The sequence below is a fragment of the Ostrea edulis genome, chromosome 9 (genome assembly GCF_947568905.1).
Source record: "Ostrea edulis chromosome 9, xbOstEdul1.1, whole genome shotgun sequence".
Lineage (NCBI taxonomy): Eukaryota > Metazoa > Mollusca > Bivalvia > Ostreida > Ostreidae > Ostrea > Ostrea edulis.
The window spans coordinates 15,925,235-15,997,323 of NC_079172.1; the positions used below are offsets into that span (position 1 = coordinate 15,925,235).

Here is a 72,089-nt window from a genome sequence, read left to right on the forward strand (position 1 = left end):
CCTATGTTGTGTGATGGGGTGGGGGTTAAGGTTTCATCCTTTATCAGTAAAATATACGGGTTCAGTTCATCAGTTCAAGCTTACATTTCAACTACCAGTCGCTCGTGCTATGATATGAAAAAGCGGGGAAGGGGGTGTCAGACTTTAGAAGTAAAATTGACAGTAAACGTTGTGTTGTCAGAAATAAGGGGGTGGATGCTACATGCCTTGAAATAGGAAATAAAACATGGTTTTCTATATTGTTTAATTCATAATTGGACAAAATTTAAGGGAGGGGTTTAACGACGATGCTAGCCTATAAAAATATCTAAATTTCTAAGAATATCTAACTTTCTTTTTTTATACTCTTAGTCTTATTTTCCCCAGAACAGTTAAAAATATTCATGAAGAAAATGATGAATTAATTTACCTTATGATAGTCTGTTCACATACATATCTATATCATGTTATATCTATGTTCTTTTTATGCATTTATTTATTTTAATATTCTTTTTGATTGAAACATAATCCACCACTCTATTTCTACAAAGGGAGATTAATCTGAAATATCAACAATGAAAAACTCTTCTTCCTAAGTTTGTCTTAACAACTATTCTGTATTAGCCTGAATTGAATACTGTTCATATTAAATAACCTTCAAAAAAAGAAAATGCATGTATGTACGTTTCATGCATGCAAATCTTCATTTGAATAAGTTTTAAATGATACAAGGGATTTTCAAAAGGTCAAGGCCAGTGCAGACGATAGTGTTTTTAAAGTTCGTGTTTCAATGGAGATTATCATCATCATGATCTAAGGGCCGGCACTTTGACATTTGAAAACCAAAAATATAGGTAAAATTACATCTTAAGCATGGGGTCTGTTGCAGGATTTCATATAAGTGAATAATATGGATACGGTGTGACCGTTGAGACGAGCGAAGACCCATGACATCTTACAACACGACTTTATGCAATTCATTTAACGCGGGACATTTAACGCGGTTGATGTAAACAGTGCATTGTGACGTCATCATTAGCTGCGATATTTTTTCTTCCAAACCAATCAATTATCCACAACAAAACGTACGAAGGTATGGGAAAGCTTGTTTGGAATTTAAAATCATTTGTGGTACTTTCCAAACTGTTCATTTGTTTTATCTACGGGGTTGTCAATGAAGTATACCGCAGTGACGGCGACATTTTTCCGGAGGCATTATGGGTAGTCCCCATCATTTTTCAGCTGATGAAGAGCAAACAACGTGACTCAGTTGCGTAATCATTGGAGCGAGCTTGTCGAGTCGCTTCGCTCGCTATAATACGAGTTTTATTGACAACTCCCGGCCCCGATCCCCCCCCCCCCTTATTGAAAGTTTATGCCGAACGTAACTATAGATACGTGCAAGATATTGCCACTGACAGAAAAGTGTAACACCATCATCCAACTGTACTAGTTTTTTCATTAGCTGTTCCCCTTGGGTAAATTTCATGAGATTTGACGAATATATCAATTTATGACAACATAAACAACACACCGTCTTAGTTCAGCATCAGTAAACACCTCAAAATGTCTGAGCCTCTGAAATTTTCAGGATTTGTGGTCTGCGGTGTACAGAAAATGAAGTCGGCGGCCATTTTTAACCACTGTGTTAAGACTTAACACAGGTACTGGAGGTGGATTAAGTTAACACTAGATTAACACAGTGTTAGCAAACGCATTTTGAAAAACAGTTAATCACATGGTTAACTTTAACACAAAAGTTAACACCGAGTTAACACTCTGTTAAAGTTAACCAGCTTTCGAAAAACCGGGCCCTGTTCGTTATCTTCACCTTTCATTTTTCAACAATAAATATTTTCACTCATTTGTCGATTCCATATATCCTTGTGAACTCGAAATAAAATCAGTCCTCCACATCTACTTACATATTTCATTGAAAATGAAAGGCGAAGATAACGAACAGTGATCAATCTGATAACTCCTATAAGCCTTACAAAACAGAGTGTTGGGCAAACATATATACCAGAGGTGGGATCAGGTGCCTAGGAGGAGTAAGCATCCCCTGTCGACCGGTCACACCCGCAGTGAGCCCTATATCCTGATCAGGTACACGGAGTTATCCGTAGTTAAAATCAGTGTGCCAAGAACGGCCTACCAATCGGCATGAAACACGTCAGACAGTATATATGACCCAATGATAGGTTACATTGGCAAACTAGATCGTTATAACGACCATAGAATTCGCGAAATGCTGATTTTAAACGAGACTGTTGGAACCCCTGCACCATCAATTTGTTTGTCAGTAGCCTGCTTTGATTTAAAAACTGACCATACGCAGAACAAGGTCTTGCGTATCAAATCAGTTGAGAGATGTAAAACCATATGCAAGTGATAATGGAATATTGCTACATAAATATGGGAATTTAGTTGGCATGGAGAAGCTGAAATCATCCCGTTTGTCATAAAATTGAGTTGTAAGTTTGCCGTTAATATCTACTTTCAATAAAATATCTAAGTATGAAGCAGAAGTGGACGACTCTGTGGTGTCTTTTATTTTGAGTTCAATGGGATAGATTGATTCTACATTTGAATGAAAATTGTTATTGTTAATAGATAAAACGTCGTCGATATATCTAAATGTCGAATTGAAGGCCACAGCAAGAGATTTTTTCTTCTCATGTAGAAGTGTTTGAATAAATTCTGCTTCATAGGAATATAAAAACAGGTCACCTAACAAAGGAGCACAATTCGTGCCCATGGGGATTCCAACATACTGTCAATATGGAAGATATTGTCAATGAAGAACTCCAGCATATTTTTTATTTTAACTTCACAGTACTTGTGTGTGGAATCAGTGGCGTTTAACAAAGTAATTTTTGGATGACTGATGAATTAATATCAACGGCAAACTGTCCAATTGAATTGAGGTGTCCCACAGAAACATTAAGTAAACTAAATTACGTAAAACAGTCTTAAATGTTTACATGGATAATATTCAATTAAAACATGCGAGAACGAATCGACACCCATACCGATACCTAGTATGCTTCCATATATTCTAATCGAGGCAGGTGTATATTATCACGTGACATTATAAATTCAGAACCAACAAAAAGGATTGCAATAATCACAAAAGTGCAACGATATTTGGCTACATGTATATGCAGTCCCACCCTTTTAATATTGAAAACAAAGGTTACTTTCTAGAAACTGAAAAGTCTTGGAAACAAGTTTTCCGAGAAAAAGAAGAAAATTCAGAATACATCTAATGCAGCATACTTTAAATTTTTGAGAGTATGCTAGAAATTAGTATCTGTAGAAAGGGGTTTCTTTTTGTGTCATAACTTGCTTCCAAGACTTTTCTGATACATCAATGTAATATATAGGATTGTAAAACTTATACGGTACCAATTTTGATGCACCAGACACGCATTTCGACAAAAAATGTCTCTTCAAGCCGAAATTTTAAAAATACAAAATAACAATAAATTTGTAATAGCTAAACGGAAAAACAGAGTGCCAAAGACTGGGACCAAATTCGTCTAAGGATCAGAGCTATGTATGAGGCAGATAATCCTGAATTTTGAAATAATTATATAACTTCAAATTCCAGCATGCACTGTATATCGTTGTACGTAAACATTTCCTGCAGCTGTAATAATTATGTAAATCAAACCCATTGATAATCGAGATCAGAAGAAGAAATAGGGAAAATTTCAAGGTAACAATATACAATTGTAATATGAATATCATTGTGCAAACTATATATGAAAAATGGAGAGTGGTTTGTTAAGAAAAAGAAATAAATGATTATTTGACATGAAACTTGTTCACTTATACAGCGTTATCATTTTAGAACGGTTGTAAATAACGATAACATATTTTCCCGTGATACATTTGTAAGTTCCTGTACGTCATGACTGCCTTTCTCTATTGTGGCGTCATATGGTGCGAAGTGCACTGATATACATTTTGATACAGCACTGTGATTGTTCTCCAGAAGCTATCAAGGGATTGGTACACGTTTTTTGAAAAGAAAATCATTCTTAGCGTCAAATGCTGTCTGACGTGTTCCATACCGATTGTTAGGTCGTTCTTGGCACACTGATGGTTGACAGGGGAGGTTTACCCCTCTTCGACACCTGATCCCACCCCTGGTATATCCAGGGGTTTTTCCACTCTATTTTGTTTTCCTCATAGGAGTTATGAGGTTGATCAATATTCGTAATCTTCACCTTTAATCACACTACTAGGGTTATCACCATCCCAATGTTTCTGGTCTTTGACGTTGAATATACGCCAATGAATATCATATTTCATCGTGAGGATAATAGTTCCGATATTATAACCATTATTATGCTATAAAAGTAAATATTTATTGTTATGTATAGACATTTTTCAATCCTCATTCGTATGAAATATTATATATTGAAAAATCCTAAATGTATACATTATGCTTTGAAGATGATAATATATATATATATATCCATCCAAAGTCTCTCTTTTGTAAGAATAATAAAAAAAGCATTAAAACACTTTTCGAAATATTTCAGCAGTTTTACCAGCCTTCATCAGTCAGTCGTGCTTATTAAAATGCATAGCCTATATAATTTATATATATTATATATATATATATATATATATATATTATCATCTTCAAAGCATAATGTATACATTTAGGATTTTTCAATATATAATATTTCATACGAATGAGGATATATATAAATATATAAAGCACTAAATAATCACAACTAGGTACTGAAAATTTTCGCCCCAGCCCGGGGTCGAACCAGCGACCTGCGGCACCCACCGCCTAGCAAGACTGTCAAACCAGTGCGTAAGTCCACTCGGCCACAACGACTCCATATAATATATATATATATATATATATATATATATATATATATATATATATATAAACACATTTATACAGTTTAACTAAACTAAAGCCGGTACACAGGGGAATATTTAAATAGAAAGATGGAGTTAATCAAATTCTGTTTTCATTTGTCCAGCAGTTTCTACTCCACGATGTACTCTCCACTAGATATGAATAAAATTCTGTTTTCATTTATCCAGCAGCTTCTACTCGCTACACTTTCCACTAGAAATCTGCACTTCATCTAAGGCCACAATTCCGTCTGAATAAAGAGACCCGTATATTTGCTGAAAATAAAACAGTAAGAAACGAAATGAATATTCGTTTGCAAAATTTTAACAACGAAATAGAATGACCTTTATACAGTATAAGGCATATCAAAATTCACATATCTTGATAAAGAATTTATTTTCATTTTCTTCGTAACTTTTAAAGGAGGAGATTATATATTCTTTATCCATGTGTACTTAAATTGCACTCACCAACCGGGAAGAGGGGGTAGCTCTGTAATTGCCTTTTAAAGATAACCAATGACCATCTGTGGGGCTGGATGTGGACCATATTGATGATGCACCATATTCACGAATACCAATCCTGCTAGGTGATCCTCTTATATAAAAGCTAAATCTTATACAATGGTATCCGTCTGTGAAAGTATAAAATAATCCACACATTATGCTATATCCAGATAAAACAATAACATGAACTTGCGCTACGTTGTACTGCTGTCATTAGTCGATTCCTATATGCTAATGATTTCGTTTTCCAGTGTCATCCAATTCAATATGATATAACAAACCATCGGTCAAACAGATTCATTTCTAGTCGAGTGGTTAAAGAGAAGAAAGTTTTCAAATGACTCCATCGTATATTCACTGTTTATATCATTATTCCTTTGAGAGCGGGTTTACTCCTTTGGGACTCGGTTTACTTCTTTTGGAGTGGGTTGACTTCTTTGGGAGCGGGAGTCCTTGATATTTGTTTAACAAACATAATACTACTTGACTCAGATTTACCGGATGATACATTGTGAAGAGCTTTTTAGGTCACTTGAGTAAACTCAGGTGACCTATTGCAATTGGTTGTCGTCCGTTGTACTTTAACAATTGAACATTTTTAACTTGATAACTACCATTCTAATTCATTTCAAATTTAATATAAAGTATAATAGAGACAAGGGGAACATGAATTGTGAATTTCACACCTGGGGCCTTAGGAGCGGGACCAAAACTGCCAAATATTGACCAATTTTCCAAACTGTTCTTCTTTAGAACAGCACATGTGTACGAAAAATTAAATGCATTGTCATTTAGATCACAAAGACCTCTACCAAGACTGTAAAGTTCATGATCCCCGGGGTAGAGGTTCTGACCCCAGGGCGGGGCAAAACTTGGAACATATCATTTGAGTGTATAATATTTTGATAACATCTTCTTTAGTGCTATTGATACTGAATTAAAACTCAATGAATATTCAGAAAGAGCAGATAATCCTTTACCAACATTGTAAATTTGATTATACCAGGGGAAGGGGTTTTGGTATTAAGGAGTGGCCAAGATGTTCAGTTATTAAATGTTTGAACAATAGAACATTTTAAACTGTTTCCTGATAACTACCATTCCCAGTCATTTCAAATTTGGTACGAAACATCGTTAGGACAAGGGGGCCTAAATCGTAGATTTCTAGATTCCTGCAATCCTGGGATCTTAATTAGGGACGAGGCAAAAATTCAGCAATTTTCAAAAATATTCTTTTCTACAACCGCACATGTGTAAGACAAGAGACCCATGGGCCACATCACTCACCCGAGTCACCTTGGCCCATATTTGACGTGTAACCGGAAGTAGAATTCTTTAGTGATTAAGTATCAAAGTTACCAGCCAACTTGGCTTATAGCGGTACTCTACCTCCAGCTATCATAGATCAATCCAGGTAAGGGGATTTCTGAACTATGATCAACGCTAAATGAAAACACTGTTTAAAGTTTTATAAGTTTAATAAAGTGAGAATTAACCTTTGTAAATGATAACAAATAATAGGTAATGATAAAAAAAATAACAAGTAGTAAAGTCTATGGAAATTTCACAGGAACAAATAAAGTTATATCAGAAATATGATTTAATTTAGCAAATGAACAAGAATATTCTCAACAAATAGATAAGAAGTTTATGAAAAACTAACTAATTTAAAAAAAATGGCAGGAATGTAGAAGACTAAAAACAATTGTATGTCCCTACTGGGCCTCTTTACTTAGAAAAATGCTCAAAAATCCTACTCTATAAATAAACCAGTGAGGTGGAAAATATAAGAGAGATGAGCTACATCACCCAATATGAAATCTACCATAACACTCTAGAGCTGAACTATAAAACATAATGTAAACCTTGGGCTCTAAAAATAACTGACCCAGAAAATAAACAACGGGCAAAATAATAATAAATAGTGGTTCTAGAATTTACACCTGTTATCTACATATCCTTAGACCAGGCTGGACTTGGTAAGGGGAAACTTAAACTTTATAAAACCTACATCCTAAGCTTATTCCTACAATATCAAAAACCTAGAACTTATGAAAAACGTGCAACTAAAGCTAAGACCTAGAGTGCTGTTAAATCATAAGATTTTCCTAGCACAAAAGTATTAATGAAATAGTGCTGATAAACCATGAGGTTTTCCTAGCACAGTAAAGAGGAACCTACCATGAGGTCGTGTTCCCAAACCCAAGTGAAAAAAAACTACACGAACACGGCTTTAAATGCCCTAGCTAGGCCCAAAAATAGAAGCCAATAAATATCAAAGATCCTGAGACTAACTTAGCCAATCAGAACACAGTTATCAAAAGTACTACGGAAAGACTGCCAACATGGATGGCACTTCCTGTATTAGAAGTAAAACATGTGGAATGTCAACACATGACCTAACTTAAAAACAACCAACAATAAAGGGGTTTTACGTAAGTAACAACTTAAAATTCAAAGTAAATAGAATTATCATACTGAAATACCAGCAAAACTAGCTAAATAGAGATTACGAAACCAAGGCTGTAGAAATAAAAATCAAAACCACTACAAAAGATTTCCCTACACATTTGTATGTAAATATTTGATTCCTATTGTGGCCCAACTTATCCCCCGGGGACATGATTTTTACAAACTTGAATATGCACTATGTCAGGAAGCTTTCATATGAATGCAAATATTTATATCCCAGTGGTTCTTGAGAAGAAGATTTTTAAAGATCTTCCCTATGTATTTGTATGGAAAACTTTGATTCCCTTTTGGGCCCCATCCTACCCCTGGGGCCATGCTTTTAACAAACTTGAACCTGCACAATGTCAGAAAGCTTTCATGTAAATTTCTACTTTCCTGGCCAAGTGGTTCTTGAGAAAAATATTTACCTATATATTTGCATGTAACATTTTGATCCCCATTTGTGGCCCCATTCTACTCCCGGGGGTGATGGTTTTAAGAAACTTGAATCTGCACTATGTCAGGAAGCTTTCATGCAAATGTAAACTTCTTTGGCCCAATGCTTCTTGAGAAGATTTTTTCCTATATATATTATCATATATAACTTGATCCCCTATTGCGGCCCTATCATATCCCCGAGGGGCGTGAAGTTAACAAACTTGAATCTGCACTATGTCGGGAAGATTTCATGTCAATTTGAACTTCCCTGGCCCAATGGATCTTGAGAAGAAGAGTTTTAAAGATTTTCCTTTTATATCTGCATGTAACACATTGACCCCCTATTGTGGCCCTATTCTTCCTCACGGGTCATGATTTTATAAAATCTGCATTATGTCAGGAAGCTTTCATGCAAATGTACACTTCTTTGGACTAATGGTTCTTGAGAAGAAGATATTTAAAGATTTAACCTATACAGTTGTATGCAGAACTTGGATCTCCCATTGTGGCCCCATCCTACCCTTACGGGCTATGATGTCAACATACTTGAGTCTGCACAATGTCAGAAAGCTTTCATGTAAATTTGTATTTTCCTAGCCCAGTGGTTCTAGAGAAGAAGAGTTTTAAAGATTTTCCCTATATATTTGTATGTAAAATTTTGATCCCCTATTGTAGCCCCATTTTACCCCCGGGAGCCATGATTTTAAGAAGCCTGAATCTACATTATGTCAGGAAGATTTCATGTAAATCTCAGCTTTTGTGCCGCAATGGTTCTTAAGAAGAAGATTGTTAAAGATTTCCCCTATATATTTGTATGTAAAAGTTTGATCCCCTATTGTGGCCCCATCCTATCTCTGGGGGCAATGATTTTAACAAACTTGAATCTACATTATGTCAGAAAGTTTTCAAGTAAATCTAAGTTTTTCTGGCTCAGTGGTTCTTAAGAAGAAATTGTTAAAGATTTTCCATATTTATATCCATCTAAAACTTTGATCCCCTATTTTGGCCCCATCCTACTCCTAAGTGGTCATGGTTTTAATAAACTTGAATATGCATTATGTCAGGAAGCTTGCATGAAAATTTCAGTGGTTTGGGCCTAGTGGCTCTTCATCAGAAGATTTTTAAATGACCCCACCCTATTTTTGCATTTTTGTGATTATCTCCCCTTTGAAAGTAGCATGGCCCTTCATTTATACAAACTCAAAACCCTTAACCCAAGGTTGCATTTTGCCAAGTTTGGTTGAATTTGGCCCAGTGGTTCTGGAGAAGACGTCAAAAATAAAAAATAAAAAAGTTTACAGACAGACGGACAACAGGCGATCAGAAAAGCTCACTTGAACTTTCAGCTCAAGTAGATCAGGAAGGCTTCTAAAAAAAAAAACCCTTGCAAATTTCATTTTTTCTATGGTAGAGGTTTTAACTCCAGGGAGGTGTCAAACTTGATATATACATTTAGATAATAACCTTTTTAATGCTATTGATACCTAATTGAAACTAAATATTTAGAATGAATATGCAGTCATTTACCAAAATTGTTTTCATGATCCTAAGGAGCAAGGGTTTGGTTCCAAGGCTGAGCCAAAATTATTTTAGTGATGCTATTATTTATCGTTTGAAATGCTTCTTGAAGTTTATTGATATGGTATAAAAACTAAATGCATACATTTAAGAAAAGCAGAGAAGAATGTAATAAACTTGTGAATTTGGAAACCAAAGGATATGAGATGGGTCAAAATTAGCCATATTGTGTTAATGGTACGCATATTTTATTATGTAAAGCCTTCCGTCACTATACAGACACTTTCGAGGGCATTTAAAAGAAAGATGTGATCTTAAAACTGTCCATGTACTTTTGTTGAATATGAGTATTCAAAACAGGATTTTCTCTCTCTAGATTTCATAGACCTTGGGACTAGTGATACATATAACTAATATACTCAGGTGATCGATAAGACCTGTGGGTTTCTTGTTTAATATAAGTTTTGTATATATGTTTTTGAGACACAAGAAGTCGCATATAGTCAGTTTTTAAATCGAGATAAGCTACTGACAAACAAGTTGATGGTACAGGGGTTTTAACAGTCTCGATTGAAGTCAGCATTTCGCAAATTCTATGGTTGTTATAACGATCTAGTTCGTCAATACAACCTATCATTGGGTCAAATGCTGTCTGACGTGTTTCATACCGATTGTTAAGCCGTTCTTGGCACACTGAATTTGACTGCGGATAACTCCGTTTACCTGATCAGGATATAGGGCTCACGGCGGGTGTGACCGGTCGACAGGGGATGCTTACTCCTCCTAAGCACCTGATCTCACCTCTGGTGTGTCCAGGGGTCCGTGTTTGCCCAACTATCAATTTTGTATTGCTTGTAGGAGTTATGAGATTGATCATTGTTCGTGATCTTCCCCTTTCATATACGAATAAAGGAAGGACACATCTATATTTAGAGTAAGGGAAATAAACATTAAAGTTTTGTTAGATAAGTGCCTTAGAATTCTAAATAAATAATTTCATTCCATCATACTATTTGTGATAAACATGTACGTCAATCTTAATAGAAAACAAGCATTCTGCATAGCAATACATGTCCTCTACCGGCCCCAAGTCAAGTAATTTGCGTAATATTCTGCGTGAATAATCATAAGATAAAAGGCCTTTGAGCAGGGAGGGATCTTTATCGTGCCACACCTGCTGTGACACTGGACCTCTGTTTTTAAGGTCTCATCCGAAGGACCACCCCATTTAGTCGACTTCTACGACAAGCAAGGGGTACTGAGGACGTATTCTAACCCGGATCCCCACGGGATTGTAACAGATGTTTTTGTCTTGGGTCAGGTGTTTTGTCTTGGGTCAGGTAGTCATCTAGTACATCAGTACTAATAGTACTTAGTATATCAATAAGTTGAGTCCTGCAACATTCTCAGCTTAAGATTCATGAGAAACCTCAAATTTAGAATTTGCCATGTACTCCCAATTAATCCCTCTAAATCTATATATATTACTATACTACAGTAACTTGATCCGAAGAGTCGGATCACGTCAAGTTGACAGGCGCGGATCATCAGATCACACGAGACGCGAAGCGTCGAGTTTGATCTGATGATCCGCGCCTGTCAACGAGACGTGATCCAACTCTTCGGATCAAGTTACTGCAGTAATGATAAATTTATTATACACCCCCTTCTGCATTTTAAATCCACATTTATAAGATAATAAATGTAATCCAAATTATCAAAAACACAGACATACCATGAAATTATGTTTTGTGTACGCAGTTTTGTTTTGTGACGCGGTCAACATTTTCCACAAATAACGTTGCGTTTATGCATTGTGACGGCATCAGTTTCAGAGGATACTGATACGGAATCAGAAAACCACAGTGTGGTGATCCGGAAAACCGGATCACACGCTGTGAAATCCACAGTATCAACGAACGATACATTGATGGGTATATAATAAACATGGATATTGTAAATTTTCATATCAAAATGAATTACCACTGAAGGTACCCGATGGTGTCGTCAGAGTAAAGGTAGTTTGGGTATCAATATAAGCATAGCCTGGTGAATTCTCAGCTCCATATGATGGATCAACCCACCACACGTTCTGTAAAAATATCGGGAAGAATCTAAATCAGACAACATGCTAACTGAACTTTAATAAATCTATATGATAAACATTTTAACTCAGTTTCAACCTATCCTCTACAAAGCTATTTAAGGTCCCGGCAATACGGTGTATAAAATATTCTAAGAAAACCCGAGGCTTGTACAGAAGAATTATTCTGTAATTGCGAAAGATTATCACGAAGTTAAATCACTTAGTCAATTATAAAATAATATGTTGCGTTGCAGATATAACGTGTTTTTTTTTTTTTTTTTTTTTTTTTTTTTTGTATATGGGTTGTCTGGTATTATTTGATTTACTAGTAATTCATGATTAGCAAATTTGTAAATTTTTTTCATCTTATTTTGACTATCCTGTTTTGTATTATGTATATGCTACACTGAAAATGATTATGTATTTTTGTACAAATTATTTTATGCGTATACGTTAAACCTATGAATTGCATGGTACTTATGAAATGAAGAGCACTTTTTAGCTTTTCTTGTGTTATTTGCTCATGTTTACATCAAAAAGCAAGCAAGCAGTCATGTTTAACCACTGGTTAAATGACTTAACCCACCTCTGCAGTTTGGTTAACTTTGGTCAATATCTAACCATTGGTTAGGCAATTTAACCACTGGTTAACTTTTGAGCAACATAATTTAACCATTGGCTAAACGTTAACCGGTGGGCAAGGGATTTAACCACTGATTAAGCTTAACCAAGGTTTTGAGCAACCCAGTCCTGGTGCACTGTATTTTGGAGCTAGGAGACCGCAAGATTAGGATGATAATCCATGTAAGTTCACAATCTTAATCCGAGGTGTGACTTGCGAGATGTTCGTAATACATGTTGTGTATTTTTTTCAAATCATTACGCTCTCCCAGTCGCGTGCTTTAAGCTAGTTCATAATCCATTCATAGTCAATATGAACGGATTGTGTCGCGTGCTGAAATTGGTTGGTTCATAGAGGAAAATGCGATTTGTAATATAAATATATGGTAATAAACAATACAGTACAATCAAATAAATATACACACAACTACTCCAAAATAATGTTCATAATTGAAATTAATATCTAATTATATCGTACGTTTCTGAAATATAAGTCAGTCCAAAATTACATTTGCGCGTACACAGATGAAACATTCTGTATGTTTTGAATTTAACTAAACACATTTTTATGTTAACAAGGGATGCTTTCGTAATTTATTCAAGTGGTTTTGATTTTCACCTCTGAGTAAAGATCAGCCGGAATCCAGATATTTATGCAAACTAAATGCTGTATTCCTGCAAGTTTGATTTTAAACATGCGCGAACGAACGGGTAAGGTATAGAACATCTACTGTGACTCAAGACGATTACATAGAAATACATTCCATCTAGATAAAAAAAAAAAACACCAAAAATTATCATAATTACTGTGGACATTATCTAACTGTAAAACATATATATAGTGAGAGGAAAGGTCACGGTGTGGTTCTACAGGGGCATTGTCTCTCTCGCACAGTTGATTTCGTTTCTCTGCTTATCGATCATAGGTGACAATGCCCACCAAAACATCGCAATAGTTCTTCAATATGCATGAAGCAGTTGATGGGCTTCATTGGCAAAGCAGATATTCGATTTAATTTGAACCAAAAAGATTTTTAACCAAAACAGTCTACAATATGTCTTCTAAGCGTATTAACCCCATGGGGATCCGGGTTAGAATAGGTCCTCAGTACCCCTTGCTTGTCGTAAGAGGCGACTAAATGGGGCGGTCCTTCGGATGAGACCACAAAAACCGAGGTCCCGTGTCACCGCAGGCGTGGCACGATATAGATCCGTCCCTGCTCAATGGCCATAAGTGCCGATCATAGGCCTACATTTTGCATCCCTTCACCGGCAGTGAAAACTCCATATGAGTGAAATATTCTCTCGAGAGACGTTAAACAATATTTAATCAATCTAAGCGTATTACATACATGTAATGTACCTTTCTCTCCTTCAGCTGAGTTTTCTCCATTCTGCAAGGGGACGATCCATCAAAATTGCACTTCACACCAGAAGAGTGGATGGGATTTCCCGTGCTGAGCCTTAGGAAAAATTTCTGACCAAAATATGGATAATAATCTTTGGACAATTTACTGTTAAAGCGTATCATCATCTGGTTGCTCTTTGACACTATGGGGCTGAAGGGATCACAGAACCTGAATTAGAAAGAACATATTAATAATAATAAATGATAATACCATATTTATATAGCACTCTTTTCATACACTATGTACGCTCAAATGTGCTTTACAATGCATATATACCTTACTACAGAATGTTATACACATATAATACATAGAAAATAAATAAAATATTAAAAAGCAATGATATAAAAGGCGTTATCACATGTAAACAGTCCGTAGCTGTACCTATCCTGATTGTACATATAAAACATGAAAACACAAGATACATGTACCATATAAGAATAAACATCAGTTTCAGGGCGTATTAAAATAATAATGATAATGAAATACACACACGCACACACAGCGTATAATGTCTCGGTTATAATACATTAAAACATGGGGGAAAATTTTAATGATAGGAAATATAATAATGTCGTCCATAATTTTCGAAAACAAATTGAGTTGTTAAATCAATAACAGGTCTATCTAAATTTTCTATTTGTACCATGTATGGTTGTATCGTCAATAAAATATGAGCAATTAACTTACTTTGGTCCAATTATCTCCGGGGAAATGTAGCGAACCTCAATCCAGTGTAGACAAACATTGTTAAACCCTTTCCTGAGATTCATCTCTTTATTCACAACCTCCAGTTTTATTTTGGAGCCTTTGGGTGCCTAAAAACATAATAATAAATGACCACCAGGCGCAGTTTTAATGAAATAGTGCACTTTGCAACTACTTTCAATCAACATGACTTCCCTACCGTAATAAGAACAGCACATTCTTTGTCAACAGGATATGGATCGGGATACCTCAACGATTTCAGATTTTGGAAATCTACGGTGTTCATTGCCAAAATGCCACCACAATCTGCAAATAATTCACATGTAACACTCGATCCATTGCAAATGTCTTTATTTTGAAAATTACAGATACAGGTATTTTCTATAGATGTTCCTGTCACAGGTTATGTGTGGCATAGTTTTGTCTAAGGTTATGTATGGCATAGTTTTGTAAAACCTAAGACTATAGATTCATATTAGTTCACAGATATAATATACAATGGTTATATAAACAACATGTAGCTGTTATGTTAATCCTGTGATGAACGTATGTCAAACTGATTTAGTGGCACCACCAGAGACATGCATGTATTTCAGTTTTACAGGCACTTAAAGTAGTTTTAACGAATTTGATCGTTAATCATTCTTTCATCAATTTATACTTGACTAGATCTTTTGTATTCTAAGCCTACGGTAGTATGAGTTGAATTAGTAAATATTTTCACCAAAAGAACGACAAGTATTCCACTTCATACCATCGTATTACAAAAAGCAATACCTGCTTCCTGAATATCAAACCACTTCATAGCCTGGTTCACCACAATCTGCATGTGCTTCCCCGATTTTCAATCTATTCATCACTTAGATAACTATAATCTACTTCATGGATCATGACCTGGATAACTAGATCTATTTCCCAGATATCTGATTCATTCATGACCAGGATCACTAGATCTATTTCCCAGATATCTGATTCATTCATGATCTGGATCACTAGATCTATTTCCCAGATATCTGATTCATTCATGACCAGGATCACTAGATCTATTTCCCAGATATCTGATTCATTCATGATCTGGATCACTAGATCTATTTCCCAGATATAAGGTTCATTCATGATCTAGATCACGATGTTCTATTTCCCAGATATCTGATTCATTCATGATCTGGATCACGATGTTCTATTTCCCAGATATCTGATTCATTCATGACCTGTATCACTATAACCTATTTCGCGGATATCATACCACTTTCATCTGGATAACTACAATCTACTTCCTATACATACCTCGATCACTATGTACCTCCCTGCATTCGGTTCCAATTAAACCATCAGGACAAACACAGCTACAATGTTCATTAACGTATCCACCATTCTGACATAATGGTGGACGTGGACATTTTGCTACAATATAGATTAAACTCAGTTAATATCGCACATGTACGATTTTTGCTTTCTGTTTTTCATTAGACAGCAAACTAGATGAAATCTTCTAAATATACCTACAACACATTGCTAGATATTTTTATAGAGACGGATGGATAAATATACCTACAACACATTGCTAGATACTTTTATAGAGACGGATGGAGAAACTCTGAAACATTTAATTTCTGATTACATTTAATTGATTTCTTTGTAAGATTGATCCATAATTTTCTACAACTGATATCACCTGCAGTTCCTTCGGGCACGTTTGATTGAACAACTCGAGTTACACGAGCTGCTCGAGTTGTAAATAAAACGTGTAATTGACGACACTAGTGTTGAACACGAGTTGTAAATAAAACGTGTAATTGACGACACTAGTGTTGAACACGAGTTGTAAATAAAACGTGTAATTGACGACACTAGTGTTGAACACGAGTTGTAAATAAAACGTGTAATTGACGACACTAGTGTTGAACACGAGTTGTAAATAAAACGTGTAATTGACGACACTAGTGTTGAACACGAGTTGTAAATAAAACGTGTAATTGACGACACTAGTATCTAAATCACATTATCACAGGTGTTTGACGATTGATAATAATGATGTCAATGTGGGTAGTTAGTGGCACCGATGAAAATGACAGTGATAACTGAAAGTACACACGGTTTAAAAATTTTCAGTCACTTGGAGCTATTACGGACTTCATTTTATAAATTGGGGTAAGAAATTTATTTTAGAAATGATATTATATGCTGCACATTCTATTTGATAGCTTGTTGCAATGCTCAAACACTCTGTGTAGTCGTATAGTGTCAGGGCCCAGCTAAAAGTCAACCAAAAAATAATAGGCATTTTTCCGAGTTCATTTCTGCATATCTTGGGAAGTATAAGGAATTTCGGGATGAACTTTGGTAGTAATGTAGATTGATTATGTATGAATAAATTAAAATACAAAGTAGAATTTTATATCAATTAATTTATTGTTTTTACATCGGCTAACTTGGGCACCCTATATTTAGAGTTCTATACCTTTACTCTTTATATTGTAAATTCGACCCCCAAGCGATGCAATTGCCTGTGGTCTAAGGGTAAAGCGTTAGCCCGCATGCGGAAGGTCGGTGATCGAGTTCCGGCCGCGACAGACCTAAGCCATTAAAACAGGTAGTGACAGTTCCATCGCCAAACGCTCGGAATCAGATGTGAATGTCACAGGTCTTCGGAGATCACCTCAAAAACGGATGTCCCATGTCGCAGTAGATGTGGCACACTAAAGAACCCTCCATGGTCGTAAGCGCCGAGCATAGGCCTAAATTTGAAGCCTTTCACAGGTCTTGGTGACGTCCCCATATGAGTGAAAAATTCTCGAGAGGGACCTTATACAAGGTACAATCAATCAATCATTCATTATGTAGGTAATGCGTCTCTGAATTCATTTATTTTAACCTTCCGTATGAACTGAGTATAATGACATTGTCTTTATGACTATGGTGCGTGACTATACATGCATGGTCACAGGAAATGAATGTTGTTTAATCTTGTTCGTTTTCGATCGATCTTACCGAGTAAACGGAGTCTCTATGTAGTCAGAGTCGTGACAGTTATGAAATATTACAATTTACGCAGGATAATGAATTGGACAAGATGAGAAGATAAGCGTTGATCAATCTCATAAGCACATGAGCCCGTCTCTGTTGTGTCCAGGGGTCCGTGTTTGCCCTACTCTTAATTTTGCATTCTTCATTGGATTTATGATCGTTCGTTATTGCTCGTTATCTTCCGCAATTCGTTATATCCGTAACACGAATTATTTCTAAAATTCACAGCGATTTGATATCAGAGGAGCACATTACAAAGCATAGTATGACTCTCTTATTATTCATATCAAGCACTGCTATGGAACACATTACAAAAACTTAGCAGAGTTCTATCATTTATCACATGAGTAATAGTATATCAACAGGAATAACAAGTGTTAAAATTGGATTGTAATAAAAATTGGTTCGAGCTTGTCTAGTCGAACGGAGATTTAGAAAGGCATCATCACATCAAAGGAAGAAATCAATTACAGGTTTATACACAGGGAAATTAGTACCTAAAAGTTGTAAGGATCCGAAGGTAAAAACTAGAGTATGAACAATTCAATGAATGTGTTAAAAGAACTGAATAAAAGTGCTTCTCTAGAAAATCCGTTCTATACAGGTGCAAAAACTTTTTTATCCATAAATCCGCTATATTTGAAATCGTTATAACCGAGATACGAATGTTGCCGGGAATATAAAACACTTTATTATATTCTCAGTATACGTGTTCGTAGTACACGAGTTTTACTATATAGTCATCATTAGTTTTCGAGTACAATTTTCTTCTTACTTTAACGTCTGGAATCTGTTTTAATTTTGCATGTAAAGTATAGAGTATGTCAGAGCGATTTATGAATAACGATGAGCTGACTTACCTGAGCACCTATATGCCAGGTTTACTTCTTTTGCATCTAGATGGGTCAGGTGGTCTGATGAACCTACCAAGGGTTCCAGTCTTTTGTCACGCAAAGTCATAGTCTTTCCTCCTGTTTTAGAAAAGGCCTGAAAAATTCCCCATTTAGTGCGAAAATTAAAGTTTGTAGCATGTGCTAAAGGATTTTCACACCCAAACGAATCTAGGTGTGTTTAAACTGAAATCTTTAAGGTGACACGTATATCCCATCTAATTGTATATAGATGTAGAACATCCAATTCAATTCAATTGAAACGATTTAAAATGATAATATTCATTTCTTAATTGCAATACTATTAAACTGTCCATTCAATTGTTAGTATTTATATCTCCATTATTATTGCCTTCGAATTTTTTATCGATTAATTATGATGACAGCCATTTCCTCATGAATGCGATGCAAAAGTAAAACAATATGCGTATGTATCTTGATAAATATAGTGCGTCTATTCTAATGGCTGGGAAATCCTCCAGAAATGAATCATGTAAATATGAAAAAATAAATTTCCGTATTCTAATGGCTGGGAAATCCTCCAGAAATGAAACATGTAAATATGAATAAATAAATTTCAATATTCTAATGGCTGGGAAATCCTCCATAAATGAAACATGTAAATATGTGAAAATAATAAATTTCCGTTTCGAAAAATACTGCGACAATTCACGCCTACATACCTTTCATGAATCGTCGCAGTTCATAAACTCACGAGTTTTCAAAAATGAAATTTGTTTCTTAACTGTCTCAATTCCACTGTTAAAGCATGCTATAAAATGGATTAACAGTCAACAGAGAATTCTTCGCTTATGCGACATTAAAATAGGTTTCTATGATTAAAACAACATTGTGGTATCTCATATACACGGTGAGCTTTGTACTCACTCTTAATCCGTACTGTAAAATGGACGAGGGGTCATAAGGTGTTCGATCGTGAGAACCAATTGGCAATTTTTCCATATTCAAATTTTTCTTCCCCAGCCTGATTCGATCCCAATGCATGATCACGTGATTGTCTCTGTCCATTCGCTGCTGTTCATGGACTTGTCCTAAAGCATGCATAATCTCGTGGATAACTGTCTTTTTCTGTTGATTCAAAAGAAATCGAATAGTTAGGAGTATCCGAGCTTTCATTCTTTTAAAATGAGAATTATTTTTACCATGTAGCTCTCCAAATCGTACAATATATAATACAGTCAAACATATCTCACGTGATCTATCACGTGATACATCACATGAACTTTCAAACAATGAGACATGTGGTAGCTGGTCTCTCCATAAGGAAACCAGAATGTTTTCGTTGTTTGTTTTTTGTTTTTTTTTGTACTTTATATGCTTCATAAACTCTATTTTTCATATACATGTATGTCGTATATTTTATATTTCGTATAAATTCAGATATCAATATTCAAACATATTTTAATTTGCAAAAATTTTATTTCATAATCATTTCCTTAGCTATTGACTTAATGCATTGTTAAGGGAAAAGAGACTTGTATATCGCATTAGATGTTAAATATATGCAACATAGAACTGAAAACTCTTTGTAGAATTTTCTACGATCGTATATTATGACAGGGAGTGGCTTAAATCAGTGGACTGTTAAGACAAATCTCACTGTATGATTAATTTTACTCACTTTGAAGCAATATGAAGGATCCAGCTCAATCTTCTGTTGTCCGGATGATATTCTGCCCACAGCGGAACTGCAGGAATCCCTGCAGAAAAATCAATCTTTAGAAATCCAACTCTCCACATCCGATTACCAACTGAAACTCTTTAGTACTTCCTGTATAAACCTAATTTACTAGCATTTTGAATTGAAAACTTTTAATAATAATATATAAATATTCATTTTAGAGTATCATTACTTGTTCATCAAATAATTTGATACAGGCTATTCTACTACAGAATCAATTCTAAAGTGTACAAAACAGGTCGTCATAACTTAATCATGTTTTTATTTACAAATCCAAAACGAAACACAGCTAGGAGTATGTACAGTGTATATGTGACATTCTATTAAACGATGGCATGTCACTGATTTCAAAAGGAATACGTCATGTGTTTTCAATTGCATGTACATGTATATTTGCTATATTTAATGACGTTTTACAGGATACTCACCCGTATGTGAAGTATAGATATACTCTGTGTGGAAGAACAATCCAATTGGTATTCTGCCTTTGGACGAATGAAATGCAAGATTTATCGGCAAATTCTTTAATGGCCGAATTTATAGTTTCCCTCTGTTCTTTAGTAACTAAAATGATTTAAAAAGAAATTTGTGATAATTTGCTGTGTAAATTTAAAGATATAGTTACGTCCATCTTATTTTTTAACATAATCTAGGGTCGGTCTGGGTTGATGTACATGTAAGTTGGCATCATGGCATCAATTCTGATTGAAGGTTGTCAAGATATTTAGACATAAATTGTCTTTTATCTTTAAAGAGTATGCATATATTAAACTGATAGAATTTGAATGAAGTATATAACAAAAACAAATTGAAAACCTCTATTTTTCATGAAAGGTATGAAGACAAAAGACATTGTACATAAATAAATATAGTATGGTCACAACCTAGAGATTGATTTCTATCAAACCTTTTAAATGTTTAAAACTTCACGTATCTTTACCCTGTACTGCAGACTTACGCCAGTGCATTCCGATACATAAAAGAATTTAAATTGGAGATGAAAGTTTTATGGACAGTGCAGAAAAAAGATTATCCTTCATTCCTCTCAAAGTAAAAACATTTCAGACACCTTTGAAGTTCTCTTTCTATTGATATTTGCGTTTGTTATTGATTTAAAAAGACAGCTGTTTCTTTTATGGTTTCACCTGGTTTGTATGTACTTAATAATTATCTATGTATAAAAAAAAACCTGTACGGGACTGATATATTCAATTTAAACAATGTCATGTCAGTTATATCGTAAGAAAATGGTATAGAGACTCGACATGTCAGTTATATCGTAAGATAATGGTATAGAGACTCGACATGTAAGTTATATCGTAAGAACATGGTATAGAGACTCGACATATAAGTTATATCGTAAGAAAATGGTATAGAGACTCGACATGTAAGTTATATCGTAAGATAATGGTATAGAGACTCGAGATGTAAGTTATATCGTAAGAAAATGGTATAGAGACTCGACATGTAAGTTGTATCGTAAGAAAATGGTATAGAGACTCGACATGTCAGTTATATCGTAAGAAAATGGTATAGAGACTCGACATGTCAGTTATATCGTAAGATAATGGTATAGAGACTCGACATGTAAGTTATATCGTAAGAAAATGGTATAGAGACTCGACATGTAAGTTGTATCGTAAGAAAATGGTATAGAGACTCGACATGTCAGTTATATCGTAAGAAAATGGTATAGAGACTCGACATGTAAGTTATATCGTAAGAAAATGGTATAGAGACTCGAGATGTAAGTTATATCGTAAGAAAAATGATATAGAGACTTGACATGTAAGTTATATCGTAAGATAATGGTATAGAGACTCGACATGTCAGTTATATCGTAAGATAATGGTAAAGAAACTAGACATATCAGTTATATCGTAAGATAATGGTATAGAGACTCGACATGTAAGTTATATCGTAAGAAAATGGTATAGAGACTCGACATGTCAGTTATATCGTAAGATAATGGTATAGAGACTCGACATGTAAGTTATATCGTAAGAAAATGGTATAGAGACTCGAGATGTAAGTTATATCGTAAGATAATGGTAAAGAAACTAGACATATCAGTTATATCGTAAGATAATGGTATAGACACTCGACATGTAAGTTATATCGTAAGAAAATGGTATAGAGACTCGACATGTAAGTTATATCGTAAGATAATGGTATAGAGACTCGACATGTCAGTTATATCGTAAGATAATGGTAAAGAAACTAGACATATCAGTTATATCGTAAGATAATGGTATAGAGACTCGACATGTAAGTTATATCGTAAGAAAATGGTATAGAGACTCGACATGTCAGTTATATCGTAAGAAAATGGTATAGAGACTCGACGTCCTATTTTGTTTTACAGCTGTGGTTATTTTTATTAAACATTTCAAACTTTGACATAACTTGGTATACGTGATTGAACATGTACGATGGTCGTTCTAAACGTTCATGGACGGTGGCAGGGCGTTTCTTTTTCTTCTCTTTTTTATCATTTAGTTGGGTTTAGATCTACATATTTCAATATGTTTGTTGTAAAATTTCAAGTCAAAATAAGTTGATTTTGAATGTTTTTACTTACATTAAATGAAAAAATGCCGTCTTATGGGTAGCGGGGTTGGGAATGGGTTCATATTTTCACACAATAGTTAAAAACTAAATTATAATTTAGCTGTGACATAAACAAAACCCGATATTATTTTCTGATGTCGGTACTACTGGTTATATTTTCTGATGTCAGTACTATTGGTTATATTTTCCTATATATGGTACATGTACATGTAGCAATGTATTCATAAGATGTAGACATTAGATAAAGATTTTTCAAATTCCTACACTCCAACCTAACCAGTGGATATGGGGTAAACCTACAAGTATCCATACAGCAAGAACTCACAAAATATAAAGAAAGAAGAAAGAAGGTCAGAACAGCAAGAAAAATATACTCTATCTACAATAGCCTTATACCAATCTACTTTTAGACCAAGGTTAAAAGGCAGAGGACTGCCATATAATGACAACCTTTTAATTTTCAAAATTATGTACTTGATTATGTAATGATATATTGTTCTATTGTACTCTAAATTACTCTGAATTATTAGAGATATACTCTGGATGTTTTGGTTTACTTACATGCTGAGTTAATAGAGTACGGTACGTAGGCATATTCCCATAGTCTAACCCTCTCAGCAAAATTCCTTTTGTCCTGCATCATTATAAATCTTATTATACAAACGAAAATTAGGTAAATAGTGGATAAATATATTATGGTTAAACAATGCTACTTGATATATTAAAAAAAAACACCTCTCAACAATCAGAACTTGTTTTAAACATATTTTCAGTGAGTAAGACCTGAAATTTACTTTTACCTTTGAATGTTGGCCATCCTTCAATTCCTGAAGAAGAAAAAAAACTTTTTTATCTCTACATCTGCAATTAATATCTATATCTGATACATATTCAGAATATTGGTCATAAAACAACAAACGATTGGACTTAGTAAAACATTTGAGATCCACTCCCTGTTTTGTTAAGAAAGGAAATGAATAGAAAGGTATTTTATTGGATACTGCAAAGCAGCTTCTACAATCTGCACTCATTTCTGTTGTAACCCAATAACACAACGTCATGTTCCTCCCGTGATGAAATACCTGTAGGTAAGCGACATTGCTTTCTTTAGGGACAACAGTCTATATTCATCTCCTAGGTTAAATAACAACTACTATAACAATGGGCATACCTTCAATTTAGAACGAATTCACTGTTCCTTGAACAGTTCCTTTTATAATCGACAAATGTGTTATTAATTACCATTATGGTAATTATAACCACATACTGTAATTCGTTGCGTGTTTTCACACCATAGGTTCATCGTCATAAGTTACACGTAGTTCCAAATATAAAGGAAATTTAAGCAAGCTTAATAATTTGTATACTTTCGTTCATTTAATATACGAGTGTGCAGTTTCTGAAATTCGTCCATGTAGCATGTACATAAGTAAAATGCAAATATACCTCTTTATTTATCTGGAGGTTCACAAACCATAGCCGAAAGAAATTGATTCCTGGAACTTTCCTTGTACAATATATCATGGGACTTTCCTTAACAGGTAGGCTCTCAATTTTTGTGAGGTGTAAATTCAAGTAAAGTGTTTTATATTTTGTGAGTAAAAACATTTATAGAAGGATTTGAGGTTGGTTTTTTTTTTTTTTTTTTTTTTTGTGTTTTTTGTTTTGGAATTTTTGTTGTAGATGTTGGTGAATTGGCTTTTAACCAGCTGATTTATCAAGTGCTTGATTTAAATGTAAACAAATTATCATGCCTTGCTGGATGTGTTAATGTTTATGAAGAACAGTACTACATGATGTGAAAGTAAAACCTCTGAGAAGTCAACGTTAAGGGAGCAGGGACAGGTCAAAGGTGAGTAATTTTGGAAAGAACATATATACAAAATTAATAGTGGTGCAACCTGCATATTGCAAGAGTTATTGGTCTAGGAAGCATGGTTATCATTCAGTTCGCGGGAATCCTTGATGAACATTGTCCCACTTTGCTCACTTTCTTTCAAGGAGCCTATTGGAATTTTATATATTGTATATCATATTCCATATATTATTTTCATAATAGTTAACTTTCCTTGCAATGCATCCATATCTTCGTTAATTTTTACGGTATATATTCCCCGATTTTCGCTTTAATTGGACTTTTCTAAGCAAGCCATGGGGTCAACGAAAATACTTGAAGATATTCAGTCGTCGACAGATGTCTGATGAATGATGAGGATGTTAAATGTCTGAGGATGTGGGTGTATCAGGAACGAGTAGCGGATGTCTGAGAGGCACCTGCGCACAATTTATGACATTTTGCGTGTGAATCAGATCATGTCATTCTAATGATTGATGGTAACGATGTTAGACGATTAAAATTCCATGTTTCCGAAATGAAATCCGCCCTCGTTTTAGACAAAAATCGTAATTATAATCATTCTGAGGATAGAAATAATGATTGGATTAAAAATGACATGGTACATATTCATTACGCATCTCTTTGCGAACATGATTCCAATTTCCATATTTCAATGCATATCATATTACAAATTTCTGACAGACGGTGTCTCTCTCCAAAGACCCCATGGTCTTATTTTGAGAGTCCACTCTTCCGACTCCTCTTGGTGTAAAAACATGACCTATGCCCAATTTGTATATACATTCGATCTTCAGTTTATATTGTAGTCTCTTTATCTGAATTCTTATTTTTATTTATTTACAATTAAATGTTTTTTCTTCTCATTTCTCTCTTTTTTTTTAATCATATTTCTAGTTTGTTTCTTTACGATTCCGCATTCATTCAGAACCATCTGCATATTTCATTTTGGGTTTTGCAAGTTGTTTTTTTTTAATTTGAATTCTCTCTTCGAGACAATTACTAATACATGTAATTTGAAATTATTACTTGTTAAATAAGCTTTTTAAATTCTGTTTCATAGTGAATTTCAGTAAAATCGTCAAACGGTAAGTCATAATACTTTGTGTAAGAAATTATGTTAAAGGAACATTAACAACAACTATGTAGCTCAGCCAGTCAAATTGTGTGGGATGAACTAAATTAATATGCTACTTCTAAGTGGCATAATTATCTTATCTTATGGAGAATACCTTACAGCTGATAAAGAAATGTTCACGGTTGATAAAGAAATTTTCACGGGTGTGAATATCATGTCCAAGTATGTCTAAATATCGTATAAATTTATTTCTTCCTAATATTAATTTCATTACTACCAGATAAATTTGTTATTGATTAATTAAACTAACATTATTTTTTTTTACGAAAGAAAATAGTTTCATGCTATTATCACTTTTATATGTGCAAAATTAAGAATTAATAACTTTATAGTTTCAATGAACTTTGGTCGGAATGCTTGTGAGGATAGTTCTAGTTTTATGGCTGTCATCGCGACTTCATCCATCAGACTATATTCAGTTTTTATGTTTCACGAATGGAATTAAATTCTTTTTGGGGTGCATTGGAGGTTGGCACATAATCTTGGTTTCAATTCTTCCCCTGTACAAAATGTATTTATCTATATCGATGGAATGCTTTCATTATGTTTTGTTTGAAAACTCTGCCATATGCTTTGGATATAACCCAAAATTTCGAGATGTTATCATTCAAATGTGGGCCAAATAGTGCATTGCATTATCTTAAATAGTTATGTTCATATCTTAATATATAGTGCATTACATATCTTTAAGATGTTCACATTACCTTAGGATAAATATGGCCGTCATGATCTTCTGCTCGGGCGGATATCTTTTTTGATGTATCTATCCCTTCTGGCTATGGAATAGAAGAAGCAAAACAAGAAGCAAGCATTAAAAAATAATTTTCTTTACATTTTAAAAGTTGTTAGAGTTCTTAACACAATATCATAAAGAATACTTGTATAAAAAGAGACTTCTCGCATTTAATACACAGAACTGAATCTGCATATTAATCTGTTCTTTGTACACGTCATAGTATACTGGGTGTTTAATCAGAGATACATGTTATAGTATGAATTGTTAGGGGCAGTGGACACTCTGAAATATGTTATAGAAATTTATTTTTGCTAAAATACATACATATATCTGTCATGAACTTTCCCTTTGTACTCATACTTACAGTATTTTACGTTGAAATTAAATGCATACATGCAATAACATAAAAACGTGCGTATTTAAAGATTTTCACTATAGGTTGCCATTGAAACGAGTATTTGGTGTAAAAAAAAAAACAAAAAAAAAAACCAACAACCTATGTATGTATCAGTATGTGAAGAAAGTATAAAACACGTCAGATGCAGACAACATTTGACCAAAGACAGGTTGCATTTGCAAATAAGATCATTCTAGTGATTATACACGTAGAATTTGTGAAATGCTGACTTCAAAGGAGAGTGTTGAAATCTTTGTAACATCAACTCATTTTCGGTACCCTGCTTTGGATTAAAAATTGATCATACGCAGAACAGAGACATGAACACTATATGCCTGTGATCTTAGAACATCGCTACATTTACCTAAATATATGGTGATCTTAGAACATCGCTACATGTACCTAAATATATGGTGATCTTAGAACATCGCTACATGTACCTAAATATATGGTGATCTTAGAACATCGCTACATGTACCTAAATATATGGTGATCTTAGAACATCGTTACATGTACCTAAATATATGGTGATCTTAGAACATCGCTACATGCACCTAAATATATGGTGATCTTAGAACATCGCTACATGTACCTAAATATATGGTGATCTTAGAACATCGCTACATGTACCTAAATATATGGTGATCTTAGAACATCGCTACATGTACCTAAATATATGGTGATCTTAGAACATCGCTACATGCACCTACATATATGGTGATCTTAGAACATCGCTACATGTACCTACATATATGGTGATCTTAGAACATCGCTACATGCACCTAAATATATGGTGATCTTAGAACATCGCTACATGCACCTAAATATATGGTGATCTTAGAACATCGCTACATGTACCTAAATATATGGTGATCTTAGAACATCGCTACATGTACCTAAATATATGGTGATTTTAGAACATCGCTACATGCACCTAAATATATGGTGATCTTAGAACATCGCTACATGTACCTAAATATATGGTGATCTTAGAACATCGCTACATGTACCTAAATATATGGTGGTTTTGGAACATCGCTACATGTACCTAAATATATGGTGGTTTTGGAACATCGCTACATGCACCTAATATATGGTGGTTTTGGAACATCGCTACATGCACCTAAATATACGGGACAATGATAACGGAGAAGCCGACGTCATCATCTTTTTGTAAACGTTTATGTTCAGTAAAATGTCCAAATATGAAGCAGCTGGGGAAAAAACTGCACATGTCTTTTGTTTTCATTTCAAGTTCACTGGAATATATCAAATTAACTTCTCAATATTTGGCAGGATTGCACAACGTGCATCCGGCTTATAGTATGGTGAATGGCGGGCTTCCGTGTACTAAAGTACCTACATGTACACTGTGGAATCAACTCCTCTCGCTTGACATTCCTCAAACTTTGTACAATTGTTATGGACACATTGAAGATGTCCATGTGTCTGTTTGAAAGTGGTCGGACATTTTTCGAAAAATTTACAGGTAGTTTCACTTTGTCTGTTTAAGCATGTTTCGAATAAACGGTACCTATTATGTATATCTCTAATGTCAACTTTTTAAAAGTATTACATAATTGATTCTCTACCACAAAAATGTGTATGCGTGTGTGTGTGTGTGTGTGAGAGAGAGAGAGGGGGGGGGGGCAGTAAAACTGTAAAATGGGGACAAATTTCAACCAATGGACAGACGTTGTGAGGACAAGAATTGCACTATGAGGACAAATAAATGTCCTCACAATTACGTCCTCATAAATGTGACCTACAGCATGTGAAAGATGTAGATACAAAATATTAGCTTAGTGAGGACAAGTAGTGTGAGGACATGTCCTTACTAATATTCTCTCTCAAAAACCTTTTTTTCATAATTCAAAAGAGAGTATTAGATAAACTTTTATAGATATCCCTATAGCTATACCTAACATAGTACTTTTTTGCCTTTAGAATAATATATATGTGTATTCTCTTCTACACATTGTGAGGACGTCCTCATTTAGTAGGTTTGGTCGGCTAAAGAGAGAGAGAGAGAGAGAGAGAGAGAGAGAGAGAGTATAATTACCGTGTGAGGATTCCCTTGTTTATCATGCACAATCATTGTTTGCAGCAGATTAGCGATCGGGTCGTCTTGGTCGTGCGGGTGATCGTACTGAAGATAGTATAATGATACTCACATACATCACAGTTACTGCTCTTTTGTTTCTGATACCTATAATTCAATCTTTGGAATTTTCAATAAGATGTATTTCATACGTACGCTACAAAATATTCAGAAGTAGAAAATCATGTCTCAGTACGAAAAGCATAAAACCTGAGACATTTATAAATGTCTCTGATAAAACTTCAGTCTATGAATTTCATTCTTATTGTGCTACAGTGACTTGTTGGGGTCACTTTAGAGAACATTGCCTATTGTACTGTAGATGATCAAATTATTCTGATCCCTCAGTGACAATTACTATCTGGAAATCCTCAAGGTGAATTTGTAATTTCGCGGATTCTAAGCTCCGAGAGAGTTAACGGACAGTATAACTTCCAACGGATTGAAAGTAGTTCTCACCCAATCTTTTATCATGTTTTTGTGCCATTTTCCAGGTTTTTGCAACTCTTCCCAATCTCTCCAAACAATTTTCGCTTTCTTTTTCCTGGCATCTAAGTGATCCATCATCATGTTAATTGAGCTCTTTAGACTTTTTTCTATTGTATAAAAGAAAATTTGTATGAATTTATCTTATCGTAACCAGTATCAATTACAGCACAATCTGTGTATTTTTACGGTTATATGTTCAATGTTTGCTAGTCGTAATTCTCGTCACATGGAATGCAGGACCAGTGGAAGGATTTCAAACTTTTATTCAAAACATACCACATCAAACACATGCAAAAGTCCAATAACCATATCGATATCTTGTTCCTGCGTCCTAACAAACCTTTTTTTTTTTTTTTTTTTTTTTTTTTTTTTATTTTAGATTTGCTGAATTTCATAGTAAAGGTAACCCAAATGATGATGATAAATCATTTCTTAAAGAATTAATTTTACAGAGGACACACGAGTCATAAAGAATGAGGACTACAAAGGACAACGACATTACATGTATGTAGAATCAGAACTACAACTGATACGAACTACAGAAGATACCCAGGTTTTCAATAATGAAAAGCACAGAGGTCATTGAAATCTTAAAGATTGAGAACTACTGAGGATACCCAAGGGACTGGTTCACGATTTTTGAAGGAAAAAATCCTTTTTTGATGTTAAACATTACAAATATATATCATTTAATGTTGACAGTCAAAATTTGTCCGTCAGATTGCAAGAGAAAAAAAAGAAGTAATATCTTAGCCTTACCTCTGTGGTATGTAAGACTCCAGTCTTTTTATGTTTACAAACAAACCAGTGACATGTTGATTTTGTAATCTAAAGCATCTTAATTTTGCACAGTCACAAAGAAGTAGGTACGGTTTAGGCCTAATTCTGCCCGGCGATTATGGGGAAAATTAAATTCGCGTCCCTGATATTTTTTTGTCTATTTTCTGAAAGAGCACTCCGTATCTATTCTTAAAAGCATATTAAAATCAACTCATGTATGCGCATGCGTAGTACACAATCGAACAAAGTAAGGGTTATGAAGCAATTTATGGATTTTTCATAGGTTTTGTATAGATAAATCAGTGAAATTGAACACCTCTTCCCCTGTCGCCCGGGACAATTTTTATATGAATTAAAAATTTCGGAGAAATTTGACAATTCCTCTCAGTTTCATTCCGGGCGACGATGGAAGAAGGGTTAAAATATCACTTTAAAGATGTTTACAAAATCGCCATCGTGACGTGATTTGCGGTAATCAATGCAGACATCTTAGCAACGGAAGAGGATATAAGAATTATTTGGGTATTAAATTGATTCCAAAATAATATTTGTTAGTGTTAATTATTATCTATTGTCATTTATTGAAATAATGATAATAAATTCCGGATAAATTAAAGCCAATCGTATGTACCGGATGCCATTTTGGTCGTTATGGTTAGTGTAAACAGAATGGGGTATACCTAGGAGCAACAGATGCTTCGTGAGAATTCTCATTAAATACCAGGTAAGTCGCATTGAAGTAATTTATATAATGATCAATGGTTCTTTATATAAACAATATTGATGGTGAAAATTTTAAAGCATTATATTTCACCATGCGTGCATATTTTACTTGATAACGTGAAACTTCCTTGGTACGATGAACAGCAGACGGCAATATAAATCAGTGACGTATATTCCCCAAAAAACGAAATAGTTTTGTAACCATTGCATGCAATAATTACAAATATAGATCATCTTTTAAAGACACTTTTAAAAGGTCTCTTTAATCTGTATCTATGAAGCATTTGCCCCCCCCCCCCCCCCCCCCTCCCCTGTCAAGTGTAGTCAATAGATAGGAAATAATACATATCATTTCTCTATAAGACAATTTTTGATCCGTGTCATTTTCTTTTATTTGTGTGTGTTTGTTGTTTTTTCTTTCTTCTATATATCTGTACCTATGAAACATTGCCCCCCTCCTCCCTGTTAACTTATAGTCAATATACATATAATTCACTGAGGAGATACAGGACTCCGTGGCCGAGTGGTTAGAGCGTAGCGCTCTACCACCTTTAACATCTCACCACCATCGGTGCGGGTTCGAAACCCGTGTGTTAGGGTATATTTTTTTCCTCTTCTATTTATCTGTACCTATGAAACATTTTTATTTTTTTTTTCTATTATCATATATATATATATATATATATACATATAACTACATACAGTATATATATATATATATATATATATATATATATACAATAATAAAAGTTAAGAAACACAAAACTCATTTCACTGTTAGCACTTTCGGCTTTACTGCCTCTTCAGACAGCTATGTAAACGTTTTGTTCTTTTTGCAAACTACATATGTATATATGTATATATGTATATATATATATATATATATATATATAAATCACTAAATAATCACAACTAGGTACTGAAAATTTTCGCCCCAGCCCGGGGTCGAACCAGTGACGTACGGCACCCACCGCCTAGCAAGATTGTCAAACCAGTGCGTAAGTCCACTCGGCCATATATATATATATATATATATATATATATATAATTTTTTTTTTTAGATTTGTAGGCTACTTCTTAAATATACCCTTTTCTTTTTAAAAGCGGCAAGGAAGGCATTTTGCTACATATGTTTTACTCCTATTGTTAAAAGAATTTTATGTGCTTTTGCCCAAACATTAAAACCATAAATCGGATAGGAGAGGGGGAAAGGGGGGAGGGAAGGGGGCAAAGGTTAATCCTTCAATGCATTCATTTCACCACTTCAAATTTCATATCAAGTACCTTTCTCTGTCACTTTAAAAAAGAAGGGCAGCCAATAAATTGAACTTTGCATGTAAAACTACATACAGTATATATATAAATAATGTACTTCATCAAAAAGGGACCCCCCCCCCCCCCCCCGCCGGATTTTATATAAATTTTATATAAAAATATATTTTATATAAAAAGTGCAAGTCTATGAAGTATTATAATTGTACTAATGTACTTGTTTGTTTTAAAGGATGGATGGAAGGCAATATAGATGTTGTTTATGTAACAAGAAGACCACTCCAGACGAACGACGTCCCGTTGGTTTGTTTCTGTCCACATTAAGGAAACACTTTTCTTTAGATGTGGAAGAAACAGACCGTATTTGCAACAAATGTCGACATAAGTGTCGGAATATAAAGGAGTCCAATACAAGACAACCTATGCTTCTTAGACCAGCCACCGAAGACGAAAAAAAAGACCCCACATTTCAGTCTCCAAAACAGAAGCGCACAAAGTCTCCATTTTCAAGTCCTCCGACTATTCCCTTGTCTATCCCATCATCATCGCAGAGCCATGGCTACTGCTTTGTTTGCAAGAAACCAGGACCGAAGCTTGTCACAGTTTCACATCATGTTCGGATGTTTGTGTTTATCCAGAAAGAAATCATCATTCCAACTGGAGCAAGATGCTGCATACGACACCTAGACAGCGAGAAAATGAATGATGAAGCTTTACACCAAATCAGGACCAATGACAACACAACACTGAACAAAACATCCATCATTGATCTCATTAAGGTAGCTTTTTTTCAGCTTGAAATGATAACTGTATGAACATGTATATATATTATAATTAAAATAATAGGTCAAAATCATTATTTTTTATGATGATGTTTTTTTTCTGTAGTACCTGCGTGATAAAGCATTTGAACAACAATCCAGGCTTGACTTTGATGATGATTGCAGAATGAGTGATGAAGACTATAGGGTACTGACAGGGTTTTCTCGTCTTGAATTCCATGACATTGTCTCATCAGTTGCCAGTATCAACTCATCTAGAAATCGGAGCAAGAGGACCTGCATAGGCATCCTGTTAATGAAGCTTCGATCAGCGCTTTCCAACAAAATGCTGGCTGTTCTATTTCAGATGACCAAATCTCAAGTAAGCGTTTTATGTATAATTCTTATGAAAATTGTATAAATTCATATCAAACCAACATTGATATACACATGTACTTAAAAAGGGACAAGAAATTTTCACAGGTGTTAAATTTTGCAGGTACGACGGGCTATTGTATCTGCTAGTACAGCTCTTATAAGAGACTTCGTTCCATACAACCTGGGATTTCAACACATTACACGTGAGGAGGTCATTGAAAACCACACCCGTCAACTGGCAAGAGATCTTCTGAGTGGTGACATCACCTCAAACCCTGCGATCTTAGTATTGGATGGAACGTACGTTTACATTAAAAAAAGTTCCAATTTCGCATTTGCGCGGCGGTCCTACAGTATGCATAAGCACCGACCCCTTATTAAACCAATGATGGTTGTTACTACAAGTGGATACATCGTATCGGTCCTTGGACCCTATCTTGCCGACTCCAAAAATAATGATGCTAACATCCTGAAACACATGATTTGCCATAATGCTGAAGAACTTCGGAACTGGTTGCAAGAAGACGATGTGTTTGTTGTTGATCGCGGATTTAGGGATGCTCAGGATGTTCTGGAAGATCTTGGAATAAGGATGGAGATGCCAGCATTCATGACACGAGGAGACAAACAGCTGTCCACGCTTGATTCTAACAAGTCAAGAGTTGTGACAAAGGTACTTTAATGCTTTTCATATTCTCAATAAATACGAGCTGATTGTGCTCCTTTATGTCATAATCACATTTCAGCTTTAGATATGAAATACAAGGTATATGAAATAATGAAAAAAATGTTTTACTGTATGCGTAACGTTTTATTTGTCTTTCCAGGTCAGGTGGATTGTTGAAGCAGCTAATGGGCGCATTAAGCAGTGGCAGTTTTTGGCAAAAACCTTGCCAAACTCGCAAATTCCATTCATCGGTGATTATGTGAGAATTGTAGCAGCTCTTTGCAATAAGTATAGACCACCACTTAGCGTGTCATCAGAGGAGGACCAAGAAATTGCAGCGAAAATGGTTTACCTTTCACAGAGATTAAATACACTGCAGGTTAATATATACATACATCAATATCCATACCATATCCAGTGTGAAAATTCTGAAAGATACGTATATGTTTATATATTTTTTAAATTAAGAAACCTCAGTTTTATTTTGCTTATGAATTGTCGAATGTTGCTGTGTTTTACAGGAACGTGTGGAAAATGAAGGGCTTGACAGACGAGGGTTTAATTGGACAAAAGTGGATTCAGAGAATGTTACTCCAGAATTTCCAAAGTACAACGACACTGAATTGCGTCAGCTAACTCTGGGAGTGTACCAACTTCGCATGGCTAAGTCCTACACTCATGAGCACATGGACGTAGACGGTGGATTTGAAATCCTTATAAGTGACGAAATTGAAGGAATGGTGTGCGCCAAGATCCAAAGTCGCCATATATCAGCTAAACAGTACAAATGTTGGATCACTTACACCGAGGGAGATATTGATGGTTGGTATTGCAAATGCAAAGCTGGAACAAGAGTTGTAGGAATGTGCGGCCATATCACCAGCGTTATATGGTATTTATCTTTTGGACGGCATCAGGAGTCACTGAAGGGGGTAAGGAATTGGACAACATCACTTGAAGACGCATCGGACATCCATGACGTCATTGACGGTTCAGACAGTGATGGAAATGACAATGATGTGGAAGAGTGAGAGAAGGCGAGGGTGTGCTATATCTAGTCTGGGGGTGAATGCGCGCGCGCATGCGTGTGTTTGAGAGATAGAGAGAGTGCGTGTGAGAAAGTGAATATGCGACGGAGGCTGAGAGCGTGTGTGACTGTGTATGAGAAAGATAAGATGTTTGTGAGAGAGACGGAGGGAGGAGGTATGTGTTGCTGTGTGTGTGTGTGTGTGAGAGAGAGAGAGAGAGAGAGAGAGAGAGAGAGAGAGAGATATGTGTTTGCGTGTGTACATACACGTATATAAATGTTCTTCGTGTGTTCTTTGTGGTTCTTGTTTTTCATTAAATATTGCCGTTTTTGGTGAATATATATATGACCAGTAAAACACAATGTACAAAGCAGATACATGTAAGATTGTGAATGAATTACTATAGGATTAAACATTCTTTTTGAAGAATTTATCGATGTGTAAACTCCAGACATCAGTTTACTCACAAGCTAAATAAAAGTTTGTGAGTGAAATGTCCGGAGTTTACACATCTATAAATTCTTCAAAAAGAATATTTTAATCTTATAATTTCAATTCATTCAATTTATTAACAATTGCAAAAAATTGAATAGTTTCACCGCACTATGTTATTTGTTTTCAGGCGTGTATGAATACATCGCGTTTTCAGATTTATTGCTGTATAAACTCTTGTTCAGCTTTATTTTTGTCCAATCAAAATAATTGTAATAAATAACATTGGAATTATAATCTTATAAGCGCAAACAGATTAATTTTATTGTTAGAATCTATGTATCTTATGCATTCCTAAAATTTTGTAGTGTAAACTTTAATACGGTATATTGCGCTTTATAAGCTAAAATCAAATCTACTATTTTGATATTCTCAAAGTTCTCGGAATATCGTTCATATCAATCAAATAAAAGTCAGGATGGAATTCCAGTGTACTCCATTTCATGAGAAATTATATAGATGACGCTACGAACTTCGTATAACATTCGGTGATTTAAATGAGAGACCCTTTAATTTTATCGCCATTTATCTTCCGAATGCACGCAACAGTTACACAGTTAATGAAAATGTAAACAAAAATAAATCTTTTTAAAATTCCTTCATACAAACGAAATTTTAAGAGAGACAATAGAACTATATAGCTGTAAGATATGATTCTATAATTATTTCATTCATCTGATGGTCTAAACATTATACATTTGCTCCGTTTTAGCTTCACACAGTTAATCGCAACGTTGTTTTTGCCATTGTGCAGCATTCCAGATTTTACTTTCATTATCATCAAATTCAGTATCAAAACAAAACCAATAATTTCAATATATTTTGAAAGTTGATACTATTATGTGTAGTACAATTTTTTTCCCCCTACAATGCCGAACGTCACAAATCATTGCTTGACTATACATATATACATATAACTTTTGGGAAGAGCTTTCGTTTAAGTATAACGTCAAAATTAACGTCAAAGTGAGCGACGTCACCAATTTTATATGGGGTTTTCCGTTGAATATATTAGAGCTGTTATTGAAGATAAAGGATAACAATGGTCATATTCATAAATGGCACATTCTCAAGTACCAGATTTAGCATTTTTGTGAGTTTCCAGGACAGGGCAGATTTTGACCAAAACCGTACCTTGTCCTTTAACTTTTTAGAATAATTTTTCAAATAAAAAATACTTGAAATGTGATATATACATGTATAATAAACCTAGATCGATATCCATTTCGTTTGAAAGAAAGGTGAAGACAACGAACAGTGATCAATCTCATAACTCCTATAAGCAATACAAAATACATAGCTGGGCAAACACGGATCAGGTTTCTAGGAGGAGTAAGCATCCCCTGTCGACCGGTCACACCCGCCGTGAGCCCTTTATTCTGATCAGGTAAACGAAACATATCAGATTGTATTGACGAACTAGATCATTATAACAACCATAGAATCTGCGAAATGCTGACTTTAATAGAGACTGTTGGAACCCCTGCACCATCAACTTGTTTGAAACCTTCGTAAACAATAATATACCATCATCTTTATTTACAAAACAAATAATAAACTCTCTAAAATGGGCTTCCGTAATAATGTATAACCTTAATCATTTTTGTGAAACACTTTAAACACATTAGACAGTAGATTTTAAAAGTGAAAGACAAAAGTGGGGGGGGGGGGGCGTGAAGTTTTCAAAGCAAAATGGAGGGTATTCAATGAAGCCAGTAATTATATGCAGTTTTCAATTTTAAGTGCTATATTGTAAAATAGCATGATCATGTTTTCATTTTTGAAAATAGAGTAAATATCAGGACCTGTTAAGATTTCTATGAAAGTTGTGAATTAGCCATTCTTCCAAATGCGACTAATTTCAAAAATATTTCAGACTATCAAAATGCAGGTATAGTGCCAGCAACCAAATTGATAGATTGACAGGGGATGTTTACTCCTCCTAAGCACCTGATCCCACCTCTGGTGTCTCCAGGGGTACGTGTTTGCCCGACTATCTAATTTGTATTGCTTATAGGAGTTATGAGATTGATCAATGTTCGTTTTCTTCGCCTTTCATACCATTGATAATTTCAGTTTGGGTATTGTTTGTATACAATCGTTAGTAAGTGAATAACTATTGATAGAATTGTCATTTTCAATTAATTTTCATTGATAGAAAGCGAAGATTTGGTTGTCCTCTGTACTTTTTATTTAAAGGGATTGATTTGTACATCATTAAGAAGAACATATATTTAGGATCCTGAAGTACAATACTACACCAAATGCTACCATTATAAAGCGAACCCATTCCGGGTTTGAGAATGAATTCATCCATGAACAGTCACCATAGCAATACTTTAATTAGCTATGTATTGTCCGCTTTGAATGAGATTGTCACGATTTGATTCACTCAGAAAAGACAGCAGTTTCTTGACGTAAGTTTTTGCAACTACATGTATTTTCAGTACAATTACGGTAAAGATAATATCTAAAAAAGAAGTCAGTTTGTACATAGGTGGCGGAAATCCAATTGCCATTGGATTTTATGACAAAATTGTAAAGTGCCACCTTATTTTTCTATTTTATTATCTTTGTATTTAACAAGATTTATAAAAAGTATCGAGATCCCAATGTCATTCTTGTTTAGGTTGTCTGAGTTGTAGTTTTGATACTCGGGGATCTCTCTATTATAGGGGTTGTAAATAAGTTGTCAACTTCTTCAATCGTCATTAATAAATGACAATTTTCAACCAACAATATGTATTCTATTGTTAATTGCCAAGAAAAATAACAAAGCTGCGGGACATGAGAAAACCGGTTTCGTATAGTATTTTATATTTTTATAAAAATGGAGAACATAAATTGTTTTTTGGGAATTTCAATAAATGGCTCCTAACATCACTACATGTATGTAAGTAGTGTACAAGTGCGTTCATTCATGTAATACTGAAATGTTTGGTGCATGTACTTATAATCTTGCATTGAAAGTGAAAGGATCCGTCCATATCTATGGAGACATTTTGTTTCAAATAATGGATTGTGTGAGTTTGTATACTTGTGAATATACATCTGTTTTCAGCTGGCTATGGTGAATCGAAAAGATACAAGTTTGTCCTCTTTTCAGATGAAGGCTTTCAGGCCTGCTATCTATTATCGTTGCAATTGAACAACAATCCACGAGAGGTGCATCTTCATTTGTTTTATGGTACAATATGCAAAAGAAAAAAACAAAACCAAAAAAACCGATAACACGTATCAAGTTCTATTCGATATATAACTTAGTACGACTTAAGATCAAGATAACTCTGTACGACTGGTGAAAAAAAATTCTGAATGGCTCTTATTCTACAGTATTTAGAGAAGTGGACAGGCACAGCCCACATCCACTTCTCTTCGCAAACCTTCATGTTTTGATTCTGGAAAACGTGTAAACGCCGGAACCGGTGACGTTTCACGCTTCGACTCAAATATGGCTGGATTTCCTTAACAAACACGTTATTTCCACAACTTTAACATTAATGAATGCAACCGTCGTAAAGAAGTTAACTTTTACTCACTGTGAATTCATTTTCACATGCCCCCATTCCTTGGTTTGAATGATGTGCTAATCTGTATTGTCGGATAATTTGGAAAAATGAACAAACACGCATTTTGGTTCTCAAAAATCTCTTTCGATTTAATAAATCAGATTATTCTTGTTGATATCGATAAGAAAACATGTTTAAATAAAAAACAAATGTCAAAAAGCTTAACGAGAAGCAAATTGCGTGTTTGCTATTTTTGTCCAAATTTTCCGACTTCGGATATTCATTTTTTTCTACCGCTAACAGAGAATAGTGGAAATAACTTGTCTGTTAAGTAAATCCAGCCATATCTGAGTCGAAACATCGGTTGAAGCGTGAACCGTCACCGGTTCCGACATTTACAAGTTTTCCAAAATCCAACCATGAAGGTTTGCGAAGAGAAGTGGATGTAGGCTATGCCTGTCCACTTCTCTAAAGAGAATAAATGGCTCTATGAAGGTTTGCGAAGAGAAGTGGATGTAGGCTATGCCTGTCCACTTCTCTAAAGAGAATAAATGGCTCTATGCAAAATAACAAGTACGGCTATTGTTTGATATAACTTGGTACGACTTGGCCCCAAAACACTCTCTAAGACTTTATATGTAGCATGTATATGCCAATGAACACATATGATTACTGTTCAATACAACTTGGTACAACTTAGCCTTTAAAAAACCCTGTACGACTTGCAAAATAGGTAGTAGGTGACAGTTTCGCACTGTAGCCCGGTCAACTTTAAAAAAAAAAAAAAAAAAAAAAAAGGAAATACCCCATATTTGAAGTGATGTTACATATGTAAAAATGTATACAATAATTTTAGGATGCATGTCAAATGTAGCTGAGTGCTTAATAAAAATGTTGATATACAAGATGTAGGGATATCAAGAAAGCTAATCTCAGCCATGGTAAAGATGTAAAATGTGATATTTAACTAACAGCATTATTTGTCACTTGTTGCTTGTTGACTTTATAGTGTCCAACCTGAAGCAAGGATTATTAATGACGTGGTAAATTTGTCGATAAAAGAAAGATATCAGAACAATCATCCGAAATATTATGATTAAATATTCAAAGTGGCGTGTTTCTCATAAAGATAATTTTGTCAATTTATACTGAAAACAGGTTAGAGAACTTCAAAATTGTAAATATAACTTTAGAAAACAATTGAAATTTACCTTCATGTGTCTTAAGATTTTCCAGGACTTCTTTCTTGATCTTTGGTTTCGCCACAACCGTCCAGATACAAATAACGATGTAAAGATGTCGCATCTTAAGTTCTTCTCTCTCAGAAACATTTACTCAAATGTACGCAAACCGTCTGATATCCAACATATATAGCACAAGGATCTGTAAACGTTGACGCAATTCTTATCACATCGAAAATATATCAAAGGAAATCAAGGTCAATGATATTCAAATTCGAAGGGCTAAATTGAAACACTTTATTCGGAAATATTTATATCCTTGTGTTTTCAAACAAGTGGTACCATTTTAAGTGTTCAAATCTCTCTCTCTCTCTCTCTCTCTCTCTCTCTCTCTCTCTTACATGTATATGAAAGTATACATGGAACTAAACCCGCAGTGCCATCTATATCTTATTTTGAAGATTTTGATAGGTTTCATGTACATTTAGGCTTTAGCTATTTTCTCCAGAGATAAGTGACTAATACTAAAACACTTCGACCAATAATTTAACATATTAGTTAGGATGTAATGCTTGATTACTTTGTGCAAATAATTAAGATTAAAAAAACATGTCTACAAAAACTTCCGATTTAAATTTTTATTAGTAACTCACGACAAAGGTTTGTCTTTATAGCACAACAATAAGAAAGTTCATGTACATTACCAGAAAGGTTCATATCGCATTTTGTCCTATAACAGTATCTTTCTTTTAAATATTCTTCTGAAACCATTTGTATCCTGTCTTCTTCTTTTTTTTTTTTTTTATCAGATTCATACCTTTAAAACTATCTTTAATTCCATTTAGAAAAAAAAATGTTGTATCTACGATTAATAAAATGTGGCCAGAAACCTTTAGAATTTTTATGAATTGGATTTCAAATACATTCAAATTGATATTTAAGGAAATATTTAATATACTGGTATTTGATATCGTTCTCATACCTGTATCAACGGTCACAAGACGAACTGTTAGTCCGCATTAATAAGACACCAGTGACAATTTTTAAACTTTCAATTTGTACTACTTCATTATGATTGTTGATTTAAATATATTTTGTTGCCACGAAAAATAAAAGGCCTGTACACGTGCAAGTCCAGCATGAGCCACATCGCTCATCTGAGTCACCTTGGCACTGCTGTTTTTCAGCTGTTATGAATTTTAGAGTTTTAAAAAAAACTAAGTTGACCAAATAGTGTGGCCCCTACCTAGCCCCAAAGAACCACGATATAACCGAACGTCGGTTCTCACAACATGTAGATATGACTACCATGGCCTTGCTGTTCTGGAGGACATCAAGGTCATATCATGAGTGGAAAGTCTTGCCCTAAGAAATCTACATAAAACTATATGTCTGAAAGCTCTACATTACATAGTTCAGGAACTATTCAACAAGTTAAGTTTTCTTTAAAGTAGGTCAAACTCTAAGATCAAGGTCACAAAATTAGAAACATTGGTACCGCAAAAATAGTTTTGCCATAAGGGATGCATACATGAAATGTTACATGTGTATCCCTATTGCTATTCAAAAGTTGTGAGTCAGGTTAAAGATTTGAAAAGTGGTTTAAACTGTAAGGTCAAGATCACAAGGTCAAAGACCATGTATAAAATATAAGGATTTACCCACAGGCACTTTTTTCTGTAAATAACTTACGACCTCTATACTAATAATAACACAAGGGATGTTGCTAAAACGCGGAACGGAAGACGGAATGGAACGGAATTTAAGAATTCGAATGATTAATGTAGATAAGATAACGCCATGAGATTGATCACTGTTCATTATCTTCACCTTTTATTTGCAACCGTTCTTTTGAACAATCATTCAACTAAACACCATGTATGACATGACTGCATTCATTGCCTGTTATCGCCGAAAACTGCAACAAAACATGGGTCTTCAGCACTGGCACTTGTTTCTGTAAATAACTTACATGTACGACCTCTGTATACTAATAATAACACAAGGTACCTAGCTTCAAATGACGCCGAATGGCACCCCCTGAGAATATCGGCCTTGTGAGCTTCCAGGGAATATCCTATGTAAATGTACTTACTACCGTTCTCTTGTACAATCATTCAAATGCAAGGTGAAGATAACGAACAGTGATCAATCTCATAACTCCTACAAAATAGATAGTTGGGCAAACACGGACCCCTGGATCATTCAAATAAAAAACCATGTATAGCATGACTACATTTATTGCCTATTATCTCCGAAAACTGCAACAAAACATGGGTCTACACACCCAAAGTCAATAAAAGCGTGCAATTGAGGGTTTCAAAATCATGGTTTATCGACAATTCAAAATATATGGTAACATGCGTTTATTAATGGTAAATATCTGTTGAACACTCACCTCAAATTGTTTCAAGTTAAGTATGACAGATGTTGGTATATTTTTCTCGAGTTTTCTCACATGTAACCTTCGTAACTGAGTCCTTGACATTATATGTAAGATAAACATTAATTTTCCATGTATTATTCCATAACTTGTATTGGAATTGACTGAGCATATATTTTTCTAATTTGCGAAGGACAATAAATACAGGTTTTCAAAGAAAATATTTAATCAACACAACAAGAAATTATCTGCTGTAAAAGTCAGCAATAAGATTTTAAGAGCGCAAAATAAACGATGGCAGAAAATAAAATTTATTAACAAATATTCTCGAACAGTTCAATGTGTATGAAACATGAAAACAAAAGACTAGCAATAGATATTTTAGATTTCAAACATTTCGGTTGAGCATCACTGAAGAGACATTATTTGTCGAAATGCGCATCTGGTGCATCAAAATTGGTACCGTATACGTTTTACATATATAACGATAGCTTTTTTGTATGTAAATGAAGTAGTGCTGTAATTATGTAACGTATGTTTCAACACTTACACAATAGTACATCCATGAAAATATTATGCCAAAACGATGTCATAATCAGTTATTCTTTACGATTGATGTTGCAAAATAATAACGACATCACTTAATTCAATGGAAATACCAATTTTAATAGAAATATAACGTAGACACGCAAAAAATTACCAAATGTGTCTTTTCTTCTGAATTTGTTAATTTGCAATAAATATACGATTAAAACAAAAGTAAAAGATTGATGTTTCGCTATATAAATGCTCATGATTCTTATAGAAATAACAGACACATATTTTGAAACCTGGATTGCTCTTTGTTATAATAAACAATGAAAGTAACGTATGTTTCTTATTTTTCCTTTCATTACTATAAACACATCATTTCTATTCAAAAAATGGAAAGAAACATATTTACCCATTTCTAACAATCTGTTTACAATAATAATATAAAGAAAATGTTTAATTTCCCAACATTTTGATTAAATGTATACCGAATCTTATGTTTTTGTTGCTTATTTTGGAATACCTTTCCATAGAAACTGTCAGTATAATCCACCACGCGGTGTTATGAATGAATATTTAACTTGAACCTTAAGACATAGATGTCCCCTATTGATTTTGAGGTCAAAAGGACAACGGTTAAACTACTCTGGACATACGCTATTGTCCGTTGAAAAGTATTTCCTTGATAGACATCAAACTTGAAACACTGGTGCCCCTTATGAATAGATGACCCCCATTGGATTTAAAGTCACAAGGTCAAAGGTCATACAAAATTACTCAAATGACCAGTTGCTTATAAGTATTTTGAGAGACAAAACTTACATGTAAGGTGAAGATAACGAACAGTGATCAATCTCATAACTCATGTATCATTATGGTAGCCTTTGACCGGTAGTTAAACCTTTATTTTCACTGTCTATACAGACATTCTACATTTTCAGTATTGCCACAAGGGGAGCATATAGTATTATTTCTAAAACATTTTTTCATGGTTGTTCTTATGTTTTAATACATTTTTTTTCTTCATGATAGTTATTCTGTACTTCTGCTCTCACAAGTCCCATTTCTGAAAAAATATATAAATAATTAAAAACAAGTAGAATAATATTACGTAACGGAATTTCTGGTGACATACGTTACACTCAGATAAAATATTTTTTAATGATTTCTCTATAAGACTGCATAGAACAATCATCAGAGATTAATCCCTTCATTTCTAAGACATATCATGAAAAGATGCTGAATTCTAGCAAATTGATAAATGTAAAGTTGCATAGTTACATGTATCATAAATAGTAGCAGAGAAAAACATGACCTGTATTTCTTGCAGAGGATATCTGTACATGCTAGTGAATACGGGAACAAGAACACAATTGTTTCTTCATAACATAGTTGATATTAAAAAAAAACATATCGTTAATGATGATATTTTGTCAATATGTAGTTCAATATTTGATGTCTAATCAAGCATTTCATTAAGTAGCATACGTTACTTTGAGTTACGTATGTTACCAGCATTCTACTCAATGTAATTCTTACACCAGAGGAATTTCGAGATATTTGGAATACGATATACATTCTTTGATATCAGAAGAACAAATTCAGACCAAAACATTCCATTTGCTTAATCAATATTGTATATCAAACAATACAGTTGTTGTAACAGTACTTACCGTAAGAGAAAATTAATCCTAATTCTCAAAGTTTAACACGTATTGACTTTCAAACTCAAATGTTCATAGTAGACGTTCATGTCGTATACCACATCATGCAGACAGAGAGCAAAAATACGCGGGAAATTGTTATATCATTCCCTTTAATTAATTTCTCGGTAACGAATGTTACATCACGAATATTACATCTTGACACGTTTGTCAAATTTCAGACCAACCAATGACTTCTGCAAAAGAAATGTTTATATTTTCATTCTCTGTACACTACGAGATTTTCATAAAAGAGGTAACATTTGCTCTGCAAATACGTTTTCATGAAAAGTTTATTGTATCGTATGTTACATATGCAAAATTTTGAGAATAATGATAACTTCTCAATGCCACATCTAAATATCGCTTGATGAATATTTTCCCAAAGTTTTTGAATATTTTAGCGCCAAAATAGATCAAAAACATAAAGATAATATGAAATCTTTGTTCATACATTGGGTGTTTAATTGACCCTATGATCACATAATATAATCTGGCGACATGGAGTAATATATACACCACTGGTTAAAATCATACGCAAAAGGTGTTAAACTTTTATTGAATGAAAAATTAGGAAATACAAATGATATTAACGCAAAGAAAAAAACAACAACAAAAAACACGCTCTCAAATTTTTATATTTGCTTGTTCAATTTTAAAAATTGAGTCGGCGACAGTCACGTATGTTACAAAATTAGGGTATCTACGCTTCCTACCAAGTTTATAAGTGAAGGGGAAATAAAAAGAATACCATGCCTAGGGAGGCTATGGGTCCATGAATGTATAGCACACAAAATATATGATTTGATATAGCTTATTTTCAAATAAAGTGCCGGCGACATCGATTGCACGCTTTTATTGACTTTGAGTGTACAGCTCGATTTTCCGTTTCATACCACGAAGTGCTTTGTACTGATACCGCACAGAATAAAAAAATGTATATTCGTTGTGTTAAAAAATAAAGTCTCATTGTTTTATTATCACAATAAATTGATACGATGTTTATTACCAAAAAATCTTGAAAATATTGCTTTGTTAACAAACTGAAAATTTTGAATTGAAGACGTACGCTATTTTTAGCTACTGGAAAAAAACCCCAAAGCTGTTCGTACGTTTCGCGATTTTACATGTCGTCAGAAGATAGAAGCTAAGACTTCCCGAGTGGAGATTTAAAAAATATTTTCGTGTCGGAATCATTTCTGATGAAGATAATAATGAAATTATGACTAAGTGTAAATGCAACTGCGTTAACTAGTATGAAAAATATTCTCCCATTTGCATGTTTCATGCAAATGTATGGAAAGTCAGTGAAAATACAGATCAAAGATTATTTTGAAGTATGCAAAATAGAGCAAGGACAGTTTTTAGTGATGTGTTATTGACTTTGTGGTATTATTGATAAGACAAGTACCTGTTGTTACATTGGAGTCACCCACCATAAAAACCAAGAACGTTGCAGGCACATTTTTCGGAGGGGACTGTCACACCTTTTAAATTGACAATGAATGTTACCTGTTATTTTCATATATGCAAATGAAGATATATATTGCGAGACTGGCCCTTCCACTATTTTTGATAGTAATGCGTAGTAGTGAATGAGAAGATATTAATACATGTAAGCTTGAAAGTTATAAATTGATGCCCTGTAGCAAAGTATGACCCCCCTCCCCCAGCCTGAGGGAAAACATTGAGACAGCAATGACGAACACTATAACCCCCCCCCCCCTAATTAAGGTTCTGAAGATCTTTATCATGACTATTATATTTTTATTATTGCCTGTCAGGAAATTTAAACAAGCCATGTGCAACTTCCAACTTCTCCGGCGCCCCCTCTCACGCATCCCTAATCTTAGGGATCTGTGCCGATATGGAAATATTCACAGGCATCTGTTCAAAGTACGGACACCACTGTAACTACTACTCCCCCCCCCCCCACCCCACCTTCTGATTCTTGGGCGGCGATTATTTCCGCGAAATGTGTGGATTCTCCGTCTATCCCATCCTAATTTCGATTTATGTAATCATGAACACGCTTTTTGTAAGCCTTATAGCGAGCGAAGCTCGCGTGGCGACGCGAGCTCCAATGATTACACATATTAGTCACGTGATTTGCTCTTCATCAGCGAGGTATATTTAGTATACAGAAAAGACGATGAGACCATGGTCTCATGCAAATCAAAACGAGGATCGTGCCGGATTTGGTTCCCTCTTTCATAATCACTGTAAACGAAGTATTGCTCGAGTATATTTGACTGAACTTAAAGTAGAGAATATTTTTATATTACAGAGGTATCTGGGTTATAAATTCTGTCTGCATTACTTTGATTCACAAACGGCAGTTCCTCATAAAGGGTGAAATTCTTTTAAAAACTCTGAATAAGTACTAAGTCTGAAGTGCAAACCTAAATATTGGAAAACGTTGATCATAGGCCAATATTTGAAGATATTATTCACATTGTAGGATTTTGCATGCAAACGTTACAAGTATAGATTGGATTTTTATGTGTATATAAATCCATCTTATAATTAGACAATCAGGCGGAGGTCTGACCCTACCAAGTAAAAATGGAAAAAGCGTGGAAGCTTCTCTCCCAGAAGGTATATATACATTAAAAGCTGCTCATAACCACACTGCACCAATAAATATTGACCTAATTATTTTTCTATGACTATGAAGTCATGAATAGCGAGGACACCAAATGTGAAGGCTACATAAGAAGAGTAGGCCCCTATTTGAAAAGTCATATTGTGCATGCGAAATATATAATTATGTATATTGCACGTTATATTTGTTGTTGACATTTAATTTCCAGATCATGAAGTTCTATAACAAATTCCCAAAGAGTAAAGTCGTATGCATGGGAATTATCAATAACACCCTTCAGATTGTAGGTAAGTGAATAAGATACGATTAACAAAATATGAAGGATAATTAAGAAAGAAGTGATTATTTACGAAAATCTGAAACTTAATTAAATCATTTCAGATGTTTATTTTATTTCATATTCAGTTAGCTGCATGGACTTGCTCTAACAATAGCTAATTTCACATTCATATTATAGAATTAAAAGGAGGAAAGTTGTGATTTCAAAGTATTAACAGGTGATGCTGATCTTCAAAATTCGTATTCGGAGGAAGACTTTCTCGGGCATTATAGAAAGATGCCATACATTAATGAAGGAGGTATGAATCTTAAAGATATGAAACAATTGTATCAATGGACAACTTTGACATCAATTCATTACTTTAAATATGTTTAAATACTGTTTCCATTACCATCATATATGTAGCATTAGGGGAATTATTATTCTTATTTACTAACATATGTCAACAATTTAACATATGAGAGTACCCACAAAAATTAATGTAAAACTAGAGACAATACACATGGTCTTCTGTTGACAACACTCTAGCACGAGACCACAGTCCTATAACACTCACAAACACACATGGTCTCATGTTGACAACACTGTACCATGAGACCACAGTCATATAACAGACACAAACACACATGGTCTCATGTTGAAAACACTGTACCATAAGAGTGTATAAGGGACTGCATTTTCCAAATCAGTAATCTCTGTTTTGCATATTAACAATGTTATCCAGTGTATCTACATTATTGCATGTGTACTTAAATTTCTTTTTCATAGAGACTTGTGGGTTCAAATCCCACCACTACTGACGTTTAATAGTCAAAAGTAGTGCAAATTTGGTAGGTCACCATGATCTAATACCTCTTACCTATATTATCATAGCATGTATATTTGTCTTTTTACCCAATGTGTGTTTGATCTATTCTGTGGATGTTGTCCACATTTCAAAACTCCTAGTATGCAATATACTGTTTGGATGTTGGTTTTCATACTGGAAGTTTGAAGAGATAATAAATGGTTGTCTCAACCTGCTATTCTGTGTTTTTGCATATTACCAACACTCTATCTAGCATGTCTTCAATATGACTAAAATGTCTTTTTCATGGAGACTTGTGGGTTCGAATCCCACCACTACTGATCTTTAGTAGTTGAAAGTAGTGTTAATTTGGTAGGTCACCATGATCTAATACCTATACTATCCAGCATGTCTACTTTAATGCATGTATCTAACATTTCTATTTCATGGAGACTTGTGGGTTCAAATCCCACCACTACTGACGTTTAGTAGTTGAAAGTAGTGCTAATTTGGTAGGTCACCATGATCTAATACCTACACTATCCTTGCATGCATACTTGTCTTTCTACCTCTTATGATTGCCCAAACCATGCTTTGGTAGATACGCTATACAGCCAGTATTTCTTTGGATGTTGTCCATTTTACGAAACCCCTATACATGTATTGTTATTCTTCATAAGTTGCATTTGCATGTCTATTATTCATACAAATTTGTTATCACCTTTATGATTGTTGACAACACTGTACCATGAGACCACACGTGTAAGCATAGTTTTGGTTACAATTATAGTTACTGTTCAAATACATCATTTTTTCTGTAATTCCTCATACATAACATAAATTCTATCATTGTTGGAAGAGGAAGCCTCTGATCAATGTCCGATGCATTCAACGGTGGGCGAGTTGTTGACGAAAAATGTTATCGATATGGATGTCCATGAAATGAGGGCTATTTTGTCTCAAGCCTGTGGACCCAAGGATGTGACATCATGTATGTATGCAAATTGTTGAATTTGTGTGTCTTTAAGGTAAAAGCAATGCATGTACTAACCGTCAATTTTCCCTATAAAATATTTGTTGCAAAATAGTTATTTACTTTTTCAATGATAGAAAAGAATTAGGTTTAAAAGTTTTTGTTATTTATATTTGTGTAAGAAAACCTAGCAGCTCAGGAGGTTGGTTTGTGTGTTTATTTTTTTTCCAAACTTGACTAGGATCTTGATTAGTTTAAGACTGTTAATCCTATCCAAGCCCCTCTTACCATTATTGTTAGTGGGCGAATTTAAGACAGGTTGAATATGAATTCATTAATTTTCTTGAATAGTAATAACCAAGTATTGAGAAAATTTGAATTTGGACAAAATTATTGTCCAATGTGAATGGGCATATGTGATGCAAAAATAGCCCTGTAGTATATACAGTAATAAACTAAAACTTACATGCATTTAGATGACTTTAAACCATTTCATTACAGCAAAAACCCAAAGAAAGAATTGGTATTCCGACCTGTCAAATGCACCAGTGTGGTGGACAGGGACCGGTCTTCCTTGGCTGTCCCTTAACCATCCTAGAAGTTTGTTTAATTCAATTTATATTTTTTATACCTCCATGACACGAAGGTGACTGATAAGGCCTTTGGATATCTCTTGTTTAGTATATAAAGTAATTATGAAACAAATTTCATGAGAACAAAAAAGGTTCAATCGGCAACAGTTATCCCAACTGGTAACGTCACTGCAGGAGTATGCAGACGTTTTAGTGCAACCTCCCCACAAGAAGATCAAACTCATCAGATCTTGTTAAAAACCTGGTAAGTAAAGTTAATGTTGTGAAGTAAATCAATAACAAAGAAATTCAACTGTTGGGTCCTAAAGCTGACAAACCATATTACAATATGATTTCCCTCTCTGATTTAAAAGTGATCCCAGATGAAGATCCAGTGGAACCTGGTAAGTAAAGTTAATGTTGTGAAGTAAATCAATAACAAAGAAATTCAACTGTTGGGTCCTAAAGCTGACAACCCATATTACAATATGATTTTCCTCTTTGATTTCAAAGTGATCCCAGATGAAAATCCAGTGGAACCTGGTAAGTAAAGTTAATGTTGTGAAGTAAATCAATAACAAAGATATTCAACTGTTGGGTCCTTAAGCTGACATAGCATATTACAATATGATTTCCCTCTCTGATTTCAAAGTGATCCCAGATGAAGATCCAGTGGAACCTGGTAAGTAAATTTAATGTTGTGAAGTAAATCAATAACAAAGATATTCAACTGTTGGGTCCTTAAGCTGACATAGCATATTACAATATGATTTCCCTCTCTGATTTCAAAGTGATCCCAGATGAAGATCCAGTGGAACCTGGTAAGTAAATTTAATGTTGTGAAGTAAATCAATAACAAAGATATTTAACTGTAGGGTCCTTAAACTGACAGAAGATATTACAATATGATTTTCCTCTTTGATTTCAAAGTGATCCCAGATGAAGATCCAGTGGAACCTGGTAAGTACATTTAATGTTGTGAAGTAAATCAATAACAAAGAAATTCAACTGTTGGGTCCTAAAGCTGAGAAACCATATTACAATATGATTTCCCTCTCTGATTTAATAGTGATCCCAGATGAAGATCCAGTTGAACCTGGTAAGTAAAGTTAATGTTGTGAAGTAAACCAATAACGAAGATATTCAACTGTAGGGTCCTTAAGCTGAAAAAGCATATTACAATATGATTTCCCTCTCTGATTTAAAAGTGATCCCAGATGAAGATCCAGTGGAACCTGGTAAGTAAAGTTAATGTTGTGAAGTAAATCAATAACAAAGATATTCAACTGTAAGGTCCTTAAACTGACAAACCATATTACAATATGATTTTCCTCTCTGATTTAAAAGTGATCCCAGATGAAGATCCAGTGGAAACTGGTAAGTAAAGTTAATGTTGTGAAGTAAATCAATAACAAAGAAATTCAACTGTTGGGTCCTAAAGCTGACAACCCATATTACAATATGATTTTCCTCTCTGATTTAAAAGTGATCCCAGATGAAGATCCAGTGGAACCTGGTAAGTAAAGTTAATGTTGTGAAGTAAATCAATAACAAAGAAATTCAACTGTTGGGTCCTAAAGCTGACAACCCATATTACAATATGATTTTCCTCTCTGATTTAAAAGTGATCCCAGATGAAGATCCAGTGGAACCTGGTAAGTAAAGTTAATGTTGTGAAGTAAATCAATAACAAAGATATTCAACTGTAAGGTCCTTAAGCTGACAAACCATATTACAATATGATTTTCCTCTTTGATTTAAAAGTGATCCCAGATGAAGATCCAGTTAGAACCTGGTAAGTAAAGTTAATGTTGTGAAGTAAATCAATAACAAAGAAGTTGACTTTATTGGATATGTAAATGGCAGAACATATTAAACAGTGATTTATCCAGGGAATATCCGTTAGTGATAGCTACTGTATTCAATGTGCATCTTTATGGAAAATAGAACTTACTAATCATATTACAAAATATTAAAGACTCTGTGTCTGCCCCACAGTAAGTGCATTGTTTAAGCATGTTATTCTGTTTTTGATTTCTTCTTCTTCTTTTTCTCACGGTGGAATCATAATTTCATTCCAGGTGAATGGAAATTTAGCATGTTTTTATGTTCCCATTTATGGAAAGAACTGCTTAAAGACATGCTATTTTATCATTATTTAGGTCAGAAATGTTTTAATGCATATTTAATGGGAAGATGTACCAAGAAATTGACCAAGAAATAACCACAATATTTTATTTCGTAAATTGAATTTTCTGTTACTGTTAAAAGTTATACATTTGATGATGCTCACATGCAATACTTTGTCCTTTCAGTATAAGCTTTATCAAAATTCCCTGATATTGCTCATAAAAGGAAATTTAATTACATGTAAATACAGGTCAATCATACATGTAATTCCTTTTTTTTTAAATTATTTATATATATATATTTTCTTCTTTTTTTTTGAAAAAGTTTTGCAGCAAAAATTTGAACGAAATCATTCATATAACAGAAATACAGGTAAAAATATGGCTGGGAGTTCTGTCAATCAATATTTCTTACGTGTACGTTTATGTTACTTAGATCAGAAAATCCTGCTCCAGAGACCATCGGCGTTTTCTTCAATGCAAGTATCTCTCTATTCCAACTATATGTGTGGGTGTGTTGGAGCGTAGAGATGTCGAAATTTTCATACCGAATATAGATTGCTTATTACATATCTTCAAATACAATGATGGAATAGCAATTGATAGTTGTATTTAATTTCCTTTATATACATAGTTTTTTGTTGTATGTATTTTCTGACCTTAGGAGTTTGTGGACAAAACGCGCAATTCCATCTAAGGAGAATTTTTTTGATTGTTTCATGCGAAGGAGTCAGATTAAGCGCAGAGGCATTCCTGTCCTTAAGAGACAGAGTTTCGGATGAGGTATGACCGGTGTTCTAACAAATTTGGTTTATGTTGAATGTATTGAAAGTATCAGTATGGGAAATACATGTACATTCCATCTTTTTTTTTTTAATTTCCGTTGTTTTTGTTGTTGTTTTTTTTTGGAGAAACATCATGATTAATATTGATATTTTCCAATTTAATGTTTCAGTTACTTGATGCATGCATGTACTTTTGTTTGAGAGCAAAGAAGGTAAGAAAGAAATTTTATGTAATTCAATTGTTTAATGTTTTAAGCTTTTAAAGCACATTTTTATGCTTTTAAAACACACATTATACTGTCTGATATTTATCCAATAGTGGAGTGGTATTAGAAATTACACTATGAAATAAGATAATTGTATCCAAGTATTACAAATTATTGCTGATTATTATTTGCAACAAAATGCTAGGAACAATTCTTTTCAGTTAATTGTACATATTTTACACCATATGGTATGTATATGTGTACTGGTATTGTGAAGTTTCTCTAGATTTTATAGGTGAATTTTACTTTCTATTTAAGTCGAGATATGAGTACATAAATTGTGCAGTGCTCAGCATGTTACTGAGCAAAAGAAATCAGGAGGCTATTTTCGATGTAAGTCTGACAAGTTATTGATTTATCTAATAGTATAAAGAAGAGCTTTAGTAACACAAAATAACAATACCACAATTATTTATACAATTAAAAATGTCGCCGTCACTGCGGTATACTTAATTGACAATCCCGTAATTAAAATAATTAGATTGTTTAGAAAGTACCATAAACGTTTTTAACTTCCAGACAAGCTTTCTCAAACGTTTTGTTTTTGCTTGGTTTGAGAGAACAAGAAGAAAAATATTACAGCTAATATGACGTCACAATGTAACTGTTTACATCCACCGCGTTATATTTCCCGCGTTAAATGAAGAGGCGGATAAAATGTCTATAAGTCGTGTTGCAAGATGTTAATGGGCTTCGCTCGTTTCAACTGTCACACCACACCGTACAAGATATTATCTATAATTGGTGTCTGTGAAAAAATGGGGGGATGGACCCCCTTTTATTTTATGTAGCAATTTCCCCCTTACGTTAGTAACTAAATAATATAAAAGAAGATCAATTGTGGTCAATGGTCACCATTAAAATCACTCTTTTGTCTGTTAGTTTTAATTCATCTCGGAATATTCATCTTTCTATAAAGAACTCTAAAGAATTCCAAACGTAATTTTAGAAGAACATGCTAGCCAGTCAAAATCGCGCACTTATTTTGCGGTATCAGTACAAATGACTTCGATTTCGTGGTATGAAACGGAAAATCGAGCTGTAGATCCATGTTTTGTTGCAGTTTTCGGAGATAATAGGCAATAAATGCAGTCATGCCATACATGTTTTTTTAGTTGAATGATTGTACAAGAGAACAGTAGTAAGTACATTTACATAGCATATTCCCTGTAAGCTCAAAAGGCCGATATCTCAGGGGATGCCATTCGATGTCATTTGAAGCGAGGTACCTTGTGTTATTATTAGTATACAGAGGTCGTAAGTTATTTACAGAAACAAGTGCCTGTGGTCTACAGCTCGATTTTCCGTTTCATACCACGAATTGCTTTGTATTGATACCGCGCAGAATGACTGGCGAGCACGCTCTTCTAAAATTACGTTTGGAATTCTTTACAGTTATTTATAATAGATTGATGAAGAGTCAGAGATGAATTAAAAATAACAGGCAAAAGGATGGTTTTAATGGTGACCACAATTGATCTTATTTTATATTATTTAGTTACTAACGTTAGGGGAAAATGCTACAAAATATAAAGGGGGCTCCACCCCCCCCCCCCCCCCATTGACACCAGATATATAGATACAACTACCCCTCCCCCTTTCTGATTTTTTTTGCAGCGACAATTTCTAAAAAAGATGTGTGGATTCCTTGTCTGCCTCATCCCAATTTCGATTTAATATGTATTGAATCACGCTTTTTATAAGCTTTAGATATTGGCCTTCTACTGGACTGGTATAATAAAATACGTATTATAAATAGTATATAAGGCTTACAAAAAGTGTGTTCACGATTACATAAATCGAAATTAGGATGGGATAGACGGAGAATCCACACATTTCGGAGAAATAATCACCGCCCAAAAAATCAGAAAGGGAGGGGTAGTGGTGTCCACACTTAAGATTCCTGTGAATTTTTCCATATCGGCACAGATCCGTAAAATTAGGGATGCAGGGGAGGGGGAACCGGGGAAGTTGCACATGACCATCGAGTTTGTATCTCTGCTGGTGGACAGTCTGTCCCCGAGGATACTTGTCGCTCGATATATGTTCCTTCATGAATATACACAATAACGAAACAATACTGGCCGACACGTCGCCCAGTATAAAAAGGTGTCACTCTGTGGAGTCTATAAGGGACACAGGCTCCTACAGACCGGTTGGTGTCCCTCGGATTATCCTTAGAGATATCACAGATTTGTCGTATGTACAATCGTCAGATTGTCATCTTTGGTACAGAAACCAAAATTCTTATACCCAAATTAAAGACTGTTATGTTCCTTTAAGAGATATATTTGATAATTCCTTTTCAGACCCCATGTGTTCAACCTCAAAATGTTCTGCAAAAAATTGCAAAACTTGTGATATACTGATCACTAAAAATTCATTTAGCAGTAATCTAACTGGACGTAGTTTCTGTACCAAAACGTTTGATAATCTGACTTGTAAATCTTCTAACGTTGTCTACGCCATTGAGTGTAACCTGTGTGGCTTAATTTATGTGGGAGAAACCAAGGGTTCACTTAATAAAAGAATATCAGGGCACAGATTTCAAATTAATAATGGTGGTAACCAACTTCTTTACAAGCATTTTAATGCACAGGACCACTCCATCTTGTCAATGAGGGTAAGGATTTTAGAAAAAAAATTTACCATCACACAAACAATCCTACATTAAGCACCCCTTTTCGTAGACAACGAGAAGATCACTGGATCAGGACCCTAGGCACTGCATTTCCATATGGATGCAATGATAATGTGTATGATGTGGGAAATTTGACTAGTCCACAAGGAAATAACGTGAATGTGATGGGACTTTCCCAATACCCAAAGACGAAAACGCAGTCATGGACATCGTTCATATAAAAGACCAAGTATAAATGATGTCACGTTTGATTCACTTTTGCCTCACGTCAACACACAATTAGGTCCACATCATATTCGTACAAAACTTTACTCTATTCCACTGAGGGTTTTACACACGTTATTTGAAGAAGCTATGGCTAGTCTATACTTGGATTTTTCAACACCTGAATATAGACTGAACTCTATGATTATGGATGTTGCCTACCACAGGCTCTATAAATCAGCACGGACCATGGATGATATTCCTTCCAAATCATGCCGCCAGTTCCTTAAGCTCAAATTTACAAACAAAGGAATATATGCCGTCAACATAAGCAACATTCTTCGTCATAAAAGGGTTCAGTCGTGTATTCCAACTTATTTCAAGTTCAAGTCTACACCCTGTATTTCCTACAGCTATACTTCTACTACTGCATCCAAACTTTTTAATTATAAACAAACTTTGCAGTGCTTAGATATAGACCATCTTATACGTAATCCACCAACATGTTCTTCATCTTCTTTCAACTATAGTCCAGCTGGACATGTCATTACTGGTGATGTTGATATAGTTGAAAATGAGGACCTCAAATCACTTATTCTTAAAGGTCCTAAATACAGAGAACCTCGGTCTTTTAATTGGCGACAGAACTTTATCTCTATTATGAGTTCTGTCGAAGATTATGCCAGACGATGGGCTAAATATGAAAAGAAGAACTTGATACATTGTCAGAATGGGTTAAAAGCATAAGAGGGATATTAAAATCCCGCATTAGACACATGAAAACAAAAGTACGTACCATCTATCCTTCTGTGTTTAGTAAACCAGAAGTGATAAAAGAATTAGATTACATGAGGAATATGTTTTGGTTCCAGCTGACAAAGCTAGTAACAACATTGCCTTTGTTTGTAGGGCTTATTATTACAACTGTATTTTAAACGAACTTGGCATTAATTCCACTTTTGGTAATCATACTTATACTCCAACTGCCCTTTCAAAAGATGAAATTCTTCAACACCATGCTTCAGTTTTAGACACATTTAATATTCCAGTCAATGGGTCGAATGAATATGAGTTACCGAACCTATACTGGATTCCTAAACTATATAAAAACCCTTACAAAGATACATTGCTGGATCTAGTAAATGCTCTACCAAGCCCCTATCTTTGCTCCTCACGAAAATGTTAACAGCTGTGAAGGAGAAACTTAAAAGTTACTGTGCGACTACATATTTCAGAAGTGGTGTTAATCAAATGAGGATTCTAAAAAATTCTAAAGAACTTTTAGTAAACTTGAAATCACAGAATTTTTCCCAAATCAATAGCATTTAAACCTATGACTTTTCAACACTATACACGACCATTCCTCACGATAAATTAAAGACTAGACTTTTTGACATCATAGACAGTTGCTTCTTCAACAAAAACGGAAATATTCATATCTAGTGATCAGTCATTCGAAAACTTACTTTGTTAAACACCACTCTGATTCCACGAACAAGTACTCTGAAGTCGAAATAAAAAATATGCTAGAGTTCCTCATTGACAATATTTTCGTGGTCTTTGGTGATCAGGTCTTCCAACAGTCTGTTGGAATTCCCATGGGCACGAATTGTGCTCCTTTGTTAGCTGACCTGTTTTTATATTCATATGAAGCAGAATTAATTAAAAAACTTCTACGTGAGAAGAAAAAATCTCTCGCTGTGACCTTCAATTCGACTTTTAGATATATCGATGACGTTTTGCCTATTAACAATGATAGCTTTCATTCATATGTCGATTTGATATATCCCTGTGAGCTCGAAATAAAGGACACCACAGAGTCGTCCACTTCTGCTTCATACTTAGATATTTTATTGAAAGTAGACATTAACGGCAAACCGACAACTCAACTGTATGACAAACGGGATGATTTCAGCTTCTCCATCGTCAACTTCCTATATTTGTGTAGCAATATTCCATTATCACCTGCATATGGTGTTTATATATCTCAACTGATTCGATATGCAAGAGCTTGTTCTGGGTATAGTAAGTTTTTAAATCGAGGTAAGCTACTGACAAACAAGTTGATGGTACAGGGATTTCAACAGTCTCGATTGAAGTCAGCATTTCGCAAATTCTATGGTCGTTATAACGATCTAGTTCGTCAATACAACCTCACATTGGTTAAAATGCTGTCTGACGTGTTTCATACCGAATGTTAAGCCGTTCTTGGCACACTGATTTTGACTACGGATAACTCCGTTTACCTTATCAGGATATAGGGCTCACGGCGGGTGTGACCGATCAACAGGGGATGCTTACTCCTCCTAGGCACCTGATCCCACCTCTGGTGTGTCCAGGAGTCCGTGTTTGCCCAACTATCTATTTTGTATTGCTTGTAGGAGTTATGAGATTGATCACTGTTCGTTATCTTCACCTTGCACACGGCTTGTTTAAATTTCCTGACAGGCAATAATAAAAATTTAATAGTCATGATAAAGATCTTAAGAACCTTGATTAGTGTGGGGGTGGGATTTATAGTGTTGGTCATTGCTGTCTCAATTTTCTCCCTCAGGCTGGGAGGGGGGTGTCATCCTTTGCTACAGGGCTTCAATTTATAACTTTCAAACTTACATGCATTAATATAATCTCATTCACTACTACGTAGTACTATCAAAAATAGTGAAGGGGCCAGTCTCTCAATATATCTTCATTTGCATACATGAAAATAACAGGTAATAATCATTGTCAATTAAAAGGATGGGCCAGTCCCCTCCGAAAAACATTGGTATGTGCCTGCAGCGTTCTTTGTACTTATGGTGGGTTTCATAAGACTTCAATGTAACAACAGGTACTTGTCACATCAATACATACCACAAAGTCAATTACACATCCTTGCTCTATTTTGCATACTTCCAAATAATCTTTGATCTGTATTTTCACTGACTTTCCATACATCTGCATGAAACAAGCAATTGGCAGAAATATTTTTCATACTAGTTAACGAAGTTGTATATACAGTAAGTGATAATTTCATAATTATCTTCATTATTTAAAACTCCACTTGGGAAGTCTTAACTTCTATCTTCTGACGACCTGTAAAATCCCCAAAATTTACGAACAGCTTTGGTGTTTTCCCCAGTAACTAAAAATAGCATACAGCGTCTTCAATTCAATATTTTTATTTTGTTAACAAAGGCATATTTTCAAAAAAAATTTTGGGTAATGAACCGTATCAATTTATTGTGATAATAAAGCAATGAGACTTTATTTTTCAACACAACGAATATACAATTTTCATTCTGTGCGGTATCAGTACAAAACACTTCGTGGTATAAAACGGAAAATCAAGCTGTAGACTCCTGTTTTGTTACAGTTTTCGGAGATAATGTAAACGTACGTTTTTCCACGGGTTCAATGAATGCAGCCATGCCTTGCATGGTTTTTTAGTTGAATGATTGTAGAATAGAACGGTAATAAGTACATTTACATAGCATATTCCCTGGAAGCTCAAAAGGCCAACATTCTCAGGGGGTGCCATTCGGTGTCATTTGAAGCCAGGTACCTTGTGTTATAATTAGTATACAGAGGTCTTAAGTTATTTACAGAAACAAGTGCCTGTGTGTTGGAACGCCTGCACCATCAACTTGTTTGTCAGCAGTTTGCCTCGATTTAAAAATGACCATACGCAGAACAAGCTCTTGCGTATCGAATCAGTTGAGAGATATAAACACCATATGTAGGTGATTGCATCTAAATATGTGAAGTTGACGATGAAGAAGCTGAAATCATCCCGTTTGTCAAAAAGTTGAGTTGTTAGTTTGCCATTAATATTATCTACTTTTAATAAAATATATATGTATGAAGCAGAAGTGGACGACTCTGTGGTGTCTTTTATTTAGAGTTCACTAGGATCTATCGAATCGACATATGAATGGAAATTATTATTGTAAATAGATAATACGTCGTCAGTATATCGAAATGTCGACTTTTTTCTTCTCACGTAGAAGTTTTTTGATAAATTCAGCTTCATAGGAACAGGTCAGCTTACAAAGGAGCACAGTTGGTGCCCATGTAGATTCCAAGATACTGTTGGAAGACCTGATCACGAAGATATTGTTAATTAGGAACTCCAATATATTTTTATATCTACTTCAGAGTACTTGTACGTGGAATCAGAGTGGCGTTTAACAAAATAACTTTGTGGATGACTGATCACTAGATCGGAATATTTGCGTTTTCCTTCTTTGTTGAAGAAGCAAATGTCTATGATGTCAAAAAGTCTAGTCTTTAATTTATTGTGAGGAATGGCCGTGTAAAATGTTGAAAAGCCATACGTTTTGATGCTTTTGATTTGAGAAAAGTTTTGCGATTTCAGGTTTTCTAAAAGTTCTTTAGAATTTATTAGAATCCACATTTGATTTACATCCCTTCTGGCGCATATGTAGTCGCACAGTACGTTTGAAGTTTCTCCTTCACAGCTGTTAATATTTTCGTGAGGAGCAAAGATAGGGGCTTGGTAGAACATTTACTGGATTCCAGCAATGTATCAAGCGATGGCTTAGGGTCAATCCGATAAACTTTATCTGAGTATAGATTCTATGTATCTCCTTGGTGTCAGTCTTACTGGAAGTCTGTTTGAACTGACATCGCTCTTGTTGGCGCTCCGAGGCGGGCAGGTGCAAGGAATCCGAAATAGTATTCATTCTAGTATGGCTAATTAAATAAACGTGGTTTCTCAACAGCTTTAGAAACCACTCTAAATGATGATCATATTGCCCCTGTTACCGAGCACTGGCCCCGTTTCATCACACTTGATCAAGCGTCACCTTAACTATTAGACGAGCAATCAAAGCATTTAACAAAAGTCTCGCCTTTTATTATAAGTTGCCGCGATTTTGAGTTTATATTCAGTTCTTTGATGTCGTTTTCTGTGAATTGTGACGTCGAAAGATAAGGACGACAGTCTAATGATTCTCAGATACAATAAAACTAATTGCAACATTTAAATTACCGATAAAGCATTGAAAATATTAGAAATATATTACTGGGTTATTCTCAGTGATATTCTATAACATATTATTAATAATACAAGTAAATTTCTTTATATTTCAAACCTATATTAAATCTGGGTGATTCTCAGGTTTACCTTAGGCCCTTATACCTATATGTAATTTTTTTTTTTTTAATAGAGATTGATTGATTATGGTTTTACGCCGTTTTGGCAGTATTTCAGCCATTTTATGACGTTTAACTAATTAAAATATGTTTGGGTATGAGTGTTTTGAGTTTCACTGACGGCGCCCAGTGAGCCTACTCTTTTTCGAAAATAAGGAAACGGTCTTTTGCGTGCCAAGGGGGTTGTGATCCTTGACACGGGACACCCTTTAACGTACCATTCGACGGACCTAAATGTTTAAAAATACAAAAACAAGTAAAAAGATAATTTCGTGTATATAAACAGTTGCATTATAAAAGTGTTCAAATTTTTCTGCAAAATCGTATTCATGTAACTATTGTATAATTAAACAGTCAAGCAAATAAGTGATGAGTTGTATAATCATTCAGTTCAGCTTTACCAATGATATTTACATCTGAATGAATTCCATTATACAGCAAAAGGAGGGGACTTGAATAGGACAATCTGAAACTATCAGTACTCATTAGCCTTATATATACATAGTTGAAAATATTGACTATGTGTTGAAGTGCAAGTACCTCTTCATCCTAAGCAAAGGATGCGTGTTTTAGAGGGATATTATGTAAACATAAATGGTGGTCAAGGACGGAACATTGAGAGTGATCTGACTCAGAAACACTCCGTTTGCAATTAGAAATTGTTGATTAAATCTTAAGGAGCAAACAAGAGTGAAAATGCTATCAGAAGGGTTACAGGTGCTGCATAAAACATTTCAAATATCTGTGCCAGGTTTGATGAGAGTGAATATCAAACATAAATCTGGATGTCACTGTAAACCTTTGAATGAATCTGACCGAAAACTAGTGACAAAGACATTACGAGAAATCAGGCCTTTCCGTTTTACACCGGGGAGGAAATGCCCAGGCTTCAGTAACATTGACCCTGTTCCTGTGACATTTGAAAAACTGCCAGACGATCTGAAACTGTCCATGCTTTATCTCTTCTAAGTCTCTACGATCTGAAACCTTCCATGCTTTATCTCTTCTAAGTCTCTATGATCTGAAACTTTCCATGCTTTGTCTCTTCTAAGTCTCTACGATCTGAAACTTTCCATGCTTTGTCTCTTCTAAGTCTCTACAATCTGAAACTTTCCATGCTTTATCTTTTCTAAGTTTACGTCGGACGTGCACATCTATTCAGTCTTCTTACCATCCTCCAAACCACGCACAACATTAGCAACAATGTCAAGTCTACAGGATGGGATCCCATGTTCTCTTAGCACAAATTGCTCATCTTTTTGAATTATAATATTCAATGGAGAATTAACCAACACTACCGAATTTTCTCGGGTATGTCCGAAGATATAAGGTGGAAAATAACAATACCCAACCGGAAGACTCACGACAAGATCACCTTTTTCTCAACCATGTGAGCCAATGCCTCCCACTGTTTGTCTTTCAGAACCAAGTTTTTTACGTATTTCTTAATTGCCTCGTCTATCACATCCATGATTATTAACATATGCGTACTAATATCACTATGTTATCCCCCCCCCCCCCGAAAAAAAAAAATAGTGCGCTTGTTTTAATACATTACATTTAAACGTACTGTAAAGTTTGTCTCTTAAGATATATATTTACTCAGTATATGAGGAACTATTATTTTCATTCGAATGGATCCTTGAAACACCAATTTTTAATTCACGTCAAAAATCCTGACGTGAGCCTATTGCAGAGAGAAACGAACGACAACTCTGCATGGCGATTGCTGCATATGGTGTTTCTACCTCTCTACTAACTCAATACGCGAAAGCTTGCTCTGCGCATGATCAGGTTTTTAAATCGTGGCATGTTACTGACAAACAAGTTGATGTCACAAGGGTTTCCACAGTCTCGTTTAAAGTCAGCATTAAACCAATCTTTGGGTCAAAAACTTATGTGACATGTACATACCGATTGTTAGGCCGTTCTTGGCCTACTGATTTTGACCACAGATTACTTGATCAAGAAAAAGGCGCATGGTGGGTGTGACCTGTCGACAGGGTATGCTTACTCCTCCTAGGCACCTGATCCCACCTCTGGTATATGCAGGAATCCGTATTTGCCTAACTCTATTTTGCATTCCTTATAGGAGTTATGAGATGTATCATCGTTCGTTTACTTCAACTTACATGTGATTTAAAATTTCCATGCATAGATCACAATGCTTTCAAAATTGGAATATCCAAATAAATACGATACACTAAAATTGAACAAACTTTTATTCTACTATGACAAATGAAATGATTTTCACTATTTTCCATTGCTGGGACACATTCCGTTGATCAAACGTACTTCATCAATAGCAAGAACTCCACTGCCAATGGAACCATATATTGTCTGAAAGAAAATATAGATAATGAAAGTCTATTGTAATAAAGTGTCTATGTAAAACTTATACGGTACCAATTTTGATGCACCAGATGCGCATTTTTAAAGATGTTCTCTTATATACATGTACAATCATAATCATTAATTAATATTGTACATATTGAGACTATCATTTTGATGTTTTACATATATCAAACTAAAACAGAAATGGATACATAAGGCATTCTGTTCTGAAATTGAATTCTAGTAATACATTCTGCTGATAACAGTAATAAACATACACACACATAGATATATAGTGTTAAGAGTTCGACCATTTTAGGTCTTCAATTTAGAAATAAGATAATAAATTAAGTAATTGTTGTCCTTTCATTGTCGTCCAAAACATAGGCATTTAGTTCTTGAAAGGTTTAGCTTTAGTTTTAGAATTTCGTCTGAAACACGCTAAACACAGGGCAGAACTTCCATTTTTGCATTGTACATGTAGGCGATACCGTATCTGAATACGCTGAAAGATTAATGAGCATGTGTAATGGCAGCAAAGAATGGGTTTTTTTGTTGTTGGAACAAATATATGACGTCGCACACATCAATACACAGAAAGTTCACGTGGTACACACATTGTACCGGTAGCTTTGTTTAGGTGTGGCGATTCTCTCGGACAATATCAAGAGACAATTTTATATCGATGATGTGCTACCCTACCCGTGATGTGCAACCTTCGACATGTTTTGGAATTGTGTGTGTTAAATGGCATGTGTAGATGAGGGTTCCACTACCTCATAATGCCGAATTTCAGGATTATTTTCTTTCAGAACTCTTCCACTTTTCGCGAACAAGGTAGAGGGTATTTTCGAGTAAAGAATCCTTAATGTCATATACATATATATTATGAAAGGCGAGGATAGCGAACAGTGATCTATCTCATAACTCCTATAAGCAATATTTCTTTTATAGATTTATGGGTAAACATAATTTAGAAGAGACAAATCTAAAAATTGTAGTCTTTAAAAGATAGTGATCAATAAACCGTATACTTACAAGCAGATCAGATGTTGTACCGTAAAACGGTATTTGTACCGAATACCAGTAACCATAAGTATTTTGATTAAAATGCCAGAGATATTCATTTTGTTGGAAGTTGTTCCGATGGTAAACCCCCAGCGAAGGGGAGAATCCAGAGATGTAGAATCCAAAGCTTATGCAGTATTCCATGTCTATATAAGATATAAATGATGATAAAAATATTAAACGATGAATTTAGTTATATACATGGATAGATAAAACATTTATATAGTGAGAGTGAGAGAGTTTAAACTGTCTTTGCAACCCCCTGAATTAAAGGATTCTCTGTCTCCTGTGACCATATAAAATCCCGCCCAACACTATTTTCTATATAATATGACTGCACTTCGCGACTCCCTGCCTTAAGTGATAAGCGACCGGAACTTTTCATCCCCGACGTAAATTTTGTACGAATTTCAGCGACTGAGACGGTCCCTGAGACTGCTAGTATGTTACCTTAAAGTGATGATTGTTTATTCTCGCAAAATTTCAGTCAAATATCTAAAAATGGCGGAGACAAAGAAAAAAAACCCAAATTCAGAGCCTTCGAAAACGGAAGGTAGAACTGTTAAACGATTTTGAAAACACTGTGCTCGGGTCTTCGAAACGATTTGATTGATTTTATCTTGTTTAACGTCCCTCTCGAGAATTTTTCACGCATATGGAGACGTCACCAAAAACGGTCAAGGGCCTATATGCTCGACGCTTACGGCCATTGAACAGTGAAGGTTCGTTAACGTGCCACACCTACTGTGATTCGGGGCATCCGTTTTTAAGGTCATTTCCGAGGACCTATGACATTCACACCAGTTACCGAGCGTTTGACGATGGAACTGTCACTACCTGTTATAAGACTTAGGTCTGTCACAGCCGGGATTCGAACCCCCACCTTCCACATGCGGGGCGAACGCTCTATCTCTATACCACAGCAGCGGTTTCTTCGAAACGAAGACACTATCTAACTGGTAATGAAGAGGTCTATGAATTAACATTATCGTGGTTTATGCAGTGTCCAGAAGAGTTAATGCCATAGGTCCAGGGTTAGGTCCACTATTGCAAACAAAAGCCCCCGGGTTTACTGTAGACCTTGTGATTACCGAATTTACGTGCCTAACTCATGACTCGAAAGCATAATGCAATATTTGGCACCATGTGGTTTTTTTGGGTTGTTTTTTTTTGCGGACTGTATTAAGAGACCCCCTTTCATATTGTGACATTTTCATGGATGTACATTGAAGGGTCACATATGACAGACTTTCTCTCTCTCTCTCATGAATACACTCATGAGTCATATTTTCAAATATCAATGTAACAAAGATGTCCAATCACTCTTCATTACCAATACAATGTGTAAGAATATGAATAATTACTGCTGAGGGCACCGGAAGGGGACCAAAGCGAGAATGAAGAGCCAGGTAAAACATAGGCGTATCTCGTTGTACCTCCAAACGCTGAATGAGGCTCCACATTCACAGAAGCCTGCGTATAGATTTTTTATGCAAATGTACAACATACACTCATATAAAAAGTTCCAAGAAATGTTTACGATAAATTATCAATTTAATACAGAGAGCTGTAATTTTACGAATTTGTAAAAATTGCTACTGGAGTAACGAACGAGGATTTTTTCAATAATTTGAAATACTACCGTTCGAATAAAAATATTTCCATATAAGTCCATCCAGCAGGAGTTTGATTCAAAATCACACAGCATGGTATTTCCGGGTGGTGAACTTGTGGTGGTGGTAGTAGTTGTTGTTACTGACGAAGCTAACGGAGAGAAAATCATTGTAATTCAAATTAAACATCGTCTAAAACATGATAGTAATGGATGAAACAGCAGACTGATGTATTTGCAGCATAGTTAAGTAGTTTCAGTATCATTTGATTGATTGAATATTGTTTAACGTCCCTCTCGAGAATTTTTTCACTCATATGGAGACGTCACAATTGCCGGTGAAGGGCTGCAAAATTTAGGCCTATGCTCGGCGCTTACGGCATTTGAGCAGGGAGGGATCTTTATCGTGCCACACTTGCTGTGACACGGGACCTTGGTTTTTGCGGTATCGTCCGAAGGACCGCCCCATTTACTCGCCTCTTACGACAAGCAAGGGGTACCGAGAACCTATTCTAACCCGGATTCTCACGGAACTAGTTTTAGTATCATAAATGTATCTTATTTTCAACTTCTCCATCGTCAATTTCTCATATTTATGTACCAATATTCCATTATCACCTGCATATGCTGTTTACATCTCTCAACTGAACAAGAGCTTGTTCTGGGTATGGTCAGTTTTTAAATCGAAGCAAGCTATTGACAAACAAGTTGATGGTGCAGGGGTTCCAACAATATTGTTTAATAACAGCATTTCGCAAATTCTATGGTCGTTGTAACGATCTAGTTTGTCAATACAACCTATCATTGGGTCAAATGCTGTCCGAGTTTCATGTCGACTGTTAGGCTGTTCTTCGCACACTGATTTTCTCTACGGATAACTCCGTTAACATGATCAAGATATAGGGCTCAAGGCGGGTGTCACCGGTCGACAGGGGATGCTTACTCCTCCTAGGCACCTGATCCCACCTCTGGTATATCCAGGGGTCCGTGTTTGCCCAACTCTCTACTTTGTATTGCTTACAGAAGCTATCACATTTGTGTACGTCTATATGTAAAAGTATTTGATGCATTTCTTATTATATTGTAGGAATCTTGAAAGCATCAATTTTCCAGTATTTTCAAATAAGATTGCTGATACTTTGCACCTTTGAGAACCTAAAGATTCCGTTCAAGTCAAACTGTCTTCATTTCTTTTACATATTTTAGTCGGTATCCAACCTTCTACAATACATGTATATCCTTATCATATTTTATCCAAAAAAAATGTTTTATATCAATCTCATAAATCCCACAAAGAATACTAAATGAGGAGTAGGGCAAACACGGACCTCTGGACACACCAAAGATTGGATCAGGTGTCTAGTAGGAGTAAGCATGCCCTGTTGACATATGACATACGCCATTAGTCCGCTATCTTGGTCAGGTAATCGGAGTAATTCGTAGTGAAAATCAGTATGCAAAGAACGGACTAACAATTGTAATGAAACATAGCAGACAACATTCGACCTAACGTCACGTTGTACACGCATTACGACCATAGAATTTGCGAAATGCTGACTTCAAACGAGACTGTTGAAAACCCAATCTAATTAAAATCAGTTCCTCTTTTTTAAGAGAGGAGTGGATCTGGGAGCTGATTTTAATCAGATTGGTTGAAAACCCTGTAATATCAACTTATTTGTCAGCTAGCTGTCTTGATTTGATAACTGATCACAAGCAGAACATGCTCTCGCGTATTACATCAGTTGAAAGGCATTAACACCATGTGCAAGTGATAATGGAATATTGCTACATGTACATAAATATGGGAAGTTGACGATGGGGAAGCTGGAGTCATCCCGTTTGACATAAAGATAAGTTGTTAGTTTGCTTGTTGTAACAGCCCCTCCCCCTTTCTTAGCGGAAGACCTTCATAATAGATAGGTTGATGATAGTTAGATCTTCCATGTCTCCAAGCCTAATTCGTCTTAAGAATGGATTTTTCTCGTGATCATTGTACGCATTACTGGCGTTAAGATGTGATATTTTCTACGCAACAACAAATGGATACAATGCAAAATATTCTTTTGACAAACAGATGAAATCTGTGACAAGGTTATTTCAAGGTTCCCCTCTTTTCATTTCAAAAGGACTTAAGATTCCATTAGAGCAAAAATAACTTGTGATTTTTGTCTTAATATGCAACACAATCACAATGTACATGTATGAATCTATTTATGCCTATCTGCAAACCAGAACTAATCAGACAATACGATTAGGTAGACTGAATTTCCAAAGTAAAGATTTTTACACATCGATCCTTATTTCTGCCATACTTGTACTGTTTAATGTTTTTTCTTTCTTAATTCTTCATAAAATAACACTGGTGAAATAAGGTACTAACTGATTATAAAATTAAGTTGGGGCATCATATGAATTGATCATGCACTGTTCGTTATCTTCGCGTTTCATGAAAACAATAAGGTTATGGCATTTAAAATGACCCTCAAAAAGGGTAGGAAGTTTACATTATACAAAATTACTATCCTGTTACATTTTCAGTGCTTTATTTGAGCACCTTTTCTAGTTTTGATTTTGTTCTACTGGAGTTTCATTTTTTAAATGAGTGATGTTGATTCCACTGAAAGTAGCTACCTATAATTCATTTTCCCCAGTCCCTATTTTAGCGTTAAATGTACGAAAGAGGAATGTGGCGTCAGGGTCTACGTCTTCTATAAATGAATAAAATACATATGGCGCATATCCTCCAATTTTTTTTTTTACTGATGATATACATGTACATTCATCCTTCTCGTATATACAGTTCAAGTTCCTGAGTATCAAATGGTGAAATATATACATTATCAAAGGGGCAAACTAATTTCTAATCAAAAGATCCTTCACATGTTCTCAAAATTGTGTCAAATTACAGATCCGCTGTGTTTTATTTTCTTTAACTTTCTAAATTAACATACTTTCACAGTTTAGTCCTTGCCATCCAGGTGGGCAGTCACATGACACACTGTTTCCAATAATTTGACAGGTTCCGCCATTTTGGCACGGATTGGGTTGACAGGAAAGAACAGGTACATCACAGATTGTTCCAGTCCAACCTGCGGCGCATGCGCAGTCAAAGGTTGAACCAACCACGTTACACGATCCAGAATTCAGACAAGGATTTGGATCACATGGATTTGAAGAGGACCCTGAAACACAGTTTGTTTGTTTTTTGCAAAACTTTATATTTAGTGATCATTTTATTCTCAAAATACGCTATCAATAAAGAGTTATGTTTTCCCTTTGTTTTAAAGATACACATGTAAGATATAGACTTTCATCTACATAAGTGTACTGCTACTAGTGTATTCAATTCTGTACAAATCTCCACCTTTTCATATAACTACTAGTATGCATTCAAAAAACTCCATTTTGACAGGAATTATTCTTACCGCCCTCGACCTCAACTTTAAACTTGAACATTTGTCCTGGTGACGATTGGATGTCTTTTCTAAAGCGGCTGTCAAACTTAACAAGCAACAGGTTTCTCTCTCCGTCGTTAGTTGTTCTGTACGTTTCGTTGGTTTTCTTGTTACATTGCCTGGCAAAGTTCATAACAATGCATAACCATCGTTTTTGTGTAGTATTTACATCGTGTTCATAACCTATATACATGTTTCATCCAAGCGCTTAATCCGAGATTCCTCTGACTTTTACACACGCTTTTATATTATGACATGTGCGGGGGAAGTGAGAGCAGACTCCATATTGAAAAAAGGGAATTCAGCGCTGTCGCTGCTTTACCTACCTCTTAGGCTCTTACAACTTTATTTTGCGGATATATCTTTAAGACGCGAGGATTCAGTTATCGGAAGATTATTCTACAAATAGATCATGATTAATACGATGTTATCGCCGTTTAATCGGCCCTAACCCCGACAAATAAAGCATCACTTGAATAGGGAATTTTCGAGTTCTTCCGTTCCGTGCGTATTTTGTGTTTTAGAATCTACCCAAGTCACGTGATTTGGCGATTTTTTTAGGCATGCTTTCTTCTGGTTTAGCTAACAATCAGACGATTTCGTTCATTTATTTTACTCACTGGTTTTGATACCGAATATAAGTACCAGTGCCATTGGTGTGTAGCAGATGGATGTAATACGGATTTACGTAAGAGAGGAAAACAGGCACGTGACGTAGCATCGTTTTTCAGGGAAGGGGGTGTCAGAGACGATGCCTTCACACTACTTTGTCTAAAATTCTTGACAAGAATAAATAAATATATCAAAACAAACAAATCTTAACATGTTCATTTGACTAATATTCAAACTTTTTTCAAATTTGAAATGCATGAATGAAGGTTAAGTAGTGGCATACGACTTATTATACTTCAATATATATTTTATCAGACCTTTTAAAATTCAGTTGGGGTTGGGGTTGTGAATGATTGATTGTTTTTACGACTCGTCGAGGAGTTTGCACTCATTTCTCATTTTCAGACACCAATAGCTTTAGGTTAAGTACCGCAAATTTAGACCTATGCTTAGCGCTCAGGGCCGTAGCAGTGTGGGTTCTTTATCGTGCCAACGCCCAGGGGGGAGGGGGGGGTGTAGTAGCGTATCATATACATTCCCTAAGACCCCCCCCCCCCCAAATCTGATTACTTGAATCGTAGGGAGAACACATTATGGATTCACTTCATAAATTGCATTCGTACCATTCACTTTTGCCGCCGTAAAAAGTCGGAGGGGGGGGGGGGGGGGGCCTTGGTGGTTGTGTCACGAAATATATCTTTATTTGTATATATAAACAATAGAAAGTTATGATTGTTAAAATGGGGACCATTCCCTCCCCCTCCCTCATTCTACGTGCATGCCTCAGAAGTACCGATATATCCATTATCGGATTTTCAATGCCGAAGTCGCAGTTCATTCCAATGTTGTCCAATATTTGTAAAGATAAATCATGACATAATAACTTTCAATAGCTGGTATATATCTTCATTCAATTTCCCCCCACAATTTTATTGATGATTTCCGACAACTCGGTCATTCAGTCAGTTTTCTTTACCGATCGGCGATTGATTTTCAAGAGCTTGAGATCAATTTTTTTTATGTATCTATACCAACATTTTTGGAAAGGATTTCCAAATTTATACCAATCGCAAACTTACATAGCCTTTGTAGGTTACTTTTACGGTAAAAGGAACAAGAAACACTTATCTGTAACAAAAATTTCTTTAGTTCGATTACTAGTATACTTGCATAGAATCAACGTCCATTTTAAAAGGTTGTGTATACAATTACACATGACTTAATGTATTTACGTTAACTACGATAAACCGGATATGACCATGCCTAAAAAAGTATGACGTAATAGTTAGGGATGGGACGATTCAGGGTTAGCTCGATTCGGTTCGGTTTCGATTCAGAACAGCACGGTTCGGTTATTTTCGATTCGGTTCATGTTAGGTCCAATTTATCTAATGACACCACAAAAATTAACAATTTTAATGAGTAGCATATTTGATTTGATTTAATTCAAGTTATATAACTATATGTTGTCATTTGTAAACATCATATCTATTCATAATGGCATTTTATAACTTTGATAGAAAAAAGAAAACACTGACAGTCTATCAAAATTTGTTATATTAATGTGCTGCATAAGTTTTGGATTATTAAACAAATCTATAGTGAATCTAAAATGTATATGATATTGTTTTCATTGATATGCAAAAATTCAACAATTCTATCAATTGAGAGTCTTTGAAAATCTCTCC

At 34.9% G+C, this 72,089-nt stretch overlaps 3 protein-coding genes across 3 annotated transcripts in view; 1 reads left to right on the forward strand and 2 right to left on the reverse strand.

Annotated features, from left to right (window-relative positions):
* Nucleotides 1-4,365: 4,365 nt before the first annotated feature.
* On the reverse strand, nucleotides 4,366-40,463 carry LOC125658034 (zinc metalloproteinase nas-36-like). The gene is made up of 17 exons (XM_048889074.2): nucleotides 40,332-40,463; nucleotides 29,481-29,617; nucleotides 28,983-29,069; nucleotides 26,492-26,563; nucleotides 23,595-23,621; nucleotides 23,356-23,428; nucleotides 20,652-20,787; nucleotides 20,164-20,242; nucleotides 19,410-19,610; nucleotides 18,492-18,618; nucleotides 15,892-16,008; nucleotides 14,804-14,910; nucleotides 14,587-14,714; nucleotides 13,854-14,067; nucleotides 11,767-11,875; nucleotides 5,341-5,504; nucleotides 4,366-5,145 (listed from the first exon to the last, which is right to left on the reverse strand). Exons 1-17 carry the CDS (start codon nucleotides 40,423-40,425, stop codon nucleotides 5,065-5,067), a joined length of 1,953 nt encoding a protein of 650 aa, XP_048745031.2. The 5' UTR covers nucleotides 40,426-40,463; the 3' UTR covers nucleotides 4,366-5,064.
* Nucleotides 32,407-36,755, forward strand: LOC125645656 (uncharacterized). Its single transcript, XM_056148644.1, has 5 exons — nucleotides 32,407-33,064; nucleotides 33,174-33,428; nucleotides 33,546-34,097; nucleotides 34,252-34,470; nucleotides 34,613-36,755. The coding sequence occupies exons 1-5, from the start codon at nucleotides 32,519-32,521 to the stop codon at nucleotides 35,120-35,122; spliced, it is 2,082 nt and encodes a 693-aa protein (XP_056004619.1). The 5' UTR covers nucleotides 32,407-32,518; the 3' UTR covers nucleotides 35,123-36,755.
* A 23,060-nt stretch (nucleotides 40,464-63,523) lies between the features above and the next one.
* Nucleotides 63,524-72,089, reverse strand: part of LOC125660234 (uncharacterized) — a 54,837-nt gene continuing 46,271 nt past the window's right edge. Inside the window, exons 17-22 of the mRNA XM_048892068.2 lie at nucleotides 69,760-69,908; nucleotides 69,286-69,516; nucleotides 66,362-66,483; nucleotides 66,084-66,192; nucleotides 64,690-64,865; nucleotides 63,524-63,657 (exon numbers count right to left, since the gene is read on the reverse strand). Of these exons, the coding sequence (XP_048748025.2) occupies nucleotides 63,571-63,657; nucleotides 64,690-64,865; nucleotides 66,084-66,192; nucleotides 66,362-66,483; nucleotides 69,286-69,516; nucleotides 69,760-69,908 (874 nt within the window). The 3' untranslated portion in view covers nucleotides 63,524-63,570. The remainder of the gene's footprint in view (nucleotides 63,658-64,689; nucleotides 64,866-66,083; nucleotides 66,193-66,361; nucleotides 66,484-69,285; nucleotides 69,517-69,759; nucleotides 69,909-72,089) is intronic.

Bases quoted from the DNA above. Each gene is read 5' to 3' on its own strand.
- LOC125645656 (XM_056148644.1), top strand. From the start codon at position 32,519: ATGGATGGAAGGCAATATAGATGTTGTTTATGTAACAAGAAGACCACT. The intron at 33,065-33,173 runs GTAGCTTTTTTT...TTTTTTCTGTAG, and splicing joins CCATCATTGATCTCATTAAG to TACCTGCGTGATAAAGCATT. The intron at 34,471-34,612 runs GTTAATATATAC...TGTGTTTTACAG, and splicing joins AGAGATTAAATACACTGCAG to GAACGTGTGGAAAATGAAGG.
- LOC125658034 (XM_048889074.2), bottom strand. From the start codon at position 40,425: ATGCGACATCTTTACATCGTTATTTGTATCTGGACGGTTGTGGCGAAA. The intron at 20,243-20,651 runs GTGAGTATCCTG...ATTTTTCTGCAG, and splicing joins TATCTATACTTCACATACGG to GGATTCCTGCAGTTCCGCTG. The intron at 5,505-11,766 runs GTAATTCATTTT...ATACTTTCACAG, and splicing joins ACCATCGGGTACCTTCAGTG to ACGGATACCATTGTATAAGA.